The 72,089-nt window shown below is 44.9% G+C and overlaps 2 long non-coding RNA genes across 2 annotated transcripts; both read right to left on the reverse strand.

The window, feature by feature from the left end:
• Window positions 1–29,799: 29,799 nt before the first annotated feature.
• LOC144785185 (uncharacterized) lies at window positions 29,800–30,711 on the reverse strand. Its single transcript, XR_013601799.1, has 3 exons — window positions 30,659–30,711; window positions 30,461–30,521; window positions 29,800–30,012 (listed from the first exon to the last, which is right to left on the reverse strand). It is a non-coding gene; the product is annotated as an uncharacterized LOC144785185 (long non-coding RNA).
• A 3,788-nt stretch (window positions 30,712–34,499) lies between these two features.
• LOC144785186 (uncharacterized) lies at window positions 34,500–35,844 on the reverse strand. Its single transcript, XR_013601800.1, has 3 exons — window positions 35,792–35,844; window positions 35,594–35,654; window positions 34,500–35,145 (listed from the first exon to the last, which is right to left on the reverse strand). It is a non-coding gene; the product is annotated as an uncharacterized LOC144785186 (long non-coding RNA).
• Between the last annotated feature and the right edge of the window lie 36,245 nt (window positions 35,845–72,089).

Raw genomic sequence — 72,089 nt, forward strand, 5'->3', positions numbered from 1 at the left:
CCCACTGACAGACTGTGAGAAACTCGTACTGCCTTCAGCCTCAACTCAGTTGTGACCCCTCGGATCACCAACATGCGACTCAATTCATAGCAGTAATGTGCTGCCTGGAAAAAATACCATAACACATCCTGGAAGTAGGTAACGCTCTTGGGGAAAAGATTAGGAAAGGCAAGCGAAATATAAACAGCGATGACTTGCACTCTAATTTATTTACACTAGTTGTTCCGAAATCTCAGTGTTTTAGTTAAGGACATGAATACAGTTTCCGACATGGACCCATCTCAAAGTGCGTTTTTAAATACTTTCAGGTCCGAGACCAGGAGGGACCCGGCCCACTTAAAGCATTGGTATGTTCTTGCCCCTGGTTGTGGAAACGCCGAACCGCCATTAATACACTCAAACATTTTCAAAATAGGTTTTTATTGTTTAGGCCGAGGCGTAGGGGACCGTGAGAGGAAGCTAGACCGAGGAACAGCGCAAAAAAATGTTCTGACATCACCCGGGAAAAATTGATGTAGACATTTCCAGAACAGGCGCGTGACAGATATGAGAAATGTAAAGACATAAAAATGCAAAACAGCAATAATCGTGACGTTCCTTTTACTGCACCGAGTAAAGTTTACTCCTGCAGCTGTTGCTCTGCCCTCCACGTCACCCCTGCAAGAAAATGTTCAAATCTGCCTAAAGAGGACACGAGCCAAGAAGCTGTCCCCGGCCCGCTCTCTGGAGGGGTCCGCGCCCTGCTCCGGACATGAGGCAGAGATTAAGGGCGAGCGCCGGGCGGAGCCGACGCGTGGGCCTGAGCGATGCGGCACCGGAAGTCAGGACGCAGGGGGCCTCCCACTAACCCTACACCAGGAATGACACGCCCGGAATTAAGGGCACACCCCAGTCATGTAACACCTCCTTCCCCCGCCTCTAGGCGCATCCCTGGCCCCACTGCTCCTTGGTCCTCCCAGCCCCGCTGGCTGACCTCTTCCTCCGGAACGAGACCCGGTTTAGCGTCTTCATCTTGAATACCCAAACGTATAAAAGCTGCTGCCTCCAGGATGATGCTAGGGTAGAAAACATACGACTAGGCCGATTACGACCATCTGTCCAATCACAGCCGATCCCCAGGGGCATGATATCATTAAACAGAAAATACGCAGATATGTATAGCAGTACAATTCTGGGTTTCTACCGGGGAGTAGGTTTCAAAACAGAAGAGTAATCCGAAAACGACGTAATAACTAAAAAAAACAAGAAAAAGACGAGCGCAGCTAGGGAACAAAGGCAAGAAAAAGACGAGCGCAGCTAGGGAAAAAGGCAAGAAAAAGACGAGCGCAGCTAGGGAACAAAGGCAAGAAAAAGACGAGCGCAGCTAGGGAACGAAGGCAAGAAAAAGACGAGCGCAGCCAGGAGGCAGAGGCAAGAAAACTTACCGACTCAGGGGGGGACGCCATGCACACCACCATCTTTCTCCGAGGCGAAGCAGAAATGCCTCGGAGAAAGCAGCATCATTTTCGGATTCGGGGGCGTGGTTTTCTTTCTCTCATCTTCCCATTGGCTGGAAGGTAAAATTCCAGCTAATGGGAAGAGGAGAGAAAGAAAACAGAAAGAAGCGAAAAAACACATCCCCGAATGGGGTCTTCAACGGAGTGATGGCCCTCTCCTCCGTTGGCTGGCCTCCGTTTAGGAAGCCAGCCAATGGAGAGAAGAGGGGCGGGTTCAAGCCCCCACATATGTAACATAAGATCTCTCCCTGCGACTGCGCAAGCGCAGCCTACGCAGGTCTCGACCTAAAAAAGCACAGCACTGTGCAAGTATCTTAATTTTCCGGACTAACAAATGGAATTATAACAAGTTGCGAAGTATTGGTCATTATCCAGAAGCAGTGCAGTGTTTTTTAACATTCTCTGTTTTATTCAAAATCACATTGTTTTTATTTCTTTCCTTTCAGGCGTATATTGCCAATAAACTTGCAAATGTCCTAACTGCACCCATTGTGCCTTTGACTCCAATTGAAATCAGTGACTATATGTGTAAATGTACAGGAATTTATATAGCGCAAATCACCAAGCGGTTTCTAAGCGCTTGCTTAGGGAACCCGTCCTGGTATTCCCCTGTGAGATAACCCCAGCAGGGTATCCGCAAGGTGAAAGCCAGGCATCCCGCCGCGAGGGGCCGTTGTGGAGATTAAGCAAGCTATTGCCCAGAGTCGCAGAGTGTGAACCCGTGAATCGAGTAGGCACCGGAGCGAGAATTGTCAAGTCCATGGACATTTTAGGACTCAAGACCCAGCCGAGCCGGGAATTGAACCCTGGTCCCGGGCTGACCTCTGCTTCCAGGTCTGCCTCCTCTAACCAGTGAGCCACACTTCTCCAGGTGATAGGTAGTGCACAGTTGCTCTGTCACAATATGTATACTTTCAAGTAGAGAGCATATTGATGCAACATGATATTTTGCTAAATTAATATGGGCTCTATTATGTCTTGTTTTCTCTTACTTGTTTGGTGGACTCTGTTAAATGTACCATTGAATGGAAAGTAATCTGATATATATCTGAGTCTCAGTGTCTAAATATTGAACTATATATATAAATTCTTTCCAGTAATTGCCCATGTCTATAGAGAACACACCAACAGGAACAGCCACTGCTCAACCTTTAAATTGTGAGCAGCATGGATGTTTCATTTTCTTTTCTTCTGTAGACAACCCAGGAGTAGGTAGCAGGGAAAGCTGACTGGAGCCATGAAAACCATGGGACCTGAAGCCTTCCTTGCTACAAAGAAACCTGCCCTATGTCTTGGAGAAATGGCCTGCTGCCTGAGTAAAGCCTGAAAATGAGAAAGGAGATCGGAACAGAAAGAGCTGATGATGAGCTTCAAGACCACAAAAACAGACCTACTTGAAGAGTTCACTGGAAAAAGGGACCTCCAAAGACAGTACCTTAAGTAACAGTTCATATGACATCCTGATACCTTGGCAGCACCGTCGAAGGACTCACCACTTGGTCTTGCTGAGTGGCAGGCACGCCTGCATTACTTCCAACCCTCCAAACAATTTTGGACCCCCTGCTTCCCTCACCATTGCTCAATTATTGTTCAATCACAATTCTTGGAGTACTGCACAGTTCACTTGAAAACAAATAATGAAAACAGCCACAGTTACTCACCATTAATCCCCCGATCATGCAGGACTTTGCCAATGCTGCAAAAGCTTCTAGGCCAGTATGATCACCAACAGACCTGATGTCCTGATTATATATGCAAGAATATCCTCATGAATAGCTTTAAAGTTAATCCAGGCAGAACTATCAACAACTCCTTGAACAAAGGTATCTCTAAAAAGAATTCCTTAAAACAGAGGCCTTCAAACAAGTGCTCATTTTAAGTTCCAGTCAATAACCAAATGTTTCTAGGCAAAAAAGATTCAAAGATCGGCTTCAAGACAAATATCTACATTCATCAAGGAAAGTAACCTTCTCTTGTATTAGCAACAGCGGCGTTTCCTCCGCAATAGCGGAGGAGTGTTGCCCCACTGCCTGGCTCAGAGCCAGCAAATGTAAAATAAAACGATGTTCTAGCTTTTTTTATTTTACATTTGCTGTCTCTTATCCAGTGCTGTAGGGAGGGCCGGGGCTGAGGCATGGGAGGGGGAGGAGGAGTGCTGTGTTCATTCCCTAAGTTCTCATGTCTGTTTGGCCAGCCATCTCAGGCCGACCAAAACATACATGCACAATTAGGTTTCACCAGTCCCGGTGCATTGACCAGCCAGGCTGGAGAAACTCCCACAGACTACCTGGCCTGAGCGGAGCATCTTTCTTGCCCACACAGGCCAATCCCTGCGCTGCTCTGCAGCACAGGGATTGGATGGGGATCTAGACACAATCACAATGGACCGCACACTGCTAGCCCCTCCTCCAGATCGCCCCTAGGGACTCTAGTACATGGAGTTCTTGAGTGGTTCACCCCAGTGGGTGCAAGTAGGTACTTGTAGAACTGATGATCTCTAGACCCGATACATGTCCCGGGTTTTTGGATTTCGCCCGAGACATGGCTTGGGTTTCGGGATAACTTCCCTCATCAGTAGAGAAAATAGTTAGGGGTGGAAGAGAAGGCCGCCAAGCAACCGTCAAAGGATGGGGATCTGTCCAAGGGGCTGCTGAGATCCAGGCAGAGAGCAGCACGAGCAAAGCGACACAGAAGGCGGGCGGTGGCTTCAGGTAAGTTTTTTTTAATCTATTATTTCTAACTCCCCCACCCCTGCATGAAGCCCCCCTCCCCGTGCTTCCCCTCCCACGTTTCCCCCACATGCCCACCACCCTTCATTTGTGGTGGTCGCCACTGATTACCAAAATAGATTCTGGTATGGCTGTGGCAGAAAAGCAGTACTAACTTCCACACAGGATGATTTAAACACTAAATTGAATTCAAATGGAGTAACGCCACAACTATTACTTGACCTCTCCCTTCTCTATGATTCTAGTCATCTCTACAGAGATTTGGCATTAGACCAATCTTTCTTTAAAAAAATAACATTGTATCTGTAGTGTAGCTAGACCCCTACCATCGAGGCTGTCACTTCTGCTCATAATACTCCCTACAAGGCAACTTTTATTCCAGCTCGTCAATAACTGCATGGATGTGGCTCTATATGCTACATATACAGGAACATTTCAATGTGGTGTGCTAACAATAACGATTCGATTTTTATTTAGCGTAACACAGATGTGTGACAGTGCATTTACAGGCAGAAAAATTACCGATCACAAAACCTTTACTCATAGAAGGGTAAAAGGAATGAGAGAAGATAATTAGCTTCCTACGTCTGAATTCTCAAACTGAATATCACTATCACACCAGGCAAACGTAGCCAGAATTATCCCGGTATGGGATAATGCCTCTTTTTTGAGGAGACAACTGTGTGCCTGATGTCAGAATTCAGGACCTTGAGATCTTTATAAAAATATACGGAATAACCTCACACACCCCTCTGAGTGCCATGCTTCATCATCGGTCATCCTGCGCTCACCAAAAAAACCCTCTAATGATGGGCAGGCTCTTGGCTATGCCGAGGGTACTTGCGGGTAAATGTGTTTGAGGATCCAGCTAGACATTAAAATCAAAATTCCTTAGCATCAAGGAAAATCAACTGTGACGCAGGGGTTGTAAAAGAAAGCTCCCATCTAAGGCCCTATTAATGAGGGGCTAAGAAAATGACCAATATTTCTTCGCCCACAGAGTTCACTATAACGAAGGTACCAGTAACTCAAGGGGCAGTACAAATCCAGCCCATTATGAGTAGGAATGTGGGGGTCCACTAAAAAAAGGAGAATTACCTGGGTAATTGGACATTATGGGTCCAAGTTCCATCAGGGCCGGACTGGCCGTAGCAGGCACCGGGCATTTCCCTGGAAGGCCGGAGGGTTGGGGGCCGGTTTTGTGTCCGCAGAGGGCACTTTTCTTACAGGGGCCGCAGTGCTGCAATATCGGCCCTCTGTAAGAAAAGCGGGAGCGGTGCTTCTTCGCTACACTAACCCCCCACCCCGTGAGCTCCCAGGGCCGGTCGAGCAGCAACCTGCCAGGGGTGGTTGCTGTTCCCAGTCCAGCCCTGATTTCTATGGTATTTACTAATTTTCTCCTAGTCTTTCACTCACAAATGTCAGCTTCTTTCAGTAGCCATATTCTTTGGTGAAAGTAAACAGATCTGAGATGTTCCTATGAATTTCATCTCTAGAAGATGCCAGTAACTGCTTTTTCCGGCCCCTCGGAATTAATTGCCCAATTGTATGAGAGCCCGTGACAGAAATATCAAGCGGTAGCAGAACCAAACTGTGAATAGCGTTACACTGAAAATGTAAAATGACCTGCAGGCAGTGTGGAAAACTGACATTGACAATCTGACACGTCAACAACCACCTAGTCTGGACTCAATTTCATACCAACAGCGTAGGCACGAATAAACAGCAAAAGAAAGAGAAAAAAAGAAACCGCAACATTCCGTACAGAGTCTCGTCTAAATATGCTCTTCCTCAGCCCCCAAAACATGAAACGTATCACAACAGAAAAACACAGGCCATGGCCTTCTTCCCACAGTTTCTCAGAAGTTTACTGGAAATAAAAGAAATACTTATTAAAGGCTTACCGCAGCGTGACCCAAGCAAGAAGCTCACGCATGCAACTGGTACAGCAATTATAAAGAAATGGTTCAGGAAGTGATGAACATGGCATTTTTATTTCCTAGTGGCTTGGAAATCACCCTTAGTCTCTCCTTGTGAGTAATTTTGGAAAGTACATTTCATATTTGAAAGTTGTAGGGCAAGAAGCAGCAGCTGAATATGTATGTAGACTACGAAGGAAATGTGGCTTAGACGATAGTTGCTAAGTTAGGCCGGGTCATAGAAACTTTGCACTGATGTAAATACCTTTAAAAAATGCACCTTTTTGTTGCTTCTGTAATTTGGAACGGAGCAGAAACATTTCGCCTGTCCACATTGCAAAAAAAGATTTCCACAACAACGGAAAAAAAGGAGACCATAGATTGTGTCACGATTAGTAATGCTTAGTTTTTACTTGAAAATACTAGTTTTAAAAAATGTGACGTTTACTGCACACATATTAAATATTCTGCTTCCACCAGAGGACACTGCAGGACGCCTGGTATTGAATGTATGCTGTCTGCAGAGACAAAGACATGTGGTTTCTGTGATACGCAACCCAACCCAAGCCTAGCTGAATACAATGTGGTTTATCAGAGCCATATATTTTAGCCTGCGCGGTTCTGCTGCAGTCCGTAATTTAAAGCGGAGGGATGTGCCACTCAAAAATGAACGCAGATGGACACGAACGTATACACTGCCCAAGAGCGAGACAGACAAAATCGCAAACACTCTGGTACTACGTAAAGCTGAAACCAAAGGCATGCGCCTCGCCACAAAGAGAAGGCCTACATGCCCTTCACGGGAAAATTACAAAGAATGCAGAACCCTGGGCTCGACATGAGGCTCGCGTCTCCTCTCTCATTTGCAACAAAAAAAAAAAACGTAAATAAAAACCACAGAAAGAAGAGCAAGTTGGGCGCGAAGAGACGTTGCTCAAGTTCGCCAGAAAGGATAAGTTCGAAGATTTCTCAAAATTAAAAAGACTGCATGTCATGGTTCAGTACGAGTTTATGTTTTTTTAAATCTTAATCTGTTTTCCTGCTTTTTCTTAATTTATTTTTGATTCAAATGTTTATCAGGCAGATTAAGTTTAAAGATGGGCTAGTTTATGGAGTGCCCCGGGACCGCAACGGGCAGTTACACACTCACTTTTTTGCTACGTGTTACAGACGGCTTTGCAGATGGTTGAGCGGCCGCTTTGTAACAGGCATTTCAAGGACGCACAGTTTTGTACCCGCATGATGTTAAGTTAGAGTTCTATCATTTGCATGGGGTTGTTTGTTCATGCCATATTACTGATGTGGGCCAGGGGCTAACAAAATCCTGGGATGCACTTATTGTGACCCACATAGGAAGTGGATTAAAGCCTGTTTGCCCCGGTGGACACATTTGTGGCGGGGCAGTGAACGACTTCCACCCCGTCCCCGCATCAGCCCGCAGGCAGGTGAATTTAGGCACTGCTCCTGCCTACTGCTTCTGCCTGCAGCATCATAATAGGCAATATTATTATTATTTTGAGTTTTATATAGTGCTAGCTAGACCCGAAGGTATCAGAGCCCTTTACATGTTATGTTATAACGTTTACAAGAGGTACATGAGGGTATTCCAGCGCGCGGCAATACCTACGGGAATTGTACTGGCTGCCTGTGGCTCAGCGAGTGCAGTTCAAAGCAATTACTCTGGCTCACCGGGCCCTCCATGGACATGGTCCCACCTACCTCAGGAAGCGCTTTGCCTTCTATGTTCCGAACCGACCTCTGCGTTCTGCCTCTCTTCGCCGGATGATCATCCCGCTTTTCCGCAGAGTTCGTTTGGGAGGCCAGTCACTTTCTGTAAAAGCTGCTGAGGCCTTGAATGCGTTCCCTCCTGACCTTCAACTTATACAAGAGTTCCAACTCTTTAAAAAGCATCTAAAAACACATCTGTTCAGTAAGACCATCTAATCTGACTCCCGCCTCTACCCCAGCTCTCTTCCGCGCCAGGACACTCAAGAGTATTAGTGCGCGTTACAAATCCACTATAACATAACATAACATTCATAAGAGTCATTGTAAGCGGATGGCAAAACCAGCTGCGTCATTTACAAAACCATCACAACCAACACTCATGCTTATGCTGCAGGCAAGCTCACCATCTCTGGTGGTTCGAGGAATAACCACAGCCAAGACATTACCAGATTGAAGACTACGAAGTGTAAAAAATAAAAAAAACACAAGGCAACAGGCCTTTACAATCCATACACTCAGGCTCTGGAACAACATTACATTGTCCATCAGGATTTCCCCAGCACTGCTCCAAATCAGTTGAAGACTCACCTCTTTAAAGAACTCCACATCATGATGCATTAACAGTCCACAATCCAGAAGTCTCACCTATTGCTCTTTGACTTTATTCTTTTCTTTGACCTTGTTCAGCGCTTCGCTGCCTTGTTTGCTAGGTTCACACTTTAGAAATACTACATACATACACACTGTAAATATCTACAGGGCAAGGAATGGAGAATGTTGGACAAATGGATCCATCAATGTAATATTTTGCGATTCACATTGTTCTTTTCTAATGGTGTTCATAGCAAAGCAGTTGGCAGCAATGCTATATCCCGAGCAATCACGTTATATAGTTCATCTGATTGTCATGCCATCCTGGCTGGGCTGAGGAGGCAGGACCAGAGAAGTGTATATGTTGTCCACTTTTCTCTTTATCACTGGTCTGCAGGTGAAGCCTTTCAGCAAGAAGAAGTGAGAGTATTAAAGAGGAGATGAGAAGCAGGGAAGAGAAGATGTGAGAGGGAGGTGAGAAGCTGAAAGAGAAGCAAGGAAGAGGGTAAAGTGGATGAAAGAGAGAAAAGGAGAGCTCCACGTGAGAGCAGAGGTTCAAGAGAAGAAGAGGAACAAGAGAAGGGGTAAGAGGTAAAAAAGAGATGGCAAAAAAGCAAAGCTAAAATAGAGGGAAGGAATGCAGGCTTGAGGGGGAAAGAAGAAGGCGAGAAGATGAGAGGCAGAAAAAGATGTAGAGAAGTTAGCAGAGGGAGAAAAAGTAGAGGGCAGACAAGGTATATGAGTTCAAATGCAGCGGTGAAAGGAAGCAGATCAGAAGAGAAAAGAGAGCTATGAGGTTAGGTTAAATCAGCGAAGGTAAGTAGTTTACAGTTGTTGCCATGTGCAGCTACACGGCCAGTAGCAGCCTTGATACCAGGCAGTGCATTGAAATACCAGCAGAGTGTTATTCAGTAGAACTGACCAGAGTAGAAGGGGCCATAAGGTGCTGCTTTGATGCAAATTGTTTGGAAACCTAGGGCCCCCATGGTTTGGAATGGCTTCTGTGGCAAATTCATTCAAATTATTATTTTATGAAAAGTGGCATTATGAGACAGTAGATGAACCGATTCTCTTCGACACACAGTTCTCTTGTGCTCTAATTTCCATACGTCTTCTGCGACCCACACACCTCTTTGTGTCCATATATAGTGTAACCCCTGCCCTCTTTCTGTCTCTGTGCTTTTTTATTCCTTCTTACTTTCCCCCTTCAATCCTTGATTTCTTTCGCCACTCTCCCTCCTCGCAGAGTAGCCCACACACTCTATAAAGTAAAGGGTTGCAGCTCACTTTACTGACTTTGTACAGATAGGCATCATGGAAGGCCAGGGCCGGACTGGCCATAGCGGGCACCAGGAGTTTCCCCAATAGGCCGCTAGGGTGGGGGTCGATTTTTGGCCCCTGTGGGGCAGTTTTTGTTACTGGGGTTCAGGAATATCGCCCCCCCCTAACAAAATCGGTTAAAACCGGCCCTCGCAAACTGCTCAGCTGCTCTCCCCCTCACCACAGGGTGACCAGCTGAGTAGTTTGCCAGGGCCGGCTTCTGTTACCAGTTCAGCCCTGTGGAAGGCTGCGACCTCTGGCTTACCCTTTACCACTCCTAGCACTGCATTTGCGGCCTAAGCCTCCATAGTGGCAAGAACACAGGGGGGACCTGATTCCTTAGTTTGTTTTCGTTTTCTATTATTTACTATTAGTGTAATAAAAATGAAGCAAGCTTAGCTGGACTGGGACCTTTGTTGGCAGCTCTGGTAAGTAAAAAATGTTTTAAATAAATGTTGTGTGTGTGCTATTGTGTCTATGTGAGAGAAAGTATGTGTGTGTGTGAGCATGTGTGTCTGAATGTGTGAGTTAAAGTGAGTCAGAGTAAGTAATGGGTAGTGAGTGGGTCAGAGATAAAAAAAAGTTGCTGCGCTGCCTTGTGTCAAAGGAAGAGAGAAAAATGTGCCATATTTACTAATATATTGTCAATTATTTTCTCCTCAGGTGCTTGTGCACTTTGGCAGAGGTGCACCAAAACACACACCCTTGCAATATAGAGGCCAGGGTGTGTTTCATCTCTGAAGAATAAGTTTTATACTGGAAGGGGTCCCTTCCAGTACAAAACTGTGCTTTAAGACTTTTCCCACTTTGCATGTGTGCTGTATAATGTGACACAAGTGCAATGCTGGAAAAACGAGGAGAAATGAAAACGTTTCTCCTTGTTACGCCTGCCTCGAGGAAGTATATGATTTTGACACACCCACATACCAATGTTTATAGATGGCAACTTGTGTCAAACCCATGGGTTGTTGCATGGTAGCACCCATTTACCACTCATAAAACCCCTGCTTGGTGCAAAATAACACAAAACAGTGCATAGTGCAACTTTGTGTTGCTATCCATGCAAATCCTGATTTGCATCTGATAGTCAATTTCACCTTAACACTTTGCCCAGGTTTGCACCACCAGCGTAAAGTGTTGTTTAATCCTTGGCCTGAGTGTTAGTAAGTATGAGTGAGTAACAATGAGTAAGAAAGTGTGCAAGAGGGTGCAAGAGTAAGAGAGAGTGAGAGAATGAGCGTGAGTGACTGAATGTGAGAATAAGCGAGAATGTGATGCAATGCTTGTAAGTTTTCCAATAACACTGACACACTGAAGGTAATTATTGTCTTCTAGAGATACTCAAGGCGAAATCCTGGTGCTGGCACGCTTTCAGCAATTCTTAGTATAACAGACACCTGTGACAGAACAAAGGCACTGGCACACAGTTAAATCTTGGCATAAAGGGCTCCAATGGTAAAATACTGATACTGGCATACTTGAGGTAAATTGTGGCATTTAGAGCACCCTGGGAGCATTTTCAGAGCCAGTTTTACTTTTGCATGTGACTGGGGGTAAATATCGCTCTGCTCCGCTCCTAACAGAAGCAGGACCCCTTCTTTACTCCTGCTAATCGAGTACTGTTGTTCCCCTGTAAGTGGGCCAGGCCTTTTGGAATTTATTTGTAGTTTTAGACTTCACTACATGGCTCTTGTCACCCAAAAATATAGCTTCTTATGCTGTTATGCATCATCACCATAGCATTTTCGTGCCCTCTGTTTGCTGCAGTACACTTCTGCAGTAGACGTTGTCCCCTGCTACTTGGTTTATTCCATCTAGAAATGTTAATATTTCCTTTATTTCAAATACACCAATTTTCTGTTTCTAAATTGAAGTGTACACACTTGAGCCTTTCTTCAAAAGATTTACAGCTTAACAAGCTGCTCAATTGCTCTTACATTTGAAATAACCATATCTAGATAGGTGCAGCATACATAGATACATTAATACAGATGGACACACTGCATTTTAGTGGCAGCCGTGGTCCGCGCAGGTAACAGCGGTGAGGCCGGGTGGAGGGGATTTCGAGGGACCATACCGAGGGAAAATTAAATAAATAAATATTTTTTCCTCGGCAATGTCTGTCGGAATCCCCCTCACCAGGCCCAACCGCCCCACCGCTGTCACCTGCACAGACCGCGGCTGTTTAGTGGCCTGAATCTGGTGTTCCTCTATGACTGCCTGCTTCGACACCTCTTCAGATTTCCCTTTTCATTTGTTGGAAGTGCATGTAAGTTTTGGTGCATGTAAGTTTTGTATGTTTTAAGGTGCTCCCGAAGAAATGGGGAGAGTATCAGAACATACCATCTCAATCCTTACTTGGGAGAAGCTACATTGAAGGAGCTATAAACCATATGACAGACCAAAAATTAAAAATGTAATACATATTTTTTTAAACACACATCTGCCAGTTTTTTTATGTTCTGCAACATGTACTGTATTTCTGAAAAAAGCAGGCCTTTGGGGAACATTTTTATGAAGAAAAAAAATATTGAGGGCCATCTGACAGGTACCAGTATCCTCACTTTCAAATACAAAACATTTTCACACTTGGCAGTTGCTCATTCATTGCACACACTCAACACTACCTCCTAATTCCTGAAGCTTTCCCCAGTCTCTTAAATTCTTTTTATTACGAGAGCTATTTGACTGCTCAGTTTTGGCATCTGTCCATGTATTTGAAGAACAAGTCCTGTTGGCTTTTATATTTTGAATGGCAATGTCTTCAGCTCATTTACTGTCCCTTGCTGTTTTTTCTTTCACTTTTTGAAAAAATGTTTTCATAGTCAGAATTTAGTTTCAGTATTTTGTTATTTCATATTACCCACAGAGTTACACAGCATTTTAGGTAATCCAGAAAAGCGCCACCTTGTTCCTATAGTGATTTCAAAGCCTGCCCACACTGGGAATAGGCTAAGCAATATCACACCAAAAAAAAAAGAAATTTCGAGGTAGGACAGAGCAAAATTATTTTCACTTTTAACGTGTCTGGTTCATGTAGAAAAGGTCACCCTGTAAGAAATATACTTGGTCAAGCGACATTTTCTCCTCAAACCAGTCTATTTTCGTTATTTTATGACTTGTGATTGCCAGGTTTACTTCATAGTCAAATTGAGAATGACAGTTCATTTTGCCTAATTGTTGAAAATGTTTGCAAAACTTCTCAAAACTTCCCCCAGATTATGTGATTTCATGCACACCAACTCCTGTTTAAGAATTGTTTGGGGGTATAGGGACAGTGCCCATGGTGAAGGACCTTGTAATTTATGGACAATTAATATACTCTGCATCTATTCATTGAAAGTATTTCCATTGTAAATAGCGCTCCTGGTTTTATGGTGTTTATTTTTTGACATTTCTGTCTGTATTTATCCATATTTACTTTATGTTAATTGTATCTGTATTTATTCTTATTTATTTTGGATTTTGTGAAAAGAATGAAGCTGAAACTGGAATAATTCTACTTTTTTTTAACCTATAAATATGCACTCATTCTTGAATACATGCCAGGTTCCATTGATATGAGCACCCACAGAAGATAAATCAATGCACTTATATGAAAACATGCAAATTTCAGTATCAACCTTGTGCATATTTACTGTTGTTTAAGCGTCTTTCTAAAATTCCTTTCTTTTATAACCCCCTTATCTATCAATCTGTGCCTCTATGGGCCTGGCAATCATGGCAGAGAGTATTTAGAATCACTCAGAAAGCAACCCAATTTTCGTTTTTATCCACATTTAAAAATAAATACAGACAAGAAAAGAAATAGTTTTCTGTCTGTATTTATCTGTAAAAATCAATAAGAACGGAAAACAGGGAGCCTTAATTGTAAATTAGTCCCTTGACACTTTGGGTGCAATTGACAATATGTTTTGTAAGTGGTGAAAGGTTTTGTGAATATTCACAGTAACATTTAGATGAAAGGTTATTTTTTTGGGTTAATAGGCATTGCCATCTTTCTAAACTGCTCTCTGAGGTGACTATGGGAGTTAAAACAGTAGAGTTTTTCACTTGGTTGAAGTTAAAACCTAAGTTGTTTAGCTGAGGAAACTGGAACTTTTGCCCACATCGCCATCAGCACGCCACCAGAAATCAGACCAGATGCATGTTTGTTTACTGAATGTCAGGACTTCTATCCAGCTTAAGACAGTTTGATTTCATCCAGCTAGCCTCAGCAGTCATGCTTTCAAGATATCTGGAGATATTCAGGCCCTGAATTACTAAGATTTTCATTGTCCTTGCTTAACACACGTCATCACAAGACATGTCCTTCAATTGGATTTGCAAAGAATCGCAGGGGGTGATTTGCTCTGCCATGCATGCCTTTATAAAGAAAAAGGAATGCAATGCAGCCCCCTCTGCTGTGTTACATTATACTTTATCTAGCAGGATTACCATAGGTGGATCATTTGCATTCCCAGTTTGGTGCATTCCCTTATTTACTACAGCTAGTAAACTTGGGAATGCATCAAACATCTAAGCCTTCCCCGGTGATTTTTAGGGCTCGGGCCTACGTCACCACGAAGTGGGGCGGAGCTTCCGAGCTCTTATGTATTAGAAAAAAAATCATTTCTTTAGGGGTCCGGGCTGCCACATTCCTTAGAGTGCGCCGTGTTTTTTTATGGTATCTGCCTAGTGATTCGTCTTTGCTGTGCTGTATATTTAGTAGCCTTGACGTGATAGGCTATATTTACTTTTCGGCCGTCATTTATTTCAGTTTCATGGCATATTGTGTGTGGTTACGTGCACGGCAGATTTATTAATCTTAATTAGGAGCTGTCAGAGTGCCCGTGTAATGCAATCCAGATGGTGGGAGCGCGTTCACCATTGCATTGCATGTATCATGCGCGCGTGTAACATGTACCTTTCGCGCACGGCAGTCCATTCATTTTAATTAGGAGCTGTCAGAGTGCCGCGTTCACGGCCGAGATAATTGAAAGAAGTTTCCTGTAGCTTCAAGGGCAGTCACAGTACTTTTTAAGATACCTCGCATATTTTTCAAGCTAAGACAAGCACCCTTGCTTCGCCAATCCGCGTGTCTTCTAAAATAAAAGTGCGCATTTGCCTCTTCTCTGCGAGGAGTGATTTCCGTTGCTGTTTTCTCCTCCCTTCAATATGTTAGAGTTTAACAGAGATGTCCAGGGGTGCAGCAGGTGCAGTGACACCGGGGCCTCGAGGGTCTCACTTAATCCAGACAGTGCTGTATTTTACTACCAGTGGCTGTGAGGATGCAGCAGGTGCAGTGACACCGGGGCCTCGAGGGTCTCCCTTAACCCCAACAGTGCTGTATTTTACTACCAGTGGCTGTGGGTGTCCAGGGGTGCAGCAGGTGCAGTGACACCGGGGCCTCGAGGGTCTCCCTTGACCCCGACAGTCCTGTATTTTACTACCAGTGGCTGTGAGGGTGCAGCAGGTGCAGTGACACCAGGGCCTCGAGGGTCTCCCTTAACCCAGACAGTGCTGTATTTTACTACCAGTGGCTGTGAGGGTGCAGCAGGTGCAGTGACACCAGGGCCTCGAGGGTCTCCCTTAACCCTGACAGTGCTGTATTTTACTAGCAGTGGCTGTGGGTGTCCAGGGGTGCAGCAGGTGCAGTGACACTGGGGCCTCGAGGACCTCACTGAACCCTGACAGTGCTGTATTTTACTACCAGTGGCTGTGGGTGTACAGGGGTGCAGCAGGTGCAGTGACACCGGGGCCTCGAGGGTCTCCCTTAACCCAGACAGTGCTGTATTTTACTACGAGTGGCGGTGGAAGTCCAGGGGTGCAGCAAGCCTCACTTTACCCTGACAGTGCTGTATTTTGCTACCAGTAGCTGTGAGGGTGCAGCAGGTGCAGCTACACCGGGGCCTAGAGCGTCTCCCTTAACCCTGACAGTGCTGTATTTTACTACCAGTGGCTGTGGGTGTCCAGGGGTGCAGCAGGTGCAGTGACACCGGGGCCTCGAGGGCCTCACTTAACCCTGACAGTGCTGTATTGTACTACCAGTGGCTGTGAGGGTGCAGCAGGTGCAGTGACACCGGGGCCTCGAGGGTCTCCCTTAACCCTGACAGTGCTGTATTTTACTACCAGTGGCTGTGAGGGTGCAGCAGGTGCAGTGACACCAGGGCCTCGAGGGTCTCCCTTAACCCAGACAGTGCTGTATTTTACTACCAGTGGCTGTGGGTGTCCAGGGGTGCAGCAGGTGCAGTGACACCGGGGCCTCGAGGGCCTCACTTAACCCTGACAGTGCTGTATTTTACTACCAGTGGCTGTGAGGGTGCAGCAGGTCCAGTGACACCGGGGCCTCAAGGGTCTCCTTTAACCCAGACAGTGCTGTATTTTACTACCAGTGGCTGTGAGGGTGCAGCAGGTGCAGTGACACCAGGGCCTCAAGGGTCTCCCTTAACCCAGACAGTGCTGTATTTTACTACCAGTGGCTGTGAGGGTGCAGCAGGTGCAGTGACACCGGGGCCTCGAGGGTCTCCCATAACGCCGACAGTGCTGTATTTTACTACCAGTGGCTGTGGGTGACCAGGGGAGCAGCAGGTGCAGTGACACCGGGGCCTCGAGGGTCTCCCTTAACCCCGACAGTGCTGTATTTTACTACCAGTGGCTGTGGGTGTCCAGGGGTGCAGCAGGTGCAGTGACACCAGGGCCTCGAGGGTCTCCCTTAACCCAGAGAGAGTAATGAGTGCAGAGTAGTGAGTAGTGAGTAGAGTAGTGAGTAGTGAGTGTAGAGTAGTGAGTAGAGTAGTGAGTAGAGTAGTGAGTGCAGAGTAGTGAGTAGTGAGTAGAGTAGTGAGTAGAGTGGTGAGTAGTGAGTGCAGAGTAGTGAGTAGAGTAGTGAGTAGAGTAGTGAGTAGTGAGTAGAGTAGTGAGTAGTGAGTAGAGTAGTGAGTAGAGTAGTGAGTAGTGAGTGTAATAGTGAGTAGTGAGTAGAGTAGTGAGTAGTGGGTAGAGTAGTGAGTAGAGTAGTGAGTAGAGTAGTGAGTAGAGTAGTGAGTAGAGTAGTTAGTAGTGAGTAGTGAGTAGAGTAGTGAGTAGAGCAGTGAGTAGTGAGTGCAGAGTAGTGAATATAGTGAGTAGAGTATTGAGTAGTGAGTAGAGTAGTGAGTAGTGAGTAGAGTAGTGAGTAGAGTAGTGAGTAGAGTGGTGAGTAGTGAGTGCAGAGTAGTGAGTAGAGTAGTGAGTAGAGTAGTGAGTAGAGTAGTGAGTAGAGAGTGCAGAGTAGTGAGTAGTGAGTAGAGTAGTGAGTAGTGAGTAGTGAGTAGAGTAGTGAGTAGTGAGTGCAGAGTAGTGAGTATAGTGAGTAGAGTACTGAGTGTAGTAGTGAGTAGTGAGTGTAGTAGTGAGTAGTGAGTAGAGTAGTGAGTAGAGTAGTGAGTAGTGAGTAGAGTAGTGAGTAGTGAGTAGAGTAGTGAGTAGTGAGTAGAGTAGTGAGTAGAGTAGTGAGTAGTGAGTAGAGTAGTGAGTAGAGTAGTGAGTAGAGTAGTGAGTAGAGTAGTGAGTGCAGAGTAGTGAGTAGTGAGTAGAGTAGTGAGTAGAGTAGTGAGTAGTGAGTAGAGTCGTGACTAGAGTAGTGAGTAGAGTAGTAGAGTAGTGAGTAGAGTAGTGAGTAGAGTAGTAGAGTAGTGAGTAGAGTAGTGAGTAGAGTAGTGAGTGCAGAGTAGTGAGTAGAGTAGTGAGTAGTGAGTAGAGTAGTGAGTAGAGTGGTGAGTAGTGAGTGCAGAGTAGTGAGTAGTGAGTAGTGAGTAGAGTAGTGAGTAGTGAGTAGAGTAGTGAGTAGAGAGTGCAGAGTAGTGAGTAGTGAGTAGTGAGTAGTGAGTAGAGTAGTGAGTAGTGAGTAGAGTAGTGAGTGCAGAGTAGTGAGTAGTGAGTAGAGTAGTGAGTAGAGTAGTGAGTAGTGAGTAGAGTCGTGACTAGAGTAGTGAGTAGAGTAGTAGAGTAGTGAGTAGAGTAGTGAGTAGAGTAGTAGAGTAGTGAGTAGAGTAGTGAGTAGAGTAGTGAGTGCAGAGTAGTGAGTAGAGTAGTGAGTAGTGAGTAGAGTAGTGAGTAGAGTGGTGAGTAGTGAGTGCAGAGTAGTGAGTAGTGAGTAGAGTAGTGAGTAGTGAGTAGAGTAGTGAGTAGAGAGTGCAGAGTAGTGAGTAGTGAGTAGTGAGTAGTGAGTAGAGTAGTGAGTAGAGTAGTGAGTAGTGAGTGCAGAGTAGTGAGTATAGTGAGTAGAGTAGTGAGTAGAGTAGTGAGTAGTGAGTGTAGTAGTGAGTAGTGAGTAGAGTAGTGAGTAGAGTAGTGAGCAGTGAGTAGAGTAGTGAGTAGAGTGAGTAGAGTAGTGAGTAGTGAGTAGAGTAGTGAGTAGAGTAGTGAGTAGTGAGTTGAGTAGTGAGTAGAGTAGTGAGTAGTGAGTAGAGTAGTGAGTAGTGAGTAGAGTAGTAGAGTAGTGAGTAGAGTAGTGAGTAGAGTAGTAGAGTAGTGAGTAGAGTAGTAGAGTTGTGAGTAGTGAGTAGAGTAGTGAGTAGTGAGTAGAGTAGTGAGTAGAGTAGTGAGTAGTGAGTAGAGTAGTGAGTAGTGAGTAGAGTAGTGAGTAGAGAGTGCAGAGTAGTGAGTAGTGAGTAGTGAGTAGTGAGTAGAGTAGTGAGTAGTGAGTAGAGTAGTGATTAGAGTAGTGAGTAGTGAGTGCAGAGTAGTGAGTATAGTGAGTAGAGTAGTGAGTAGAGTAGTGAGTAGTGAGTGCAGAGTAGTGAGTAGTGAGTAGAGTAGAGTAGTGAGTAGGACATCACAGGCAGCAGCTGTGCAAGCTTCTTACACTCACAAGGAGACCACAGGCAGCTGAGTTGCAAGCTTCTCCCACTCACAAGAAGGACATCACAAACAGCAGCGGTGCAAGCTTCTCACACTCACAAGAAGGACATCACAAACAGCAGCGGTGCAAGCTTCTCACACTCACAAGAACGACATCACAGGCAGCAACAGTGCAAGCTTCTTACACTCACAAGGAGACCACAGGCAGCAGCGGTGCAAGCTTCTCACACTCACAAGAAGGACATCACAGGCAGCAGCTGTGCAAGCTTCTTACACTCACAAGGAGACCACAGGCAGCTGAGGTGCAAGCTTCTCCCACTCACAAGAAGGACGTCACAAGCAGCAGCGGTGCAAGCTTCTCACACTCACAAGAACGACAACACAGGCAGTAGTAGTGCAAGCTTCTTACACTCACAAGGAGACGACAGGCAGCAGAGGTGCAAGCTTCCCACACTCGCAAGAACGACATCACAAGCAGCAGTGGTGCAAGCTTCCCTTACACACTCACAGCAGGTACTGTGCCAAGGCAGCAGCAGCAACAGAGCAAGAGTCCCTTACAAAGAACAGGCACAGCACAGAGATGCACAATGCAATCTTCTCATACTCACAGGCAGCAGCGGTGCAAGCTTCTCACACTCACACGAAGGACATCACAGGCAGCAGCTGTGCAAGCTTCTTGCACTCACAAGGATACCACAGGCAGCTGTAGGTACAAGCTTCTCCCACTCACAAGAAGGACATCACAAGCAGCAGCGGTGCAAGCTTCTCACACTCACAAGAACGACATCACAGGCAGCAGCAGTGCAAGCTTCTTACACTCACAAGAAGGACATCACAGGCAGCAGCAGTGCAAGCTTCTTACACTCACAAGGAGACCACAGGCAGCAGAGGTGCAAGCTTCTCACACTCACAAGAAGGACATCACAGGCAGTAACGGTGTAATATTCTCACACTCACAAGGAGATCACTGGCAGTACACACCACATGAACACACTCCATAACACATCGCAACAATACATTGGCATTTACAATGCCATTAGCTCAAACTCAAATAAATCCGAGCCCGATTGCATTTCTAATGCTTGTTAATGAGGAGCAATAGCTTTTTTTCTCCTCCTATGTGTGGTGCATTCTGCATTACACATAGAAAGAGTAAAATGCCTCTAAGCATTGTTTATGTGCAGGAAGGTGACACTTCCTGTACAAAACCAATCCTGGCCATAACACAGGCACCCTTGCACCACGTAAAAAATAAAAAAACCTTTATCACTTATCAGTGTCTACATTCACCCGAAAACAAGGTCAAAACAAAAACTCACTGAGAAGTTGACCACATTAGCAATCTGCGAGGCAATTTGGAGTCAATGAATTATAAGAAATTAAGGTGGACTAAAGGAACAGTAGCAACAGCAACATGGATTTTAGAATCTACGTATAATGACAAGCTATCTCCCATTGGCAATTAGTACGTTTTTATTACCTTTCTGTTAGGCAAATATGCATCTAACAACTGCCCCGGGCTTAATAGACCTGTAATAGCATTACTAGTACCAAGGAGGGAAAAGATTTTGCCCACTTGTTTGTTAGCAAAAAATATACTGAATAAGGCCTTTGCAAACCGAGGCAATGCACTAATAACTCAGAGAAACTCACCAACCTATGAAATATTAGAAAAACTTATAGGAAACTGCTCTGGGTCGAAAACAGAATGAAGAAGCAGGCCTTTTGGATCAAAACTTTATTTCTTAGCGGAAAATCAAACTCAAAGGATTTCCACAGTCTGGTAAATAGCTTAAGTAGTGTCCCTTATACCATAAACAACTCAAATATTCCTGAAGTGAGCTGGATACATTTAATTACTCAGCCACACATTTCAACCTAAATGTTTGGGAATCAAACTCTTGCTAATAACAGTGGAAAAGGAACTATTCGGAATGAGATTGCTAGCACAGCCCCTTGACCCATTGAATTAAATACAGTTAATTCTAATCCCAAGGTTGTAGGCATCTGTTTTCATGATGAGGCCAATAAAGCAGACTATAAGGATTTGTTTAAAAAATATATATATTATTGAAGTTCTTGTATCATAATTTTAGTATATAGAAAAAATAACATACCTTGGCAACAAAAAAAGTACAAAATCATAGTTTACAGAATACAGAAGTCCAATATTACTCAAAATACAATTTCCAAATTTTGTCAAATTTCCTTGTCCCACCAGTTCGCTGTGCATAGCGCAGTTCGCTTGTTCTAACATTTCTCATTTTCTGAAGCCAGGTATTAAACGAAGGAGCTTGTATTAATTTCCAATTCTGAAGCACCAGGGACCTTGCTACTGCCATTACAATAAATAATAATTTTACCATCTGTTCTAACAATCCAAGATCAGAATCATAACCATAAAGTATTAATTTGACGTTGTAAACAATCTGGATCCCACAATACTTTTGCAAATATTCGAAAATCTCGTTCCAAAAAGGCACAATTTTAACACAGTGAGCTATAGTGTGAGACCAATTAGCAGGAGTATATTGCTGACATCTAAAACAGTTGACACTAATATTAACATACATTTTAGAGATGGCAGCAGGAGTACGATAGAGGAGCCATTTACTGAAAAAAAACATTCTCCTCCAATTTGATCCTCGAAGGACACTAAAATTCAACTTATTTATACTTTTCCATGTATTCATAGTAAGAACATGATTCTTCTGTTCTTGCCATTTTTTTATGGCTTTCGTACCAAGATCTAACTCAATATGTTCAGCTAGACAACGTTTCCATGCCCCTGGCTTCCTCATCTGGGGGATCAAAAACAATTCATCCCACAGCTGGCAAGGAGAACCAATAATTCTTGGCTCAGCTTGTTCCAGTATTTTGAAAATCGAGATATAGGAACCTAATAACATAAAATTCCCTGAAATTAACTGCTGCATCTCTCCTGTTACCAGCCAAACCCCTTCTCTTAAAAAATCTGATAGGGTAGAAAACCCAGCCCGTTCCCATTGAAAAGCAATATCCGCTCCAATTTTCATTCCCATGAAAATGAGAGCATTCCTTAGGGGAGTTCTAGAATTGAACTGTGGGAGAGAATACCTTATAAGAAAAACGTCACGACATTTAAAAAACCAATACATAATTTTATACCGGCTAAGTTTTGGTGATTTAGGGATATGTAAAAGAACTGGGGTTTGAACCTCTTGGCAAATTTGTTCAAAAAAGAAGTTAATAAATTATTTTGGACACTGCATTCCGGATTTAAATCGTTCTAAATATTGGGCAAAGTATGCGCTATAGTAGTCTCTAAGATTAGGTACAGATAAGCCTCCCAATTCGGTATCTGCATAAAGTATCTTCATTGCTATCCTAGGGCGTTTTTTTGCCCAAATAAACCCTGAAAATAATGATTCTACTTTTGAAAAAAAGCTACTAGGCAAAAAACACGGGATAGTTGAGATTAAAAAATTAAACAGTGGAAGTATTGACATCTTTATAAGTGCCACCCGTCCCATAATAGTAAATGGCAATGGGTCCCATCTAGTGAACAAAGATTGTACCTTCCGTAAAAGTGGATCAAAATTCAACATAGCTAAATCGGAAATCGAAGTGGAAAACATAACCCCTAAATACCGTTTCGGACTTGAATTAATACAGCCAACTAAATCATTATGTAAATCCACCTCCCCCCCACCGCAAACTAGTATTTCCATCTTTTTTTTAATAATTCGGTAACCTCCCAAGGCCTCGAATTCTTCAAAAAGCTGTAAAGCAGCAGTCTGGGATTGGATATCCGTCTTAATTATCAGCATAATATCATCGGCATAGAGTTTAATTTTTGCCATAGAAACAATCGGTGGAGGGATATTTACAGATTCACGAATTGCTGTGGCTAACGGTTCAATAAAAAAAGCAAAAAGAATAGGGGATAAGGGGCAACCCTGCCTGGTGCCCCGTTGGACCGACACTGTGCCCACCGTAACAGAATTAATAATTATGTTGGCTCTGGCACCCGTGTATAAATTTTGAATTAAACTAATAATTTGTGAAGGAATTCCGAAATGTTTTAAAATAATAAATAAAGTTGTCCATACCACTAAATCAAAAGCTTTCTCTGCGTCTAATAATACAATTAAAGCCGGGATTTTTTTAATCTGAAAATAATCTAGAGCCTCCGTGAAAAAATGAGTATTGGTAACTAACTGCCGGCCTGCCACAAAACCATTCTGATCTAAATGAATAAGATCCGTTGCAATGGAATTAAAACGTATTGATAGTAACTTAGTGAGGATCTTATAGTCAGTATTAAGTAATGTGATAGGCCTGTATGAGTTAGGGTCTTTTGAATCTTTACCTTTCTTCGGAAAACTAACAACTGTCCCCTCCCCAAAAGAGTCTGAAACTTGGCCACCCATTAACATATAATTAAAGAATTGTAGTAGTAAATCAGAAAAAACACTAAAGAAAATCTTAAAAAATTCAGCTGGAAGGCCATCCGGACCACAAGCTTTACCAATTGGTAAATTCTTGACCACTAATTCTAATTCTGATTTAGAAAATAAGCGCATCATTGAATCACTATCTACTTGAGATAGAGAGGGCATATTATATCTAGATAAAAAATGTAAGAGCCTGGAATGATCTATTTTTTGCTGTTGACTATAAATCTGTTTATAATGGGACAAGATAATAGTGCCAATAGCATCCGCCTGTGATACTTCTACTTGAGTGACAGGGAACTTTAAAGAGTGGATCAAATTTGCGGCGACTTGCTCTTTTGCCTGCCATGCGAGGAGTTTACCAGAGAAATTACTCTCCTCATAAATCCTTTGAGATTTTATCAAAAATTGCTATTCACTCTGTGTAAAGGAAAATGTATTAAGTTCACGTTTGGCCTCATTTAATTTTTTTTGTACATCACTAGAAGGATTAGATTGTCGCAGCAGAGTAAGTGAGTGGATTTTTTGATAAAGTAAAGTCTTAGTTTGTTTAATAGTGCACCATTCTTCTGCGTCTTTACTAATTACGATACCGCGAATAAAGGCTTTTAATGAGTCCCAAACAATATGCAGTGGGGCTGTATCTAAATTGCGAGCAATGAACTCAACAATTTCGATTTTTAAAAAAGAGATCCAATTACTATACTGCAGATACCTTTTATTAAATATCCATCTCTTAGAAGACTTACTTGATAAGAACATTTTAATAACCTAGATGCCAGAAAAAAATCTAAACGAGAGGAGGATCGATGTTTCCCTGACCAACAAGTAAATTCTTTTTTCTGTGGAAATTTAGATCGCCATGGGTCACAGAGGTCTAATAAAGATATATTCTGCATAATGGACCTTTTTGATTTTGGTTTAGATTGTTTCCTCGAGGCACCAGTGGAGTCTAATTTTATATCCATAAGGATATTAAAATCACCACCTATCACTATGTCCCCCCTAACTAACAGCAAAGATTGAAATAGCTCCTCATAGATTGGGGCACGGTCTTCCACTGGGGCATAAGAGCTGACAAAAGTGATTGGTCTCTTCCTATCTTTTATTAAGCACGTGGCCCAACACCACCGCCCTGTCCCTCCGTCTTCAAACTGGATAATATTTGCATCTAAATTCTGATTTATAAAGATAGCGACCCCACTTTTGGATTCTTGAGCGCATGAGAACCCTCGATGCAACGACCAGGTTTTAAACATGGAAAAGGAATTCATTTTAGCTGCAGAAATATGGGTTTCTTGCAACATTACAACAGCTGGTCGCTCTGACTTAATCCATAGCTCAATAGCTCTAATTTTTTTCCGATTATTCAGCCCATTAACATTAAAGGAAATCACTCTAAGCCCCCCAATAGACATTTATATAAATCTTTAATAAATCATTGAAACAAACATCTTGCCAACTTATTTTTCCATCGAAATCCAACAAGAACTTCAGTTTTTTCATTTTTTGTTTCACTTTAGCGGGAGGACCTGCTACGGTGGAGTTCCATGCCTCCAAGTAGCTCCTGAGCTTCCTGTTCCTTGCTCCTCCCCCTCACTCTGTTCCACGAGGGTGATGGCGCTGGTGGCGTTACCGATGTGCCTGCGGTGTCTACACTGATCGAGGTGTAGCGAGGATATGCGTTGCATTTGAGACGCGCTGTGGAGTGCCGTAATGCCTGGATGTTCCAACTGCCCGAGGTTGTAGTGATTTGGCGCCACCTGATATCGGAGTCCAGATACAGTGAAGCCACGAAGGAAACGCTTCTGCCTGAATCCCTTTTTTTGGGGGGAAGGCGCGTGCCGTGCTTTCATATGAGAGCGACGTTTCTTTAAAATAGACCTTGAAATCTTAGAAGCGCTTGAAGGCGCCGTCATCTACTGTAGCCGCGGCATTAAACTATCCTTGAGGATTTGTTTCTGGAAAACTGCAATTCCGGAGTGGAGTAACAAGCACCTAGGAGCCGATTGAAAGGCTTGAATCTCAGATTTGATGACTGACCAACTCAGAGGTGGTGACTTCGGGTAACTGGGGGTCCTGCAGGTGATTGAAATCGCTCTACCCCCGCCGCTTTAGCCATACAGTGGAGCGTGTGGGTAAAAATACAAGTCCCAGCATTCCCAACGATTTGGCTTTTTTTGTGGTTAACTGGACCAATTCTGATTGAAAATCGTTCTGCCCCGCTGCTTCCGCTATATAGTTTAGCGTTGAAGCCATTGTGTGGGCTTTGAATAACTGGGGGTCCTGCCGGTGATTGAAATCGCTACAAACTATAATTCCCAGCATTTTCGACGACCTGACTCTTTTTGGTGTTTACTGGACCAACCCTATTTCTGGCTGAAGACTGAAGGTCAGAGATTCCGAGGTGAGAATACATCACCTTGCTATACTTGGTGTACTTATTTTTGGTGCAGCGGGAATTGGCTCTGATTATGGGCAAGCAATTGACGGCTAGAGCCAGGGCGATAATACGACGTCAACAATTGAAAGATAAAACAGAGAAAGCTAAACGGGCAGGATCTGCTACGGAGAAAGAAAACTCCTCTGTCGAAAATTCGGAGAGTTCTGGAGAGGGTGAAGACAACCTCCCGAACGACAACGTGATACAGGTTCACCAACAGGACCCTGCTAACTCTATTACTACAGAGGGAAAGGAGGCATTAGAGTTGCCCGTGGGTGGAATGGACATGGCTTTGTCGGGCTCAGTAGTAAAATCGTCGGAAATGGTTCAAGGTGAGATTCCCGCAGCCGCACAGGGTCCACAGGTATCTAAAGATGTCCTGACAGTTTGAACTCCTAAGGTATCTAAACAATTTCCGCTATTTGAGCGAAAGGGCACAGTGCATATTACTGCTAACACAGCCGGGGCTCGGGCAATCTGGCCAGGGGCCTCAACCTCCTTAATCTCTCCAACAGTTACCCCTCCCTTGAAAGATCTTGGAAGTCCAGACTAAACGGCGTCATCTAGCGATTTAGTTAACTTAATAGACCCTCCGTCTGTAGACATAAAAACTGCTTTTTTGAGTGATAATGAAGTCCCCACTTTTTCTACCAGTACTTCTACGGTGGTTCCCTCAGCCTTATCTAGTACCCTGCCACAATCTAAATTAGATTCTAATGGTGATGCTATGGCACATACAATGGCACAGAGTCCGATTCTGGAGATGGACACTAAGACTACTGGGGACTTTCAAATTTCAGTGAAAGATATGCTAAATCTGATCTTGGGGGAAATAAGAGATGAAGCAATTTCAAAAGGCGGAATTGGCAGTAATTGGTAAGCGTCTGGATAAAATTGAAGATTCAATGGCTTCTTTTTCAACTCGATTTCAAGAATCTGAGACTAGAATTTCAGGGTTAGAGGACAATATGTCTATTGTACAGAAAGAGGTATCTACTGTATCCAAATCTTCGAAAGCCTTTGAAATTAAATTGGATGAGTTAGAACATTATAATAGAAGGTCAAACCTTCGAGTAGTGGGCGTACCGGAGAATATTGAAGGCTCGGATATGATGCAATGGATTACTTTTTTCTTTTCTCGAGAGGTAATCCCTGAGTTCAAGGGAGACTTAACAATCACACGTGCGCATCGAGTTCCAGCTCGTCCATTTTCTAATTCTCCGTTTCCTCTGACAATTATTGTTAACTTTGCTGATGTCCGTGTCAAAGAAACAATCCTATCTCAGGCCTTTAAGCAAAGACAATTTCATGCTAATCCAACTACTAAATGTCGGATTTTCTCCGATATGTCGGCTGCCGCTGCCAGACGGAGAAAAGATTTTGTCAAGATTTTGCAATTATTTAAGGACAAGGGTGTGCAAGCCTCAATGGCACAGCAGGCAAAGTTAAAAGTATTGATCAAAGGCAAATTCTATTTGTTTACTGATGTTGATGAGGCACGCGAGATGCTTAACCAGCTGGCGCCGAGCTAGGCCCAAATTAGATATTAGATGTAACTAGATATGATTGTGGGGGGGGGGGTAGGTGAGGAACAGGGGGGTCTTGGGGCCAGGGGCGCAACAACAAGGCGCCTCTATGAGAGGGGTTAGTGTCAAGTGACCAGTGTGGGGAGGAGGTGAAGGTGTAGTACAGGGCCACAGGGCTAGGTGCTGGAGGGGAGCACCTGAGGTGGGGTGTGGGATGGGGGGAGGGGGAAAAAATGAAAAAGCAGACTCTAAGGTGTTACTAAGGCATCATGCACCAATAAGTGATAGTAACTCGTTGACATTGAAGGCTCCTTCACTGCATCACAGCCACAAACAGGGAACGAGATGGACTAAGCAAATTCTGGGTCTCAATACTCAATATGCTGCCCGCCGACAACAGAGAACTCAAAAACTACCATCCCATCTCTCTGCTCCTTTTCCCTACCAAAGTCCTTGAAAAAGCCATCATCCTCCAACTCACAAAACATCTGGAGAACTGCCATCTTCTAGGCATCTCCCAATCTGGACTCCATACCAACAACAGCACCAAAATCATGATATTGATATTTCAGGCAACATGTTCTCTATCCTTGACTCATAACTGACACATTGGAGGCACTGTTGACCCCATTTCGACTATCCTTGGTGTAGTAGTGGTTCACAGTGGAGAGGTTTGGGGCTTTCCTGCAATAGTTTGGATGTCCCTGGCTTAACAGTGTCCTAACCTGGGCACATTAATATCATTTTTAACAACAGCAATTTATCCATGACATAATAGTTACCCATGCTTGACATGTTGGGTGTATTTTTCACAACATTTTGGCTATTTATGGAATAATTTTGGCCTATTCTATACAAAAGGGGGCATTCTCACCAACAGCCCTGCTATCCACGGCGCAATAATGGCCCATACTTCACATAATTGTGAGATATCCATGACATATTTGGGTAGTTTTTGAAAGCATTCTGGTTATATTTGCATAATGGGATATTCGTGGCATAAATTATGCCTATCCTCGTCATACTGGACCATTCTTAATAAAATCCTGGCTATTCATGACATACCTCCAACCTCTCTGTGCCATGTTGGGGATACTATTAACAGCATCTTGTCTGTCCCTGGTATAATGCTTGCCCATATTTGGCATGTATGTGTAGTGTTACAACATTTCGTCAATCACTGGCATAGTTGTGGACTATATTCAAAGTATTGAGTGCATTCTTGACACAATTCTGTCAATCTCTTACACACTGATGGTTGAGAACTCTAGCATAGAGTGGAAAACCTGCCTTATGAATGACAGCTCTAGTATTTGATGATGATGAATGAGCATGAAAGTGAGAATCTGTCCATGTGTAGGAGTAATTCTTGAAAGCACTTGATGAAAATGACACAGGGGCATATGTATCAAATACCATTATTGCGATTGTCAAATAGCGATTTTTAGATAGTCTCTTTTTGAGAATCGTAAAATGGTATGTAATAAAAAATTGGCAAATATTTTGCCATTCCTTGTCATTCCTTAATTGCGATTAGCAAATTGCGAATCGCAATTAAGGAATACCTTCCCATTCATTCCTATGGGTCTAGGAAACCCATAGGAACGAATGGGAAGACATACTCAATTTGTGATTCGCAATTGGAGAATCGCAAATTGAGAATGCAATTTTAAGTGTGCCAGGGTGTCAAAAGGACACCCTGTTGCACCCCTGAAATATATATGTGTATGCACATGTGGGCCACATACATGCCCTAGGGGCATGTATGTGCCCCACATGGCACTTTGAAAAATGCAGAAAATGCATTTTTCAAAGAAATCGCAAATTACCACCAACTTGAAGTTGGTGGTAATTTGCGATTCCTTAAGGCCAAATCACAATTTTCCTGTGCTTCCTACATTTCATTTAAGGAATCGCAATTTGTGATTCCTTAAATGCAATCACAAAATAGAAAATGGCAAATTTTGTGATTCTCTAATTTGCGATGCCCTTTTGGGATGATACATCCCAAAATGCCTTTTCCTATTTGCAAGCGGGCCGATTCTGAGATTCAGCCCATTTGCGAATGGGAAAAGGGCTTGATACATATGCCCCATAATGATATTGGGCAGCCAAACGTATTCACTTAAAAGTGTAAAGCTGGGGTATTGGATCAACCATGTTTTATTCATGAAAATGACATACTTCGGTTTGGAAAATGGCGCCAACTATTCTAAAATGAAAAAGTCTTTACATTGTAGCAAAATGTACGTATTTTCAGAAACTGACGACCTGATGTTTGGGGGAAATGGTTTGAATCATATACCATGCCGGGCTTGGAACCCTTACTGCTGGTTGTTAATTAGTATACACAGAAACAATGGAGAGAGCAAGGGTTATGTTCACCAGAGTGAACGGGGAGTACTCCTGTACCCCTGGATACAATAGTAGAAAAAACAAAAATGAAGGAGTACCACCAGTGAGAATTCACAAGTCACTGTGTCGGTGGATGGTTTTCACAAAATAGAGGAAAACTCTTTTTCTTAAAAACCCCTCACTCATCACCTAGTGATGACATGCTTCATCATCGGGGTCCACCCTAATGACCTAGCGTCATCAGGGTGTGCTTCAACACCTGATTGCAGTGGAGCAGGTTGTGAGTGGTGGTGCGTGAAAAATGAAAAAAATCAGTGAGTTAAAAATTGTCCTGGTTTGAACTTGTAAAATAAAGATTTTTTATTGGCAAGCAACTGGACAATATTAAAATCGTGGCGAGATAAAATAGGGCAACAATGAGCCTGTGTATCTCTATAATTAATAGGGTCTATGTGTTAGGTCTACATGTTTCAACCTTAATGGTTAAGGTTAACCAGGTTTTCGTCAGGACCATACAACCAAGTGGTGGACGGTCTGCGTCCCCTAAAAGACGCACCCAATCCTACCACATGGGACCACTGGATGGCGAAAATGCGCCCGTGGTGTAAGCTCGCTCCACACTGGGTGAGCTAAAAAATCAAAAAACCTGTAAAAGAAAATACCGACATTTGTCAAAGTATTGAGCATATTTACAAGCCTGTAACGTAGTGCAGTGCTTCAACGTTGTGTCAGCATGCTGTCACACCCAGTTACATGGTGAATTCAGTGGTAGCATCATACGTCTAGCGTTACCAGTGTTGGGCTCTACTCCAGCATACTTCTAGAGGAGGGAAGTGCAGGTGCGAAATGTGGGACAGTGTAGATTACCCACAACTTTCACACAGAGGGAATATCGTAATTTTCTCTATTCACAACTCACACGTGGTTCATAAAATGGTCACCGCGTGTTACATCCTCGCATACCGACTAGTTGGTGCGAGACTATATCCAATTCGATCGTGCATGCATTGTCAAAGAGAAACTGTACAACACAAAGTAAGGCACACACAACATAGACACAAGACAGACAGAAAGTATATATAACCAAGGCTCACTCTCAATGGAGTGTTCAGGGACTTCATGGGACGGGGGAGGTTACCCTCTTTAAAACGTATTCTGAAAGAGAGTGATATTATTAAGAGGTAGATAAATGCGGGTAAGGAATATCATCCAACTCGTGTCCTGGGCGCGTTCGTTTTTGGCGCTAGTTGAAAAAAAGACACGCCCGCAAGAAAACGGGTACTTTTACTCACAGTTAGTTGCCGAGGTATTCAGTTTGTAACCTACTGCCTGCACCGCCCCGCTAGTACTGGGCTGGGTGAAGGCGCGAGTGAAATAGAGTGTCGGCGCTTCCGTGATGGGCGTGGTTGAGCCGCGATCACGTGCGCGGAAGGCCGACAGGGATACTAGGACGGTGGCCGCATAGCCTCAAATGGTTGCAGTTAAGGCGAGAGATCGAATCTCGTGTTGGGTAGTTGGGGTAAATCCCAGGCTAGGAGGTACAATATTCCAAAATTCCAAAATTATTAAATACTTAAAAGATCATAAGGAGTATTTCAGAAATTGTGTACAAAGACCTGAATGGCTGATGAAATATTGGTAATCGCATCCTAGATAGCCATATTAAAGGGGGGTTCTGAGATAGAACTGGGGTGTATATTACCAGAAGACCCCGACAGAAGACCAATGTTATGATTTAGGCGTGGTCATACTAACCAGAACGGACCATGACTAGTTAAAATTACAAGAGTGCTACAGTCATGTTTATGGACAACTCATTAGATGGTTAGGAGTAGGCTGAATATTGCTCAAAGGGTAGTGGGTAGGCTTACAGTATTGAGGCCCAAGGGACATTATCATTAAGGCCCGTGATATGAGTGGAAAGTCGGTACACCCAACGTTGTTCTTTCTCATGTAGGATCTTGTGAGAGTTGGGTCCGTTTGGAATCTGCTCAATGACAGTCCATCTCATGTCATTAGGAGTGTGATTCGCATCAAGGAAATGGTCAGTCAACTTGGTGGCATTTTTTCTGCAGCGTATTGTGCTACGATGCTCACAAATACGTTGTTTGACCTTTCTGGTCGTCATACCAACGTAGTTCTTTCCGCAGATGCATGTGATCATGTACACAACGTTGGTGCTATTACAATTCGTGTGTTTACGCTGTTCCCACACTCTGCCTTCTTCAAGATTCAGTGTTTTCGTGTTCTCTGTCAGATGGCATACACTGCAATCCCCACATTTGTAGTGCCCAATAATTGGTGGCAAGTTCCACATTTCAGTAATGCTAGGGTTAGAGATGATCGTTGCATTCTTTGGTCTTGTGTTGACAAGGCTGTCTTTTAGACTTGGTGCTTTTTTATAAGAAAAAAGTGGTTTGTCCCATTTCAATGCGCCTGTGCTGAGGATCTGCCAATGTTTTTTGATGCTCTTGCTCACATTGTTTGAAACGGAATTGTACGTTGTAACACAAGTGAGGGGAATAGAATCATTCCGGGACATGTTTTCTTCAAGTAGAGAATCACGAGGCTGATTCCTTGCTCTTTTTTGGCACTTCTCAATTATTCTGTTTGGATACCCACGTTGTTTCAGTTTGCACGTGAGGTCTTTAGCTTGAAGTTTATAATCTGATAGTTTGCTGCAATTTCGCCGTAGTCTCAGATATTGGCCATATGGCAGGTTTTCTCTGAGTGGACGGGGATGGAAACTCTCGTACCTCAGTAGATTGTTCTTGGCAGTGGGCTTAAAATGTGTTTTGGTTGTTAATTCCTGCCCCTCTTTCTTAATGTCTATGTCCAGAAAGACCATCTGTCGTTTGTCAAACGTGTGAGTGAACTTGAGGTGTGGATCTCGAGTATTAATCCAGATGGTAAAGTCTCTGAGTGATTCCTCAGGACCTTGCCAGATTACCATGACGTCGTCGATATAACGACGCCAAAACTTGATGTGATCTCTGTAGGGGTTCTCTTGTGTAAGGATGTGCCTTTCTTCAAAGTTATGGACATATAGCCCGGCTATACTAGGAGCAAAGACACTGCCCATAGACGTACCACCGATTTGGAGGTACAGGGAGCCTTCGTACTCAAAATAGTTCCTTTTGAGTGCGAGCATGGCACACTGTAGGATAAACGCCTTTGGTGTCTGGTGTTCCCAACTGTTATTTTCCAGAACGCTTTTAAGGACATCCAGGGTGGCATCTTGAGGAATACTCGTATAAAGGCTCTCAATGTCAAAACTGAGTAGGATGGTTTCATCGTCTACTTGTACATTGTTCAGGAGTGTCAGCAGGTTTTTTGTATCTCTGAGGTACGTTGGGGTAGTTTGTACGATCGGTTTCAGAAAAAAGTCGCAAAACCGAGAGAGGGGTTCCAAGAGTGAACCGATCCCTGACACGATCGGTCTTCCTGGCGGTGGGATTTTACCTTTGTGCATCTTTGGCAAAGTATAGAAATACGGGATTTTCCCTTCCGTTTTACAGAGGTAGTCCGCTTCCTGTTTAGAGATTGCACCAGAGGCCTCAGTTGTCTCAACGAGTTCCAAAATTTCTGCTCTCAATTCCTCAGTCGGATCTCTTGATAGGGGTTGGTAGCTCTTGATGTCACTGAGTAGCCTCCTGCATTCAGTGTCATAATCACTCTTATTCATGACAACAAGGCCACCGGCCTTGTCAGCTGGTTTTATTATGACTGAGGCGTCATTCTTCAATTGCAAAATTGCGTCGCATTCTGCCCTGCTATTGTTTTCAAATTGTCTGGGTTCCCTCATTTCTTCAATGTCTTTGAACACGGCCTGTTCAAATGTGTGGATTTCCACAGGGATAGTGTGTGGAGGTGGTGTGAACTTTGACTTAATTTTAAGGCCTGTTTCGTTGGGTGTTTCGTCATTTTCACTGCTAGGGTGTTTTTCAAAGAATGCTTTGAGTTTCAATTTCCGAAAGAAATTGGCCAGTTCGCAATGTAGTTTGAATTTGTCCAAATGTCTCGTGGGTACAAAGCCCAGGCCCTTGTTCAGCACTTTAGTTTCAGTTGTAGTGAGACTCCTTGAGGAAAGGTTGGTGACTAGTTCGTCTTGTTGCTTGGTCCTGGTTTGCTCACTCCTGCTCTGCTCCTCGTATTGTTGCCCACTGGGTCCTCGTCTTCCCACTGTACATTGTTTCCGGTTCTCTTCCGACCTCTGCCGCGCCTGCCTCTGTTCTGAAAAGGAGGGCGGTACTGGCTGGGTGGAAAGAAGTGCGGTTGGAATGGTGGTTGCCATCCATACATGGGGAATGATTGATCTGGCATGAATGGTGTCGGGAAAGGAGGTTGGTTGTATTGTGGCCATTGATAATGTCCTCTAAATCCTCCTCTTTGTCTTTGTCTTTGGTTTCCATTCCCTGAACTACCACTATTGCTGGAGCTGTTGGACGTGTTGCTGGATGCATCAGAGTCTTGATCTGGTCCTGTGGAAGCTTTGTAGTCAGCATCAGAATAGGGATAGGCCTTTACAAAGGAAAAGCGTTTAAGATCCTTCTGGAACTTCTGTACCTTTTGTTGGGTAAGGTTGTCCCTATATTCATTCATCTCTTTGTTGAGATCATCTAGTTTCTTTTTATATCCCGTGATGCTAGTTTTTATCTGTGCTTCAGTCACCTGTATTTCGATCTGGATTTTTTCAGAGAGGCGTAGGGCAGTCTTGAGGATCAGCATGATCCAATCATGGGTACAGTGCCATGCTATACGTGCCCAGTCTCTTCGGAACTCATGATCGTCCAGAAAGATACGAGGGGCATTAGATACTAGTAAGCCTTTAGGTGCCATTTGGTTTGTCACATATTCCTTTAATATAGTGCCGTGTAGAATAGTTCTTATTCTGTTCTTTTTCATTTCCGTCAATTTGTCCCAGTCTGATGTCTGGGATATTGTACTGCTTATGTTTGCATCCGCAAACGCCGCAAGATTGCCCATGATAGAGTCAATTTCATCAGTCGAGAATGTTAAGCCTTGAGTGTCTGCCATGGTCAATAGTTGTGTCGACCTCTCCGTATAGACAGTAAAAAGGACAGTGCTGCTATTTAATAACTCTCACAGCTGTGCGCTGCCAAGATATACAGAAACAATGGAGAGAGCAAGGGTTATGTTCACCAGAGTGAACGGGGAGTACTCCTGTACCCCTGGATACAATAGTAGAAAAAACAAAAATGAAGGAGTACCACCAGTGAGAATTCACAAGTCACTGTGTCGGTGGATGGTTTTCACAAAATAGAGGAAAACTCTTTTTCTTAAAAACCCCTCACTCATCACCTAGTGATGACATGCTTCATCATCGGGGTCCACCCTAATGACCTAGCGTCATCAGGGTGTGCTTCAACACCTGATTGCAGTGGAGCAGGTTGTGAGTGGTGGTGCGTGAAAAATGAAAAAAATCAGTGAGTTAAAAATTGTCCTGGTTTGAACTTGTAAAATAAAGATTTTTTATTGGCAAGCAACTGGACAATATTAAAATCGTGGCGAGATAAAATAGGGCAACAATGAGCCCGTGTATCTCTATAATTAATAGGGTCTATGTGTTAGGTCTACATGTTTCAACCTTAATGGTTAAGGTTAACCAGGTTTTCGTCAGGACCATACAACCAAGTGGTGGACGGTCTGCGTCCCCTAAAAGACGCACCCAATCCTACCACATGGGACCACTGGATGGCGAAAATGCGCCCGTGGTGTAAGCTCGCTCCACACTGGGTGAGCTAAAAAATCAAAAAACCTGTAAAAGAAAATACCGACATTTGTCAAAGTATTGAACATATTTACAAGCCTGTAACGTAGTGCAGTGCTTCAACGTTGTGTCAGCATGCTGTCACACCCAGTTACATGGTGAATTCAGTGGTAGCATCATACGTCTAGCGTTACCAGTGTTGGGCTCTACTCCAGCATACTTCTAGAGGAGGGAAGTGCAGGTGCGAAATGTGGGACAGTGTAGATTACCCACAACTTTCACACAGAGGGAATATCGTAATTTTCTCTATTCACAACTCACACGTGGTTCATAAAATGGTCACCGCGTGTTACATCCTCGCATACCAACTAGTTGGTGCGAGACTATATCCAATTCGATCGTGCATGCATTGTCAAAGAGAAACTGTACAACACAAAGTAAGGCACACACAACATAGACACAAGACAGACAGAAAGTATATATAACCAAGGCTCACTCTCAATGGAGTGTTCAGGGACTTCATGGGACGGGGGAGGTTACCCTCTTTAAAACGTATTCTGAAAGAGAGTGATATTATTAAGAGGTAGATAAATGCGGGTAAGGAATATCATCCAACTCGTGTCCTGGGCGCGTTCGTTTTTGGCGCTAGTTGAAAAAAAGACACGCCCGCAAGAAAACGGGTACTTTTACTCACAGTTAGTTGCCGAGGTATTCAGTTTGTAACCTACTGCCTGCACCGCCCCGCTAGTACTGGGCTGGGTGAAGGCGCGAGTGAAATAGAGTGTCGGCGCTTCCGTGATGGGCGTGGTTGAGCCGCGATCACGTGCGCGGAAGGCCGACAGGGATACTAGGACGGTGGCCGCATAGCCTCAAATGGTTGCAGTTAAGGCGAGAGATCGAATCTCGTGTTGGGTAGTTGGGGTAAATCCCAGGCTAGGAGGTACAATATTCCAAAATTCCAAAATTATTAAATACTTAAAAGATCATAAGGAGTATTTCAGAAATTGTGTACAAAGACCTGAATGGCTGATGAAATATTGGTAATCGCATCCTAGATAGCCATATTAAAGGGGGTTCTGAGATAGAACTGGGGTGTATATTACCAGAAGACCCCGACAGAAGACCAATGTTATGATTTAGGCGTGGTCATACTAACCAGAACGGACCATGACTAGTTAAAATTACAAGAGTGCTACAGTCATGTTTATGGACAACTCATTAGATGGTTAGGAGTAGGCTGAATATTGCTCAAAGGGTAGTGGGTAGGCTTACAGTATTGAGGCCCAAGGGACATTATCATTAAGGCCCGTGATATGAGTGGAAAGTCGGTACACCCAACGTTGTTCTTTCTCATGTAGGATCTTGTGAGAGTTGGGTCCGTTTGGAATCTGCTCAATGACAGTCCATCTCATGTCATTAGGAGTGTGATTCGCATCAAGGAAATGGTCAGTCAACTTGGTGGCATTTTTTCTGCAGCGTATTGTGCTACGATGCTCACAAATACGTTGTTTGACCTTTCTGGTCGTCATACCAACGTAGTTCTTTCCGCAGATGCATGTGATCATGTACACAACGTTGGTGCTATTACAATTCGTGTGTTTACGCTGTTCCCACACTCTGCCTTCTTCAAGATTCAGTGTTTTCGTGTTCTCTGTCAGATGGCATACACTGCAATCCCCACATTTGTAGTGCCCAATAATTGGTGGCAAGTTCCACATTTCAGTAATGCTAGGGTTAGAGATGATCGTTGCATTCTTTGGTCTTGTGTTGACAAGGCTGTCTTTTAGACTTGGTGCTTTTTTATAAGAAAAAAGTGGTTTGTCCCATTTCAATGCGCCTGTGCTGAGGATCTGCCAATGTTTTTTGATGCTCTTGCTCACATTGTTTGAAACGGAATTGTACGTTGTAACACAAGTGAGGGGAATAGAATCATTCCGGGACATGTTTTCTTCAAGTAGAGAATCACGAGGCTGATTCCTTGCTCTTTTTTGGCACTTCTCAATTATTCTGTTTGGATACCCACGTTGTTTCAGTTTGCACGTGAGGTCTTTAGCTTGAAGTTTATAATCTGATAGTTTGCTGCAATTTCGCCGTAGTCTCAGATATTGGCCATATGGCAGGTTTTCTCTGAGTGGACGGGGATGGAAACTCTCGTACCTCAGTAGATTGTTCTTGGCAGTGGGCTTAAAATGTGTTTTGGTTGTTAATTCCTGCCCCTCTTTCTTAATTTCTATGTCCAGAAAGACCATCTGTCGTTTGTCAAACGTGTGAGTGAACTTGAGGTGTGGATCTCGAGTATTAATCCAGATGGTAAAGTCTCTGAGTGATTCCTCAGGACCTTGCCAGATTACCATGACGTCGTCGATATAACGACGCCAAAACTTGATGTGATCTCTGTAGGGGTTCTCTTGTGTAAGGATGTGCCTTTCTTCAAAGTTATGGACATATAGCCCGGCTATACTAGGAGCAAAGACACTGCCCATAGACGTACCACCGATTTGGAGGTACAGGGAGCCTTCGTACTCAAAATAGTTCCTTTTGAGTGCGAGCATGGCACACTGTAGGATAAACGCCTTTGGTGTCTGGTGTTCCCAACTGTTATTTTCCAGAACGCTTTTAAGGACATCCAGGGTGGCATCTTGAGGAATACTCGTATAAAGGCTCTCAATGTCAAAACTGAGTAGGATGGTTTCATCGTCTACTTGTACATTGTTCAGGAGTGTCAGCAGGTTTTTTGTATCTCTGAGGTACGTTGGGGTAGTTTGTACGATCGGTTTCAGAAAAAAGTCGCAAAACCGAGAGAGGGGTTCCAAGAGTGAACCGATCCCTGACACGATCGGTCTTCCTGGCGGTGGGATTTTACCTTTGTGCATCTTTGGCAAAGTATAGAAATACGGGATTTTCCCTTCCGTTTTACAGAGGTAGTCCGCTTCCTGTTTAGAGATTGCACCAGAGGCCTCAGTTGTCTCAACGAGTTCCAAAATTTCTGCTCTCAATTCCTCAGTCGGATCTCTTGATAGGGGTTGGTAGCTCTTGATGTCACTGAGTAGCCTCCTGCATTCAGTGTCATAATCACTCTTATTCATGACAACAAGGCCACCGCCCTTGTTAATTAGTGCCAGAGAGGATTTACGGCTACAGGTTGTTTGACTTGTGTATAGGAATCACATAATATTATTGTTAAATATTTGTGTTATCATCATTGTTGATATCTGAGACCCGAGCATTTGAGATCTGTGTACGGTCAAATACATTGATAGTATTACTATATGAGCCTGTTAGATTTGCCTAGCACTGCTGCCCATGGCCTATGATTGTAAGACTTGTATGACTTTATTTTTCCATGATGCCCTATTCAACTACAACATCAGCCATAAATATATGATTAAGAGACTACTTTAAAGTGGTAAGTTGGTAAGTGAAAGAAAGTGGAATATGTAATTGAAGAACGATTTTATATGTACAATTTGAAAATTGATGAGCCACATAGTCAAATTTAAAGTGGCTCCCAATCGAAGCACGATGTTGTTTCAAAACAGCCTGTCTTACCCACATAGCTCAATGCACTGGCAAACCAGACTACCTCGCAGCCAAACTCACCAAAGCAGGACAATCAAGAAACCTAAGAAGCTCCAATATGCTCCTTCTCATCCCCCAAAAGACACAAACAAAAAACCCTCTCACGCTCTTTCTCAGGCAATGCCCCCAGAATCGGGAACTCTCTCCCTATACATATCAGAACCAACCCTTCCTTCACTAGTTTCATGAGACTACTAAAAGAATTTCTCCTCAACCGTCATCTCTGCCCTCGGGAACAGTAGACGCTCTATGTTACCTCTTCTCCTCAACCGAACTCATACACTCTGACTTAAGGAAAGCCCCCATCTCATGACACTAATTTGGACTCTTTTTAGTGTCTCTTATTACTAATGTACTTCTAATCTGCTCAGGACTATGTTGCATATGATTTTGCTGTAAAGCACTCAGATACCCCCTGGGTCGTGCCAGCACTATATAAAACTCCTAAAATAAATAATTAAATAAATAAATAAATAAATAAGTGAGGCTGTGCTGAAAATGCACTGCCATGCGACTTTCTCTCAAAATATTTTGGGGAGAGAGACACCCCAACACCACTGAGGAGAGTAAAGCATACATGGCACACCCTGAAATAAAAAAATAGAGTTGCCCTTCATAACCACGTCATTTTTTTTCAATTATTGTTAACATTTTACAGCAAAATACACTGTTTGGCAACGTTTTCATTTAAAACGTACTCTGAGGAAACCCTCTATGCTAAAATACCCCTCAATAATTCCAGCTATGTTTACTTTCTCTTTGCATTTAGAGACAGTTATTACAGGACCTCCATTTTCGAAGATTATTAGCTGCCACTATATGGTACTAACACTATATTGGGACAGTATAGCTGTAATGTATGTTTCTGTGTAACAAACCTTGAACCTGATGTAACTGAGAGTGGCTATATTTCTTGTGTTTTTTTTGTATCTTGCAATGCATTTCTCCATGCCCCATTCCAAGAGGTCTGATAAGCATGCAACATTCAATCAGATATTTGTGAGAGAATGGTGTAATCATAACACAGCTTGAACGATTACTGGTTGGCATGGGGTAGACTTTGTAGCAAGGTTGATCTGACAGCTAAAGCTGAATATTACACCACCTACAACTAGACAAAAATGTGTTAAAGCTGTTTAGAAAGTCCCCTTGGTTTTTTAGCTATGTTCACAATGTATACACATAAATGCACACGTACATTCAAAGCTGAAACAGCCTTGTACTGCTCCTCTAATGTTCATTGTAGGCCTGAAGTATGGCACTGAGCTCCCCTGCTACTGTCTCTTTAAAATCTATAAAATATTTTTTTTAAAGACCCTCATGTCAAAAAGAGGGTCGGGCGATAGAGGGATCTAGGCTAAGCCAGGGTCTATCATTTGCCGGAGACAAACTTTCCCCTACATTTAACACTAATCAACCTGAGACGAAATTCACTGAAGGATATTAAACTGCTGGAAGCCATGTTGCACCATGTCGATGTTGTTACAGGCCAATGCTAAAGAAGGAAGTGACTACACTGGCTGTCACTGGATTACTTTGTGATGCCTCATTCAGACTGGAACTGCCCCTGGTTTTCTGAGATAAATATGGATCAACCTTGTGATTAGGTATCTCAGCCTTCATTATGTCAAGTTCTCCAGCAGTTGCCAAATTAAAAAAGTTCCATGACAATTAATTATTCCAAATGGTAGCTCTGGTTCAGTGTCAAAGACCAATGGAATCACAATGTGAAATCCACTATGGACGAACGACCAGGGTGACTTTAGTAGGTATCCACAGTAGCACCTATTAACTATTGGATTTGATTCTGGGGATAACCATTGTTACATGTTTTTTACCTGACCTTAGCCTTTGAAATCTTCATCCATGTAGATTTACTAGAGTGTCTGAAGATTGGCTTGAGTGTTGGTAAGTACAAGAGAATGGCATGCTTGCTTCCTGTCCAACTGACAAAATTGTGTTAACTTGAACACCTATGCAGATACATTTTCTGCTGTTTATAAGAAATTCCCTTAGTTGTCAGTTGTCATTTTCTTCAAGATTTATCCTGTCATGTATTACAATTAATGATCCCAAAAATATAGCTCAATTTTTAGAAGCCAGCCTGCAGTCTCTGGATCTCTTTTAGGCATTTGCTGTTATCAGTGTGACAAGAGTTTAGATTATGTTTTGGCTGTTACCTTCTTCAGGGATCTTACACGGTCTAGTAGAAAACCAGAGGATTTGTGGCATTTAGAACCAGATAAAAACCGGTCTGATTTCTATTTCCTAACTATTCCTTCTTCATGCAAATCCCATTACAGGTCTGGCTGCACTTTACAAATGGTATGGATATGCATAAGGATTTGGTTATATTGTGAACATTTTTCAATCCTTTCCTTATAATTTCTTTGCATGAGTTATACGACTCATATCTGATATGTTCTTTGTACAACAATAGGTCCTATGCAGTTTCCTTGAGAACATTGGTACTAGTGCAAAGGTTGCTATACACTAGACCTATGTGAAATTTGTGGTATACTCTTAAAATATGCAAAACATGTGTAATGTGACATTTCTTAACATTTCCCTCTGCAGGAGACTTGTTAATGCAGAAAATGTCCTGCAGGATCAGAAAATGTCTTGTGGGCTAAATATTCATCTTGAATCAGTTCACTTGCATGTATCTCGCATGACGTTTGAATGCAAGGTATGCCCATGAGCCAAATTTGCACAAAAGATTAATTACATTATGTACAATGTCAAATCATTTTTAGAAAGTTTGTGGAATTTCACCAGAAAAAAGTTTGCAATTTTGAGCAGGTCTGCTATATTCCCAAGTATAAATTTTGCAGCAGTACCACGTAATCTAGACGTCTGGGTAATCTTGCACCATGAACTTTTAACTGGATTGTTACTTTTTACACTACCACTTAGAATCATGGATGCATACATGACTATCCGGTTGGAATGATTTAGCACAATGAAAATATGAAATTTATTGTAGTGTATTAAAAATTTGCATGAGATATGAATGTGTTTTAAATATTTTTATGCCCATTAAAGGTACAAAATTAAAACAACATGGATATGATTGTGTGCTTTTTCTTTCACTTACTCACTGTATTGTAGGTATTGGGATGAATATTTAGTAACCTGTGTAATAAGATTTCTTTTTGGTATGCAATAATGTTTTTATTATATGTCATGGGGACACATTAGGAAATAAATGTAATATTGGATTGAATGATAGAACGTAGTAAATATTTTTAGAACCAGGATGTGCACTAGGCATTTGTAGAGTTAACTGCATCATTTCATAGATGCAGTTCTTTTGACTAACAGAAATTCTGATGTTAATCCGCATTTCCTGTTAGAATCCACATGTGTGTGCTTTTGTGAAATTTTCACAACCTTTGCATTGGACCTGGCCATCGCTACAGGGTCACCCCAATTGTTTTGCCTTCCCTCCCTTCCTTGGCTGAATCTATTTTTGTTGACATTTATGACTATGTGCACTTTACCACTACTAAACAGTGCTAAAGTGCTTGTGCCCTCTCCCTAAAACACGGTAAAATTGGCCTACAACTCAGTGGTACATTTACCCACTTCACAAAGTTGTGAACTTTTACGTTTTCCCAAATTTGCGTCAAAACTCTGAATTTTGCAACAATTTGTCACAAAAAGTAAATAAAACTTGCTGCGAAAAATTCGTACCTGTGAAATTTTGCAAAGAATAACACTGCAAAAGTTAAACTTGCAGTGTAAAAGGTCTCCCAGTAAAATGAAAATCATTTGGTAAAAAGTACAAATCTTTGCATGGGAGAAGTCAACCTTAAACTAGAAATCTTGCCAAACTATATGAAGAGCGAATATCCGGAACTTCACAAATCCGAGCTGGTGGAAAAACATTTCAACATAATACCTTTCCACATTCTTAGAAACATGTACACGCTCATCAGCATCTGTGCAAACCCAGTGTGACTGGGCGTAAACCATTGGCTGAAGTTTGTAGGATAAAACACAGTGCCATAATGACTGCACACATTGGGATTCCTAGAAAAGCAATTTACTCAGCACTCATATAACACAATACACTGGAAGCTTTCAGTAAAAAACAGAGTTTCAGGAGAAATAGTAAAACCACATACAAAACTCATAGCACTGGCATTAGACATGTTATTGTGAATTTCCATTACAGATTTGTGTAAGGTGGTAAGGTGAAAATGTGAAAACACAGGTCCCTTTTGTGCATATGCAAACAGCTGCTCTACCTAACTTTGAAATGAGTGTTCTAATGAAAGATAATCAGAAGCAATCAGTAATCTGTGTATACAGCGATCGTGATAGTGGAAAGGGTATATGCCTGACTGAGTTGTCTCATTAAATGTGTTTTTCACCCCAGAAGTGTAAGGGCACTTCCTGAACTCCTCTGCAGCTGCGTTCTGTGTAGGTAAGAGTGGTGCGGCGGTGGGGCCTGGTGGGGGGATTTCGATGGACAACGATGAGGGAAAAAGCTCATGTAGGTAAGAGCAGTGGGGCCGGTTGGGGGGATTTCGATGCCCGATTTTGAGGGAAAATTAAATATTTATTTAATTTTCCCTTGTCGTCTGTCGAAATACCCCCCCCCCCCCACACCCGGCCCCACGGCTCTTACCTGCATGGGCAAGAGCTGATCTTTTGCTAGATATTCACACTTATAGTTGTTAAAGGCCCAGGGGGCATATGTATCAAGCTAAATTGCGAACAAAGCAAAACCAAAGGGGATGATGGACGGAGTGTTTGAACAATGCAAACACTCACCCCCAGTCAACAGATCTGGGTTTAATCCATCATCATTCTTTAGCTCACTCCGCCACCCCAGTTCAGACATGGCCATAGGCAAATCAGTCTGACCCTGTGCCTCATAAGAACAGTCCAGCCCAAACTGCAAAGCCATGTCTTCCCTGGACCGGAAATAAGCATCCTGGTACCGGTTTCTGGTTAATCAGCCAGTCTAGCTTGAATCCAGCTAAACTGCGATCGCAAACACTTTAGCTGTGTGCACTGTATGAAAAAGAAAACCACTCGCAAAATAAGGAATCGCAAAATTTGCGATTTCCTATTTTGCGAATGCATTTAAGGAATCGCAAATTGTGATTCCTTAAATGGAGTGTAGGAAGCACAGAAAAATTGGGATTTGGCCTTAAGGAATCGCAAATTACCACTAACTTCAAGTTGGTGGTAATTTGCGATTTCTTTGAAAAATGCACTTTTGTGCATTTTTCAAAGTGCCATGTGGCGCACATACATGCCCTTAGGGCATGTATGTGCGCCGCATATGCACACATACATATTTCAGGGGTGCAACAGGGTGTCCTTTTGGCAACCTTGGAACCCTGAAATTGCATTCTCAATTTTAGATACTCTAATCGGTCATCACAAATTGAGAATGTCTTCCCATTCGCTCCTATGGGCCTCCTAGCCCATGGGAATGGATGGGAAGGTATTCCTTATTTGCAAATCTCAATTTGCGATTCGCAAATAAGGAATATGTAGGATTCGCAACATTTTTAACAAATCCTACATACATTGCATTTTGCGATTCTCAAATTGTGATTCTCTTTAAATTGCAATTTGAGAATCGCAAAACTCTTTTTTGATACATATGCCCCTAAGAAACATAATAAGGAGATGTTCTTGCAAAGCACCTGTTAACTCAGAAGGGAATCTATGTGTTGAATAGCAGATCTTTATTGCTCCCCAACTCAGTGGTACCCATTTTACAAACATCAGAAGGATGAAAGGCTGAGTGGATCTACTGGGATTTGAATCTGCACTCAAACACAAATCCCATCATTGGATGCATTAGTCTACTTAGCCACCAGACCTGTGATTCTAGATATGATGCATGGAGCTCGAAAATTTCAAATCAGACAGAAAATGTAAGAATTGAAAATTAATTTGGACTAATATCACCTGTTGTGATTGGTACATTTTTATTAAAAAAAGAAATGGACTTACTGATGCTTCTGTTTGTCATTGATAAAAGATAAAGGGGCATATTTGCAAGAGCAGTGCACGACAGAAACATCACTTTTAATGACGTTCCTGGGGTGCAATGTCCTGCTCTATATTTACAAGGGGGTGTGAAACCACGTAACGGGATTTAACACCACCTTGTAAATATGCCCCTTACTGCAACAGTCCGCTGCGGCAAAGGGGCAGGCAATGAGTGTTGCAGTGGGTGTTCTACCACAACACCCATTGCTTTTTGGCGCTGCCACAAGGGTGGTGTAAATATGGGAAAACCTGGTCTTAAACAGGCGCAACCAGGAGGAATTAATAATTTCTCCTAGTTTTTGCTGTTTCTATGTGTGCAGCACACATAGAAACAGCAAATCGCTATTAGTGATTGTACATGTGCAGAAACGTGTCGCTTCCTTCACATAAAAAACATTAAAAAGATGACATTTTGCAACTTCTATATGTGCTTCATTCTGCAGCACACACAGACATTACAAATCACCATTATTGATTGTTTATGCGCAGGAATGGGCACTTCCCTGCACATAAACAATTATTTTGCTACCATAGACAGAGCACAACACAATATAAGTAAACAGCTGAATGATCCCAAACAGCAAAGTTAATTTAATACAAAATTCAGTAGTAATTTCTGTTCAGCATACAATCCTCATAACAGTTGTTCCATGAATGCAATATTGATGCAGCTACAGCCGACACGTGTTTTGTCGCCGTTCGCGACTTTTTCAAGGCTTCTGAGTAAATTAAGTTAAAAAGACTCGCGGTCATCTAATTCAATGGATCATGGCACACATATTCTGAATACAGTAGTCCAGAAACGAGATATAGAGATTCAGATTTGATTGAAAAAGCACATCTATATATCGATTTTTCTTCGAATTCACTAGTTTAGTGCTTTAATCCAGTCAGTTCCTGGAAGATATAAGCCACGATGGCCTCAGAGAGCAGATCCCTATGTATATAGTACCTAATAGAATGCTCTCTCGAGCAAAGAATGATCAGCAAGTAACATCCGATACAAATGTTCAATAATCTAATCTAATCTAACGATCCAAAGGCAAGCCGCCCCTCGCGGCCCACCACCTGATGGGCCAATTTGCAACGTGGCCTTAGCCAATCGTTGCTTAGCGGTTGTGGTGAGGAGATAGCCCCTCCCATTTCCGGTGAACCATTGGTCCACCCTCTTGCTCACGCCCCCCCCTACGAGGGGCGGAGCATTCAAGCGACCCACGGTTGTACAGGTTTCCAACCGCCCGTAGGATAGCGGGGCGCCGTCGCACCCCCAGGGTCCACCGCACAGACTTCCTGGGGATATTAGGCCTCAGCCTCCTTTGTACTCCTGAAGAGGGTACTCCCGGGTACCTTTCCGCCTCTGGATCGCCCTGTAACTCTGCCTGCAACACAAATGAGAAAAGATTAGAAGACATTTCCCCCCCACCCTGAAAGCGCCGGGTATGCGGTAGGGAGGGAAACGGCGTCAGGGTGAGGGGACAGCGGACAAAGAGGCCGCTAGGTGGGCGGGGGAGGAATATATACTCTCCCCCACCCACACCAGGCCGGAAGTGATGCGCGGGACCCTCTGGGTCCTCATAGCGCTGGGCTGCCCCGTGTGCCATCTTGTGGCACTATGGGGTCCGCCCTCTTACTAGTGTCCCCTGCGGGGACGTGTTGGTCGGCCTGCATAGTGCCAATATCGGCCCACTCACCAGCCCGCTCGCAGCAACATGCATGTCGCAGAAATAAGCAGACAAGACAACTTTTTTGTTGGAGGAAAGTAGCTGCAGGTTTATTAGCATATACACATGCCAACAAGGTGGGTTATCTTACAGACGATCCAAAGGCAAGCCGCCCCTCGCGGCCTTCCACCTGATGGGCCAATTTGCAACGTGGCCTTAGCCAATCGTTGCTTAGCGGTTGTGGTGAGGAGATAGCCCCTCCCATTTCCGGTGAACCATTGGTCCACCCTCTTGCTCACCCCCCCCCCCCTACGAGGGGCGGAGCGTTCAAGCGACCCCCGGTTGTACAGGTTTCCAACCGCCCGTAGGATAGCGGGGCGCCGTCGCACCCCCAGGATCCACCGCACAGACTTCCTGGGGATATTAGGCCTCAGCATCCTTTGTACTCCTGAAGAGGGTACTCCCGGGTACCTTTCCGCCTCTGGATCGCCCTGTAACTCCGCCTGCAACACAAATGAGAAAATATTAGAAGACATTTCCCCCCCACCCTGAAAGCGCCGGGTATGCGGTAGGGAGGGAAACGGCGTCAGAGTGAGGGGACAGCGGACAAAGAGGCCGCTAGGTGGGCGGGGGTGGAATATATACTCTCCCCCGCCCACACCAGGCCGGAAGTGATGCGTGGGACCCTCTGGGGTCTCATAGCGCTGGGCTGCCCCGTGTGCCATCTTGTGGCACTATGGGGTCCGCCCTCTTACTAGTGTCCCCTGCGGGGACGTGTCGGTCGGCCTGCATAGTGCCAATATCCGCCCACTCACCAGCCCGCTCGCAGCAACATGCATGTGCAGAAATAAGCAGACAAGACAACTTTTTTGTTGGAGAAAAGTAGCTGCAGGTTTATTAGCATATACACATGCCAACAAGGTGGGTTATCTTACAGACGATCCAAAGGCAAGTCGCCCCTCGCGGCCTACCACCTGATGGGCCAATTTGCAACGTGGCCTTAGCCAATCGTTGCTCAGCGGTTGTGGTGAGGAGATAACCCCTCCCATTTCCGGTGAACCATTGGTCCACCCTCTTGCTCATGCCCCCTCCTACGAGGGGCGGAGCGTTCAAGCGACCCCCGGTTGTACAGGTTTCCAACCGCCCGTAGGATAGTCGGGCGCCGTCGCACCCCCAGGGTCCACCGCACAGACTTCCTGGGGATATTAGGCCTCAGCATCCTTTGTGCTCCTGAAGAGGGTACTCCAGGGTACCTTTCGACCTCTGAATCGCCCTGTAACTCCGCCACAGCCCTGGGTGTGGCGACCGTCGCAGCCAGGGCCCCCCACCAAGGCCGGCATTCCTCCTACTAGTTCTAGCTCGTTATTTCTAGGGCCTCTCCCCTAACCAGCCTGAACCAGTCCAAGTTTAAATCGGGCAGGAGTGTCAAAATATCCTCCCAAAGCCCCCTGTGCTTGGCGTAAGGTCTCCCAAGTCTAATGACGTCCTCTCTCCTCTGCCCTTTGAATTACACACAGCGCAGGACTTCCTGCGCCTTGGCTCCAGCGCCTCCCTTGACGGGCGCCTTGCCTACAGAGATGGAGACAAGTCTGACCACTGAAATTTACCTGTCCACCACTGGTGGCAAAAACCCACCGAAAGTTCAATGTGGTCGTTCTATCAGGTGCCATAACATTAAGCATGGGCGTAAAATCCGCTCCGCTCGCGGATTTTTCGGATTTTCGGCAAATCCGCAATCCGCGAACGCTCGCGAATTTGTCGAAAATCCGTGAATCCGCTCGCGGCGGATTTTTTGCTTGGTTGCGGCGCGCGGCGTGGTGCACGGCGTTCACTTTCCGTCATTTTAGCGTTTGCCGAGTTGTTTTTCTTTGCGAGTGACGCGCCATTTTAGATCTTGCTGCGTGTTCCCGCGGGAGTTTGTCGCCCGCGAATACGTACTCGCGGCTTGCCACCTTGCACAGCACACCTCGCGAGAGTTCGCAATTGCGAACATGTAGTTGCGGCGGAAAGGAACAATCTCGCACTTGCGAAATAGAGATTTTGCAATTTCGCACAAGAAAATCACCAGCAAACAGGATAAACCTTCAGAAAATTATGATTTTTATCAGAATCACTCCTCAGGTTGACATTTGCATGGCCTTTTTTTTTGCAAGGAGTCCATTTTGGGGGGGGGGGGGAGGAAGGAAGTGCCCCACAGTCTCCAACTTCCTGTTCCTGTCCAGCAGGCTCCTCCCAGTGCTTTGTCCATCTCCTGGTCACTTTCATTTGGATCTGGAGCTGGAAGGATTACTTTTTGTGGGTGCTGCTGGATATTTGGATTTGAGGCCTTTTTGACTGTCTTTGGATCACTTTTGGATTAGAAATCAACTTTCACAAGTAAGTTTGTTTGGGGCATTACAGTTGCTGCAAGTACAATTTTGGAACTTTTTCAGAAAATTAAATAAATTATATTGTGGGTAGCCACAGTATCCAGTAGGACCAGGGTTGGTTATGGGTGCATGATACAACTGTTTTGTTGAATTTAAACACCATTGAGGCCATGGATGGGCTGGGATTGTGCAGATTTTATTGTTTTTTGTCGTTTTTTTGGGCCTGCTGGTGTGGCCCTTTGCCCAGGGGTGGTGAGTGTTGCATGGGCCTAGTCTTTCTGTGGGGTGTCTTCTTGAATTTAAACATAATTGAGGCCATGGATGGGCTGGGATTGTGCTTATTTTATTGTTTTTTGTCGTTTTTGGGGGGCTGCTGGTGTGGCCTTTTGCTTGCCCAGGGGTGGTGGTGGTGCATGGACTGAGTGTGCCTGTGGTGTTGTCTCACTCTCTTTGATGTAAACATCATGGATGGCATTGGATTGTGGTGATTTCTGGCTGTTTTTCTGTTTTTTGGGGGTGTACTGTTGATGTGGTCTGGCCATGTGGGTGGTGGTGGTGGCCATCTTGAGTGCTGGCTGGTACAGGCAGCAACATGTGCTTGGGGTGTAAGGGGGCCATTTTGAGGAGAGGCAGTGTCTGAGGCCTGCACTTATTTTGCCTACTTTTCATCCCTTATGCCCAGGGGTAGTGAGTGTTGCATGGGCCTAGTGTTTCTGAGGGGTGTCTTCTTGAATTTAAACACCATTGAGGCCATGGATGGGCTGGGATTGTGCAGATTTTATTGTTTTTTGTCGTTTTTTTGGGCCTGCTGGTGTGGCCCTTTGCCCAGGGGTGGTGAGTGTTGCATGGGCCTAGTCTTTCTGTGGGGTGTCTTCTTGAATTTAAACACCATTGAGGCCATGGATGGGCTGGGATTGTGCAGATTTTATTGTTTTTTGTCGTTTTTTTGGGCCTGCTGGTGTGGCCCTTTGCCCAGGGGTGGTGAGTGTTGCATGGGCCTAGTCTTTCTGTGGGGTGTCTTCTTGAATTTAAACATAATTGAGGCCATGGATGGGCTGGGATTGTGCTTATTTTATTGTTTTTTGTCGTTTTTGGGGGGCTGCTGGTGTGGCCTTTTGCTTGCCCAGGGGTGGTGGTGGTGCATGGACTGAGTGTGCCTGTGGTGTTGTCTCACTCTCTTTGATGTAAACATCATGGATGGCATTGGATTGTGGTGATTTCTGGCTGTTTTTCTGTTTTTTGGGGGTGTACTGTTGATGTGGACTGGCCATGTGGGTGGTGGTGGTGGCCATCTTGAGTGCTGGCTGGTACAGGCAACATGTGCTTGGGGTGTAAGGGGGCCATTTTGAGGAGAGGCAGTGTCTGAGGCCTGCACTTATTTTGCCTACTTTTCATCCCTTATGCCCAGGGGTAGTGAGTGTTGCATGGGCCTAGTGTTTCTGAGGGGTGTCTTCTTGAATTTAAACACCATTGAGGCCATGGATGGGCTGGGATTGTGCAGATTTTATTGTTTTTTGTCGTTTTTTTGAACCTGCTGGTGTGGCCCTTTGCCCAGGGGTGGTGAGTGTTGCATGGGCCTAGTCTTTCTGTGGGGTGTCTTCTTGAATTTTAACACCATTGAGGCCATGGATGGGCTGGGATTGTGCAGATTTTATTGTTTTTTGTCGTTTTTTTGGGCCTGCTGGTGTGGCCCTTTGCCCAGGGGTGGTGAGTGTTGCATGGGCCTAGTCTTTCTGTGGGGTGTCTTCTTGAATTTAAACATAATTGAGGCCATGGATGGGCTGGGATTGTGCTTATTTTATTGTTTTTTGTCGTTTTTGGGGGGCTGCTGGTGTGGCCTTTTGCTTGCCCAGGGGTGGTGGTGGTGCATGGACTGAGTGTGCCTGTGGTGTTGTCTCACTCTCTTTGATGTAAACATCATGGATGGCATTGGATTGTGGTGATTTCTGGCTGTTTTTCTGTTTTTTGGGGGTGTACTGTTGATGTGGACTGGCCATGTGGGTGGTGGTGGTGGCCATCTTGAGTGCTGGCTGGTACAGGCAACATGTGCTTGGGGTGTAAGGGGGCCATTTTGAGGAGAGGCAGTGTCTGAGGCCTGCACTTATTTTGCCTACTTTTCATCCCTTATGCCCAGGGGTAGTGAGTGTTGCATGGGCCTAGTGTTTCGGAGGGGTGTCTTCTTGAATTTAAACACCATTGAGGCCATGGATGGGCTGGGATTGTGCAGATTTTATTGTTTTTTGTCGTTTTTTTGGGCCTGCTGGTGTGGCCCTTTGCCCAGGGGTGGTGAGTGTTGCATGGGCCTAGTCTTTCTGTGGGGTGTCTTCTTGAATTTAAACACCATTGAGGCCATGGATGGGCTGGGATTGTGCAGATTTTATTGTTTTTTGTCGTTTTTTTGGGCCTGCTGGTGTGGCCCTTTGCCCAGGGGTGGTGAGTGTTGCATGGGCCTAGTCTTTCTGTGGGGTGTCTTCTTGAATTTAAACACCATTGAGGCCATGGATGGGCTGGGATTGTGCAGATTTTATTGTTTTTTGTCGTTTTTTTGGGCCTGCTGGTGTGGCCCTTTGCCCAGGGGTGGTGAGTGTTGCATGGGCCTAGTCTTTCTGTGGGGTGTCTTCTTGAATTTAAACACCATTGAGGCCATGGATGGGCTGGGATTGTGCAGATTTTATTGTTTTTTGTCGTTTTTTTGGGCCTGCTGGTGTGGCCCTTTGCCCAGGGGTGGTGAGTGTTGCATGGGCCTAGTCTTTCTGTGGGGTGTCTTCTTGAATTTAACCCCTTCAGTGCTAATGACAAGGGTAACTCGTCATGGAGTTTCCATTGATTTCAATGGAAAGTCAATGGAAGAGCATCATGTGCCTTAGCAGCCAAGTGGTTAAACACCATTGAGGCCATGGATGGGCTGGGATTGTGCAGATTTTATTGTTTTTTGTCGTTTTTTTGGGCCTGCTGGTGTGGCCCTTTGCCCAGGGGTGGTGAGTGTTGCATGGGCCTAGTCTTTCTGTGGGGTGTCTTCTTGAATTTAAACACCATTGAGGCCATGGATGGGCTGGGATTGTGCAGATTTTATTGTTTTTTGTCGTTTTTTTGGGCCTGCTGGTGTGGCCCTTTGCCCAGGGGTGGTGAGTGTTGCATGGGCCTAGTCTTTCTGTGGGGTGTCTTCTTGAATTTTAACACCATTGAGGCCATGGATGGGCTGGGATTGTGCAGATTTTATTGTTTTTTGTCGTTTTTTTGGGCCTGCTGGTGTGGCCCTTTGCCCAGGGGTGGTGAGTGTTGCATGGGCCTAGTCTTTCTGTGGGGTGTCTTCTTGAATTTAAACATAATTGAGGCCATGGATGGGCTGGGATTGTGCTTATTTTATTGTTTTTTGTCGTTTTTGGGGGGCTGCTGGTGTGGCCTTTTGCTTGCCCAGGGGTGGTGGTGGTGCATGGACTGAGTGTGCCTGTGGTGTTGTCTCACTCTCTTTGATGTAAACATCATGGATGGCATTGGATTGTGGTGATTTCTGGCTGTTTTTCTGTTTTTTGGGGGTGTACTGTTGATGTGGACTGGCCATGTGGGTGGTGGTGGTGGCCATCTTGAGTGCTGGCTGGTACAGGCAGCAACATGTGCTTGGGGTGTAAGGGGGCCATTTTGAGGAGAGGCAGTGTCTGAGGCCTGCACTTATTTTGCCTACTTTTCATCCCTTATGCCCAGGGGTAGTGAGTGTTGCATACTTGCATGTCCCTAGTCTTTCTGTGGGGTGTCTTCAATGTAAACATCATGGATGGCATGGGATTGTGCTCATTTTTCTGTGTTTTGTCGATTTTTTGGGGTGTATAACTGAACTGATGTTCCTCTGTCTTCCATTGCTTTTAGGTGCACAAGAAGACTCAATAGAACCACCAGTGCCAGGAAGAAGTCCTGCAGCGGTGTGTGCAGCATAACGTCACGCGACGTCACGTCTGGACACAGAACCCTCTGCAACTCGTGCAACTGCTGCCTGCTGACCTGCTCTGAAGAAGATGGCCCCAAAAAAAGTAACCCGTAGCTCCTCTAGCAAGAAAGGTGCCAGTAAGGAGCAGAAGAAGCAAGTTACCAAGGACACTGGTGTGCCGCCCGCCCCTTTTTTTGTGAGTAAAAAAAAAAGTATGCCTGCAGCAGCTGCAGCGGGATCTGCTGGGGACCAAGCTGGCAGCAGCACCCCCGCTCCATTGGGCTCAGTGCCACCACCACCACCACGCCAACTTAAGTCCAAGCCCTTGAGTGCTGCAGAGGCAGCCAGTATACTTCTTCAATCACCATCGACCAGTGATGTTGGCTCATCGCAAGAAAGCAGCAGCAATGTCCCTCAATCAACACAGGTTGTTGTAGCTCATCTGACGAGTGTTGAACAACCACAGCGGCAACAACAATCACATGTGCAAGTACAAGCCCAAGTACATGTGGAAGGAGAGGCAGCGCAAGGAGATGCGCATGCAGAGGTGCATGGAGGGTCACAACAAGTGCCCACAATAGTTGTTCCTCCCGAAGTAGGGGCACATCAGGAAATCGACAATCAAGGCGAGGTATCATTTGAGGAAGCCACTCCTCCTGATGATCCTTCATTGTCTTCCACAACCCTAGCAAGGAAGAGATCAAGGGTGGTGTCTACATCCTCTTCAAGCACACCTCCTTCTGATGATACGGATCAAACTTGGGAACCAGCACCACAGCCGTCTGAGAGTGAGGCACACCATGATCCAACAAAGGTACTTAAGCGTAAAAGGAAGCTCGTCCAAAGTCTCAGACTTATGGAGTGTGATGAGGCTCAACAAGAAGTGGCGGATACTGCTGCTGATGAAGACTCTGCCAACGACGACCCAGTCATCATAAAGGTCACTGCAGCCCCAGCGGGCATGCAGCAAACAGACATTTTGACCCTAGCCCGAAGAGCTGCTGCGCGTGATGATGATGATGATGATGTTGTCGATGAGGAGGCAGTGGAAACACCACAATCATTGGAGTTAAGTAGTACACCAACTCGTCCCGCTTCCATATTTCTTTCTGGCAAGAAGAGACCTGCGTCAACCTCGACCTTAATTAGTGGCGGTGAAAGTGGAAAACGTACAAAAGTTGGCCAATCCAGATCCTCCACTTCATCTGGCATTAGCTTCATGACCACCACCACCACCAGTATCGCCGCCTCCTCCAGGTCCCACAGACACTTCAAGTCCCCAGTTTGGGACTTCTTTACTGTTTGTCCCAAAAATCCAAGGTTTGCCATTTGTACCCTTTGTAAGCTTGCAGTTAGTCGTGGTAAGCCAGGTAGCAACTATGGTACCGGCGGCCAGAGTGGTCATCTTGACAGAAAGCACGGTGTCCAATGGTTTGCGCACCTAGCTGCGATCAAGAAAGGCCAAAATCAAGGAAACGTTGATGTTTCATCTGATGTTGACGAGCAGGAAGAAGACGTGTCAAACACTTCCCTTACACCCAGTACCCCTCTCAGCAGCACACCCAATGTGAGGCACACTAAGAGTGTTGGAGCGAGTGAGACACCAACGCACAAAAGTTCACCAGCGAGCAAAATTGGGTCAACGAAGTCATTATCAGCCCGTAAATGCTTGGTCCAGGCCAACATTAGAACAATGCTTACTTCAGACGTGCCATATGAACGCAACCACCCACTGACGCGTCTGTATAACACTAAGCTGGCTAAAATGCTAGCTGTGGACCTTCTACCTTTTTCTTTTGTAGAAGCGGTAGGTTTTCTTGAATTAGTTGCAACGCTCTGCCCTAAATGGAAGGTTCCGAGCCGGTTCTATTTTGCCAGAGTTGCGGTTCCAGCACTACATGAAGATGTGCTGCAGGCGATTGGGGCAGCTTTGCAGAAGAGTGCTGTTCACACAATACATCTGACAACAGACATGTGGACCAGTGGCCCAGGCGATGATTACATGTGCATCACTGCACACTGGGTCTCTTTTTCAGGTGTTATAGCAAAGCTAAACGCAGGTGTTGACCCGGACCAAGTTTTCAAAGCTGCTCGGAAACATGCAACACTAGCCATGTTTGCCTTGGAGAAAAGTCACACAGCAGAAAACCTTTTGGAAGAGTTTGACAAAAAGGTGTTGTCAATGCTATCCCCCCTAAAACGCAAGATTGGTTATGTTTCCACGGATAATGGCGCCAATGTAGTTAAGGCCATGTCACAGGGTCACCATGTTAGAGTGCCGTGTTTGGCGCACTGTATCAACCTGGTAGTTCAAAAATTCTTGAGTGATAAAGAGAGTCCAGCGTTCGAGGTAATGGCCACCTGCCGCAAAATGTGCAACCATTTCAGCCATTCTTTTAAGGCCCGGAAGCATCTGCGGAGACTGCTACTTCAACGTGGAATGCCAGTGAAAGCACTCATCCAGGAGGTGGCAACACGTTGGAACTCAACCTTCTACATGCTTGAGCGTCTGCATGAGCAGTATACGGTACTCGATCACTATTTCTTGACAGAGGCTACATCTCAGAAGGAGGACCTGCGGATGAGTAAGGCGCAATGGGCCATAGTTAAAAGCCTGACAGACATGCTTCGTCCTTTTGAGTTCTTCACGCGTGCAGTCAGCCAGGAGGACTGTAATTTGGGAAAAGCTATCCCATTGTTGTGCATACTGGAGCACCAACTGATGGCGGTTTCTTCTGAGTTTGAAAAAGATGAAAAAAAAAAAAACCATTTCATTTTGTCTGAGAAATTATTACATCGCCTACGTGGTGATGAACGTCTTAAAAACATCAACTCAGATCAGCATTACATTTGTGCTACTATTCTGGATCCACGCTACAAAAAGGCGCTGGCAGACAACGCATTCTTTCCTTTCGCTGATGCAGATGTTCAAAAGTACAAACATTGGTTAGCCTGGTCAGCCAAGAGGTTTGAAAAAGAACGGCAGGTTATTGAAGGAGAAGCCAGTACATCAGCATCAGCATCAGCAGGCCATCCGCAGTCACAAGAATCCACTTCTGCACCTGTGGCTGGGGCACAAGTGACCTCTCAGCCGTTAAAGACACCGGCAACTGGATCATCTGCACCACACACAATGACAACACTAACAGTGGCTGGGGAGGAGGATTGGCTAAGTTTGATGGGGTATGGTTCTCTAAAAAATGTCACAGGCACAGCAAAAAGTAAGCAAAGTGGAGGAACAGTTGATGACCTTGAGTCGATGGTGCAGGACTATCTGAATGACTCAACAGTGGTCTTTCTTAATGAGGAGCCATTGCAGTATTGGCATGGCAAAAAACAATTGTGGCCACAGCTCTACAACCTGGCTATAAACTATTTGTCTTGCCCACTCGCAAGTGTGTCTTCTGAACGTGTTTTCAGTGCTGCTGGTGGCATTGTAACTGCCAAACGGAGCCGCCTATCGCCCAAAAATGTGGAGCGGCTGACAATGATCAAGATGAATCAGCACCTCATACCACCAGATTACAAAGTGCGAGAAAGCACGCCACATGAAGACGATGAGGACAGCAACGTAGATGAGGGGATTTTTTCTCTGTTCGGTGCCACTGACCTCATCCAGCCTGAATTCGCAGAGTATGATGACGAAATCTTGTTCTTATTCCCTGACACCGAGCCCTGAAAATGAGACAATCAATCAAGAACTTTCTTTTTCGTCCTTATTCACTTTTATTCCTGTGTGCTTTGTGTCTCTCTTTCTTTGTTTTGCACAGTTAATTTAATTCAAACTTTAATCACCTAATCCCAAAAAGAAGACCATCATCAGAACTGTCTTCACTTGTTTGCTTATTGATTTGAAGGTGCCGCAGTCTACATTCCTCAGGTTCACAAGTTCTGAAGAACATGCTCCTCTATCCTCCTCCTCCAGACTGCGATTTCCCTCCAAGCAGAGTGCTGGATTACGCACAATGAAGAAAGACTCAGCACTTGTGGGGGTGTTGTACTTCTTTGCGGGTGAGTTGACGGTTTTGGGCCCATTGCTGTGAAGCTCTAATAATGGACAAAAGTGTTTTGGACCAAATATGAGGTGAAAATTTCTTGCCGTTTTTGCTGACTTGCTTGCCTTTGAGGTGCTCTTTGGCGGGGTTCCGGGGGTTTGTGTGTAATTTTTGGTGTCTGTCGAAGCACTGCTGCGACAGTCTAATCTTGATTGCATTTGCTTTTCAGGAAATCCGTGGTGGAAAACAGGAGTTATGATGATTGATGATGACCTAGCTGCACAGCGCGTTACTTTGGACCGAAGGCCGAGAGATATTGTAAGTATGAGATTTAGCTTTTTCGCTGTTTGGGGGTGTTGTCGGGTGTTTTTTTGCGGGTGGGTTGGCGCCGGCGGGTCTTGCCTGGGGCATTCCTGGGAAGGTCTAATACCGGATACAAGTGTTTTGGACAAAATCCATAAGGAACAGCCTTTTTTTTGCCATTTCTTCAGACATCTTGCTCAATGTAGCGTTTTGGGGGGCTTCCTGCTGTTCGTGGGTGGGTTGCGGCCGGGGTCTCTGTCGAAGCACTGCTGCGACAGTCTAATCTTGATTGCATTTGCTTTTCAGGAAATCCGTGGTGGAAAACAGGAGTTATGATGATTGATGATGATGATGACGACCTAGCTGCACAGCGCCGCGTTTGGACCGAAGGCCGAGAGACATTGTAAGTATGAGATTTAGCTTTTTCGCTGTTTGGTGGTGTTGTGTCGGGTGTTTTTTTGCGGGTGGGTTGGCGGGTCTTGCCTGGGGCATTCCTGGGAAGGTCTAATACCGGCTAGAAGTTAGTTGGACAAAATCCATAAGGAAACACCAGTTTTGGCACTTTGTAAGTTAGGGTTCGTTAGGGTTAGCCCTAGCAGCAGGATTGCATGTGTTTAGGGGGGTTCTATTGCAACGCGGTTCTGTTGTTGTAGAGCACTGTTGGAGCGATGCTGGCTATGGATACTTTTGCTTGCAGGCAAGTGGTTTGAATACAATCCACGGACTGTATTTGGGTCTACTGTTACTTTCAAAGTACGTTTTGTAACCATTTTTCTGCTAGGCATCATCAAAGTGTGACTTTTTGAACCACACAGCGTACATACCTTTTATTTATTTATCAGTGGTATTGTAATAGCACTTCCTGTTTTCCGTTCAATAATTACAGGCCGGGTTTCAGTCAACATCCGCCAGGCAGGCAGTGGACAGGGTGTCTCTTCTGTCAGTGGTCACCACCACATTGATGGACGAAGCGTCAGCTGGAATGGAGGAGTGCCGCCAATAAGAGGAATTGTTTGCTGCATGCAACTTACTTACCAATTTCAACAGGACAACTCCAACAACATACGCAATACAGATACAGTATCCATTGTTGTCTTTTATTCTATGAGTGTGACTGCATGTGCTTACCTTTACTTTGTAACCAAAGATTGTCTGTAAACTCTGTATCTTCAATTATTGTTTGTCCATGCTCTGCTTTTTTTTTCTTCTCTCAACAAAACCTACCCAAAAAGAAACCCCCATTCCCATCCATTTTACAAACCCTAACCCTCTTCCCCCGGGCTGTGTTGTTTTGCTTGATGTCTGACTAAAATGACATCAATAATTCCACACACTTGCTGGGGAGGATAAGGTGATAGCAGCAACAGGCTGGTGAAGGAATACGAGGATATCTTCTAGACTTACTCAGCTTCAGTACTATATCTTCTAGTAGTAGTAGCCAATGTCAAATAAATTCAACGCAAGTACTAGTTATACTTGCAATACTTTACCATTTGTTAGGCTACATTATGGCACTGTTCTAGTGTACTGTCACCTGCTATTTTCTCGATCGTACCGTAACCGTTGTAATGCTACAGTAAGGAGTACAAACAAGGTTTCGTTTTCTTTTTTTCCATAGGCATGCAACTGCCACTGTGTCACACCACTAGTAACACCGCAATGAGGAAATGTCACCCGCCCAGGAATGACAACGTTAATCCCCATTTCACCTGGAGCCAGCCCTGGGCCTAGCCCTAATTTCTAACACAAATTACAGGTAAGATAAGCGTTTGGTGGGAGGTAGTATAATGGAGTATTATTTCGGAGTAGACAAGAGTTTGACGGTTGTACTACTAAAGTCCTACGACTGTTCAGGAAAACAAAGTTACTGTTACACCCCCGCCCCCCACCCACCAGACTGAAAAGCAGTAAAAAACAGGTATGGTCAGATAAAGTAGTTGAAAAATATATTTATTTATCCCTAACAAAATAATCTCCCTCACCCACCCTAACCCCAACGATTGTCTCTGAAACGTCCCAAAACGATCCCAACTCCCAAATCCCACCCCCCAAAAGTCTATAAAAAAAGGGCAAGGGACACTCCACTACTGGAGGGTGCTGGTGCTGGTGCATGATGCGGCATGGGCATCATACTCCTTGCGGAGGGTGGCAAGCTCGGAGCGGAGGCCCTTAACCAAGGTCTTATACCTCAGGACCTCCTGCTCCAGGTTGGACATGCGGACTCGTAGGCGGTGTTGGCGTTCCTTGCAGCTCCTGTGGGGGGCAGCTGGTGTTTCGGGTGCTTGGCGGTGGCGGTCGGCTTTCTTAGCCCGGCTCGGTCCCGCTGGTTTAGTCACGGAGGAGGATGCAGTCGAAGATGTTGCCCCGCTCGACTGCGTGTCCTCCTCCTCCTCCAGGGCCACCAGCCGCCGATACTCGGCGACTGTGGCCTCCAGCCTCCGTTGCCGGGCCAATCTAGCCTGCTCCCTCCTTGTTGTTGATTTGGAAGAAGGAGCAACTATATGAAGAAAGAAAGACATAGTCTGTAACCAATGCTCCTTATTAATAACACAAAGTGATTGAGCCGAAAGTTGGGTCACAGAGTACAAGTAGCAAATTGAAAGCACAGTACATAACTATTGAGGACAGTATCTATGTAACCCTCCCACTTCTGCATCCTTGCTCTAACAGTAGTGGTAGTTTAATGAACTAATTCTACGACCACTATGGACTTCCATTACAGTCGACTATGACAGTACACCAGTCTTATTCTTCTTCTTCTCTCTTGTTTAGGGAAATGGGTACGTTATCTTATGCAAGCCGGCAGAATGACATGGACACAGCACAGTGAAGTTGCACCCGAGAAAAAAAGTTGCACACCATGATGATGGAGACAGACTTGCGTTACTGTACCGGTCCAGTACATGCAGGTGGTGAAGCTATTACTTTTCTATTACGGGTGGCACTGAGAATACTCTGTTACAAGGGCTACTGCTTAATTAATTTACCTTTCACCCTACAGTGCAAATGAGTACTAGAAAAGGAAACTGAAGAAGCTAACTAATTTGATTATCTATCACTTCACATGGGACGTATTTAATGACAGATGAGATGACTTTAGGTGCTTTGCTTAATATTGAGTGAACACAGTGATACACCCACACATGAATGACGTACTACAAGTAAACTAAAGTTATTAAGAGAGGTACGGAGTGTCCACCGTAATAACCAGATATATGCTGTGAATGCAAACGCAATACAAAGTACTGCTACTATTCATGGTAGTATTGGACACATTTACAATTTCTTTTCCTTGCCTTCCCTGCACTGGGACGGACGTGCGGGTGCGGTGGTACATGCTCTTCAAGGTAACACTTACTTCACCTGGCGACCATCTACTCTCTCTAGATACACATTTGCTATGTAAGAGTCAGAGAATACCATGCTCCAGGCATCCATTCATTCAAAGTATACGCACACATACAGTTTCTGTTTCACCCACCCAGGCTGCTGTCCTTCCACCCATCCTTGCTTCATCATTGACCCAGCCATGCACCATACCATATTCTTTCCTTCCCAGCCACCTCTGGGTCCAAGCAAACACATATCGTTCTTCTTTGCCAGCCATCATACAAGTTCGCGTCCCACTTACTTACACCCTTCTTTCGCTTTTCGTTCATCCCATCCATCACGTTCGTCTAAGAACTTATTGGGATTCTTCTCACCAAAAACTTCACAGCTAAGTCGAAGTACATTTCGAGGAGGCTACTACCTGGTTGATTTGTAATTGTAATACACCCGTGCAGAAAGCACACTATGCAGTCTTCAATCTCAATAAGTAAGGAATATATAGCTTACCTGTTTCCGCCACCACCGTTTGATCCCCCACAGGAACGGCCACCAGCTCTTCTACCGCCGCATCCTCCCCAGAGGCCTCCGAGTCCAAGTCCAACACATCAGCCACCTCCGCGCTGGCCCCGTCACCAGATGTTACACCTACAAAGTACATTTAAGAAAGTTAGAATACACCACTCACTACTATATAATATTTGGTCTAGGAGAAATGTTAAAAAAACAGAATACAATGTAATAATTTGTGATTGTCTACTCCATAGTAAAAATGTCCCATTTTCCAGGGAAGGCTGTTGTCTTGCTGCACTTTTATGCACAACTGATGAATGCTTGCTTTTGATTTTTAACACGCACCACTTTTTCTCCTAACAGACAGAAGCTTGACTCCTGAGTCCTAAGAACACGACCAGGATCAAGTTCAAAGTAGGTGAGAGTTCGGATCGACCACAAGAAATGTGTCCAATTAATCGTCAGCACTAACCACTTTTCCGTTTACAGTTAAATAGTTTTATGACAAAGTAGATTTCAATAAATGTGTTTACTTTTAATAAAGCTTTTACACTTAAATAGACTCTGTGGTTTTTGTTCCTCTAGACTAGAGTGGATGAGCTAAAGGTTTTGGAATTTTTGCAAGCATGAGTGCCTCTGACACTTCTTGACTGTGCTGTGACTCCGTACTACTCTCTTGTCCTGCGTACGATAATCTAGAGATCATTGGGGATCTATAATCGGTGACTTCGGGAGCTGAATGACTCTGCCACACTATCTAGTCAGTAAGGAGACAGTGCATAGAGGTATTGCTGAATATAATGGGAGTCCAATGGAATTGCCAAATGTCCAATCTTAGTTAGCTACACAGACAGACTAATAAGAATAGTCTAGTAATACCACAGGGAGTCATCATATTCGAGGCAGGATAAGAATTTATATCCAGTCTACAAGAAGATCAAAGACGATTTAGAAAAAATCGAATGAGGAACGCTAGGAAAAAATAGGTACTGTTTAGTAAAATGTAAACTTACTGGGGCCAGCAAAGGAGCCCTCGCCTGCCCGATCCTGGCCTGCATCCTCAGCACCCTCCTCCTGTGTCCTCTTGCCCTTGGGGGGAGCTGATGTACAACATGAAAGAAAGAAAAACCATAAAACATGGATGAGATTTTTCAACCAAATCAAACATTTCAAAAGAACAATAACAACATATTTTGGAAAAATAGCAAATAGATAGACAACTATTCCACGGGATCTATCTCATGTGGTATACTACGTTATTCGTATTGCCTGATTTGCGGAACGTTGACTTAGAAAGTTCCTATGTAACTCAATAAACAGACTACTAAAGAGGTTTGCCTAGGCCTGGCACTGCAGGCAGTAGTGCACAACACGTGACAGACAAAGTCCATCCTGCTTGCAGATCAGTGAATACTCAAACTATCAATCCACCCGCCACCACCGCCACTATTTCTTCTGATAGCCATGTGACTGTCTAAAGGAAGGACACTGGACTTCAGTCTGTTGGGGCTGATTTATAAGTCCCTTGCGGAAGTTGCGGCTGATTTTCCTCCATTGTTGCGTGCCTTTTCTGACGCAGCGGCAGAACAAAAGACTCGCCATGGTGTTGGTGCGGCGTATATATTAAAAAAAAAAACACATATGGGCATATGGGCGATGCATCACGTTGTAAAGCCCTGCGCCATCAGGGGGCGTTCCGGCGCAAGGGAGGGCGTACCTGCGCAGGAACGAATCCTAAAAGTGGCTGAGGGAAATCTACAAGATGTCAATCAGTCATTTTTATGACAATGATGCATGACTCAAACCCTGCGCGCTTGAAGCCGACGTACGGCTTGATGCAGCATTGGGGAGATAGGGTACCCCAGAGCATTGCTGGAGCTGCGCCATCGTTGGCACGCAACTCCAGCAATGCGCTGCCTTTACGGCACAGATGCGTAAGGCTTCTGTGACGTTTTGGGCCAATGGGTGGTGGTGGCATGGCACACAATTACTGCCGCATCCCTGCTACTTTGCAGGGATGCGCCGGTAATTGAAAATATGACCCTTACTGTCTAGCATTACGCAGTTCTTTTCTTTACAGTACACTGATACATAATTTCTCAGGCCAATGAAATGCTTCTGAACACAACATACAAAACAAAGAAGCATAGTAGCAAGCAAGGCTACTGAGAAGGAGAGCAGTGCACCTGAAAATGAAATGCATAGAAGATTTTGAAATATAATTTACCTCAATGTAATCGGCAGCATTATTGCTCTTGGTAAAGAACAAAGATTTGCAAATAACAGAGCAGGATAAAACAGAGTAGTAAATGTACTACTACTACTACTCACCAAGCCCGGGGACCTCTACGCCGAGCGCGTCCAGCAAGTCCCGCTCCCGGTCCATGACATCGGTCCAGCGGTGGGTGGCCTGGTTATATGTGCGCCGGACCCCAGAGATCTTGTACATGGCCCGGCACACCTTCTCCCACCGCTGGCGGCGCTCCCGGATGCCATAGCCGGTCGCGATCTTGCCGCCTCCCAGGATCGTCTTGGGGAGGCGGCGCTGGACATGGAAGATCAGTGCCGCCACTTCCTCCGCGCTAAAGATCTCCCTCGGGACCACTTGCTCCCCCCTTAAACGCCCGCACGGGAGCCGGGCACGGGGTGCGGGACCCTTCCCCTTCTCAGGGTGCTTCCCGGCTCCCTTTACCATGGTCTGGGCAGAAATAAACTTAAATGATAAAGAAGAAATAGAATAGTGAAGAAGAAAATAAAAGAGTTTAAAAAAGTAGTTTAAAAGTAACTAAAAGCTGCAGAAAACACAAAAATATAGAGCTAGAAAAATAGAGGGTTAGATAATAAGTAAAATTAGATCAAAAAAACTTCAAACAAGCAAAGGATGGCAGAGATTGAGAGAGGATAGAGAAAGCATGCCCAGAACCATAGCAATGAATGAGAAACAAGATGGCCGCGCCCGTTCACGACCGCGTGGGTAAGTTCGCGCGAGATTTTCCTTGCGAGTACGCGCGAACTTGTACTCGCGAGCAGCACACTTTGCGAGATTACACATAGCGGGCGGAAACGGAATTACGTCACGCCAACAAGATGGCCGCGCCCGTGTACGACCGATAGGGTAACTTGGCAAACGAATAGCTAGAAGCGCCTCGCGAACACGCGCAAGATCACGCGAACATACACGTCGCAACAAAAACAATTTTGTATTCGCACGTATTCGCGGCTTCCGAAATCGATCTCGCACGGATTCGCGCCCCAAATAACGCGCGAAATTGCAAAAAAAACGATTTTAGCTAAAATGAAAGCAATGAGCAGGTGCAAAAGTTCAAACTTAACATTAGTAACATTCAAGGTAGTGCTTCCTGATGGGCCCCTCCAGAGTTTGCAACAATTCTATGACCCTGCTATGACCCAAACAGCAGGCTCATAGAATAGCACCATAAAGGTCCTGTAAAAAAAAAATTTCACTGCAACAAAAAGCAAATTACAGATAAGGAAGGAAGCAGGTGCCAGCCAGACTGGAACTTTCAAAATTACTGACACATTAATGAAACACAAATTAATTGATGGCAGTTGAAGAAGGGCAGGTGTGCTAGCTTTTTTCAACCACCATAATCTACAGTAATAAATAAACCTAATAGGTGCCTGTGAGGATGTACTAGAGGGTGGCATGGGTGTCCCAGAGGGTGGCAGTGGTGAAACAGAGGGTGCTGTGAACCTGTGATGATAAACCAGACGTAGAAACAACATAGTCGCGGCCGTTGCAAGCCGAAAAGTAAGTTCGCAATTGCGAACTTGTCCCAAAATCGGCGCGAACACGCGCCAACACAAAAAACGGAAAAATCCGCAAGTCCGCTAGAGTTCGCGGATCTTCGCGGATTGCGAATCCGTAAATACGCAAGTTCGCGGATTGCCAATCCGCAAAATCCGCCCTGATGGCCAGCAGGCAAATCGTAAAAAAGATCCTAGGTGCACACACCAGATGTCACGTTCCGATCGTGAAACACTGCAAAAAATTTGCAAAGTGTCAACCTACACTGCTTGCTGAACCAGGGACTGGTCACAGATGCCTGGACCCTGCTAACCGCTTGAGACCCTGATATATACACCAGGATGGTGTCGACTAGAAAGATAGTGTGTCAACAAGGTTCCCTATATGGTGGACAGGGAGCATCCGCTGGAACCCGTCTGTGACGTGTAAATACAGTGACACGCACCTCAGTCCAGGATACCCTTGCCTGATCCTCAAAAGGCACCTATGTTTGCATCACTGGTACAGCTGCCTTCATCACACGGCCTGAGCGATGCTTCGGTTTTCCACTCATATGCAAGCTTGTCTTGTCAAAGGAAATGTTCACAATTTTTTAGCTATACGACCGGTGTTACCTTTAAATATAACATCTTGTATGCGCCCTGCTTATGCCGGAAAGGGTTTTACGCTGTAGTAAGAACTGTCGTGGCTGCTTAGTTTGGCTAGACGCACATTCATTCAACTTTTTCCTCCTCTCCCGCGATATTGTCGTGCCCAGGATTTGCTGGAATTGCGGTGAGCGCTTTAGCCCCTTTGTGTACGCTCCCCCCCACTATGGGGGTAGAGCAGGGCCGTGCGGCCTGCACAGTGCGGGCCGCGGAATATGGGGGCGAACGATCGTTGTAGGATGGATGGGCATTTCCTCTTACTTTGTGAGTGATTTGGGCCATTTGGGGGTGGCGGTCTGGGCACGGCGTGGTGGTTCTCCATCACAATATGTTGCTTCACATTGGCACTGTTTCACTTCAATGCTTTTTTCTGGTTTGGCGGATTGTGTATGGGTCCGGCGGGGGGGGGGGGGGGGTTTCCCTGACTCGCTGGAACCACCCGGAGTGGACTTCCCTCCGCCGAGGAGTTGGGGCAGCGCTGCTGGTTATGTTACCTGATTTCCGTTTAAGAATGATAGAAATGCCAATTGTTTTTAGTATTTGCATGTTTGGTGCTGCGCACTTTTCCCGTGTGCACTGCCGGTCCCCCGCCCTTGGACCAGGACGCTCTGTAGGATGGCCCGAGGGAGTATTTATGCACGTTGTTATGGCCGACATTAGCGAGTCCGCGGTGAATTTTGTTTAACGCGGAGGCCTCCCCACCTTCACACGGGGCAGAGTGTAACGTAAAGATCAATGCTACAGAGAGAGGGCTGTATTTTCTCTCGGGCTTTGTCACAAGTACGGGGGAGCCGAGATTGTGTTAGGGGTATTGCACCATCTGGTGTAGTCGGCCTTGGTTTTATGGGGGCAGAATATTTTGGCACACGCGAGTAATGGCGCCAGGGTGCGGCCATCTTGTTGACCGTTGCAGCTTTAGGTTTCTGCCCACGTGGGGAAGGGCGCCAGGGTACAGCCATCTTGGCTTCAGTGCGGCTTTAGGGTTCTGCTCGCGAGGGCAGGGGCGCCTGTGTGCGGCCATTTTGGCTTCTTTTGCCTTTTCGGGGGGACTTTACTCCGGGTCAATGCTCATAGGGCAATGTGTAGCAGCCGCTACGTTGTGTGAGGATGGTGTATAGCAGGAAGTATGCTATCTCTTTTATGTGATGGCTATTAGTCAGATTCGTGCATTTAGATGTAAAATGATTCGGTTACAGCATTTGTTGGTGGCTAGAGTACGGTCTGGGTTTAGGATGGCTGCGCAGCTCGGGAGGGAATTCCAAGCTTGGGGTATTTTCCTCTCGCGGAGTCTGTTTTCAGGCCGGAGACTCTTCGTCCTTTGCCACAGAGTCTACGCCAGAACTAGGAATTTGACTATGTGGGCGCCCAACGCAGATCGGACCGAACGGGCGAGTCTGCAGTTGGTCCGGCAACGTACCACCAGGCCATGCCGCCCTCCCCCCGCTGTCTCACGCGGAGGGGTGGTTGTAATTTTTTTGGCGAATGAGCTCAGCTCTCTATTTTACCGTTTATGTTCCCGGCGCAGAACAGCTTTGTGGGATATTGCATTGCAAGTATGGGCCAGAGTTGTCATCAGTGTTGCCCGCCCACGGACCTGGGTGGTTTCAGTTTGCGTCCTTGGTGCTTTTGCGGAACGTGGATGCCTTGGGAATTTTCATGGATTATTTCACGACACTAATTTGACCATACTTGGCTTCGTGGTTGTACCGGATAAATGCTTTACTGTGTTTGGCTGGGGGAACAGGGAATTGGGGCGTGTAACAATGCTGTGCCTATGCTGTCTCGGAAGAGGTGACGATGGCTAATAGTTATTTCACTTTGCGTGAGTCCATTGACTTAGGGTGTGATTATACTCCTCTTTCAGTGGAAGGGATTAGTTTCCTAGGAGCGGACATGCCCCTCGTAGTACACTGAGTTATTTACTCTTGTCTTCCACAGCATGCTGCAGTTAGGCTGGACTCAATTCGGTATTCTCTGCAAGGGAGTTGGGATCGTCCTCAGGTCTCGTCAGGATGAGATGCTTGCTGCACCACAAGCAATACGGTCCTTCAGCATGCTCATGGGATAGTTTGTAGTATTTTTTCCAAGCACAGCTGCTGCTCTTTTCTCTGCACTTACGACATCCACCAAACCAACTTCCCTGCCTTGTCAGGTGAATGTTCTTGCTGCATCTTTTCCAGATGCAATGGCTAAACAACAAGGTGCCAGTCGGGAGGCAGATTGGCTCCCGCAGGCACAGGAAGGCCCGGGTCAGGCTTTCAATGGGTATCTCTGGGGGAAGGTTTACACCTTGCTTGGTAAACACTCTTTTATGCCTTCTTATAGCGTGGACTGTACCCGATGGTGTCAGAGCGCTTCACACTAGGAACAGAACTGAGTCTTCAGTGCACTAGAAGTTAACTCATTCAAAGCAAACATAAAGACAGTGGCAATAGTGAGCAAACATTACTAGAGGTAGCATCCGGTGCTTTACTGCAGGAATAGGGACACGTATGCAAGTTTCAAAAGCTTACAAACTTCGAGGAGAGGTATATATTGCAAGGAATGGAGGACCTCGCAAACAAGAACACACGTACGTAGCCTATGGTGGCACTTGTGCAAGTACAGGAACTTGGCACTATGTAAGAGGTAGCAAGCAGCATGACTCAAGAGAAAAGTTAAGTGTGCATGTTACTTTGAGTCCCAACACAGGTAGAAGGATACTTCTTCGTAAAGAGTAGACTCTCCAAACACATGAACTCACTGAGAGGACTCACCGGGGGGGGGGGGGCAGTGAGACAGGGTCTGGGACACCCCTTTGCGCCCCGCGCATCACCCTTGTCCTTGGGTTTGGGGGCCACAGGTTACGCCCCATAGAAACTATACTTTGGTAGTCAACCGGTGAATGTGAGCAGGGCAGGTGGTTCCTGTGCACTAATGGGATGTTTTCAGTGATGGCCTTGGATGAGGTGTTCTGGGTAGAATGGTAAGAGGACAAGTTAGATGGGCATATTTATCACTCTCACCTAAAGTGCACTGGGCATTTCCGGACTACGCATGTCATCATGCAGGTTTGCATGTCCTCCTCTATTCTCTGGGTAAGGGGCACTTCGTGCACATGCTCCTTGCTGTATGCAGCACGCACTTGCTTGCGCTCTCAAGGGCATGGTATGTCTCATTTAGTGCATATCTCACACGTACACCAGTACCTCCAAGATTCAGGCATGCCCATTTCTCAACCTGCGGAATGGCCACCACTTTCAGGGGCCACTATTTAACTAGGCCTTGTCTGGTTCAACACCTAGGGTCACTTTCGGGCAGCAGGTAGGGTTACCTGGGTTAGGACTAGAGCATCTATGCTTGAGGGGTTTTTGTAGGGGTCACCCCCCAGGGCAGACAGTATCTGCCTGTCTTTTGCAACCTTGATTGCAACATGAATTTTATTCGTCAAGGGGGAGACTATCTCCTACTTTTCCACTTCCTAGTAAGACCAAACATTACAATTTTGGTCACTTGGTACATGCTTTTAGTAGCAGCCTCCTGGATAGGAAAATTATGTTATTACCTTGGCCCAGCTGCACCAGGGAGCCTCTCTACGAGCCTCACTTTGTTGGCGGGATATAGCTTAGCGCATAGATCGGAACTATCTCTTGAAGGCAGCCCCCTTTTTCCAGGGTCCTCATAGAGCCATCTCCATGGTTTTATTGCTAGCACGTAAGTGTCATTTCTAGTCTGTTAAGTTCACTCATAGTGCATCGACAGGATGATTTGTCACTCATGGTAGTTCATAGTTGGCAGCCATATATGGGGGCGGCTAGCTCTAGCTGGGCAATGCATGAATGCGTTTGTAGCTCCCTTTTTCTGACGCAACGAGGAAGCATGGACGAGGCCAGCAGGGGGCTGGCAGCAGAAGTAGTGCTCCTTTTGTGGTAATTATAGTGAGGCACGGGTATAGTGGGGAATGTCCAGGCAATCTCCTGGCAATTGCCTGTACACGCTGGGTAGCCCCTTTTTGATGTGCTGGGCTCGCTTTAGCCACACTTTTTCCTCCATAACCTGGCCCACGCTGAGACAGTCACTTTGTTGTTTTCAGATTCACCATTTTCCCACGCAGGCCCATTCGCACCTAGGTGATGCGTGTGCGATTTACACATAATCTGGGCCTGGTATAGGCGCACATACCCCCCCTTTCAATCTGACCCCATTAGACCAAGTCTGGCTCGGCGCCGGGTCTGGCTGATACAACGTACCTCTATCTGGCCCACGCAGGCGTTTGGTTCGGCTACATTTAGCTCATTTCGTTGTTAATCTAGGATTAACGTAGGGTTTCTGTTACAGGGTTCTTATGCCAGGGAGACCCCACGGTGACTTTCAAGTCTGGCCCCGCGCCGGGTCTGATTGATACAACAAGCCTCTACCCAAGCAGGTGCCTGGTTGGCCGATTTTACTTGAAGGGTCCCGAGGTGGCAGAAAAAATCAACAGTCAAAATTCAACAACTAGGGTTGACACGCTGGGAGGGCCCGTGGCGAAGTCCACGGGTACGCTGTTACCTGACAGTATTTCATTTGGTGGTTTTCTCAGGTAACTAAGTAGGGTTCCCTTTTGCAGTTTCACAGGCCAGGAAGTATAAGTGAGGAAGTAATAGTTCCCCTAGCGGCACTACATGTATACATAGTTGGGAGGCTGCTTGTTATAAGCTTCTTAGGGTCCAGCGAATGACAGGCAAAGGGGGACGATTTGTACAAGTGTCTAACATCAGGAGATATTCTCCTCAGTGTTATAGGGATGTTGCCTAAGCAAACTCAAAACGGCCTTTATGCATGATGAAGAAGCTTGCGGCCACGTAGTGAGTTGTCCAACCAATGATATTGGGCACCAGGCACCATAACGAGGCACTTCGTATTGTGAGGTATGTTGTATTTTGATGTACTTGTAGGGCCCAGGGGGGCAGGTAATATCAGTATTTATATCAAACTGCAGGGGAAAAAACAATGTCACTCTTTGTGCACTGAACTAAGGAAATGTCACACATAGCAATTTACCCGTGTAGCCCTGCTAAAGGGTGGCCAGTTTGGGATCGGCTATGCAGGAAAGCTTTACTTGTGGCTTCCTTATCCTGTACAACTAGCAGCATTGACTTGTCTACAGATGGGCTGTTGGATGTGCAGGCATGCACCACGAGATGTTTCATCTAGATCATCCTAGACAGTCTTCAAGTCCTGCCCTTTAGACAGGTTTGGGCTCTCGCGACCAACTGTCTTGCCTAGTTGGGGTTCATTATGTTGAAGGGAGCATGGGGGGAGAGCTTATGGTGGCACATCTTGCTGGAGGTAGAACCTAAAGAATGTGAAATGTAAACAAAATAACAAACTTGCCTTGTTCAGGAAAGCTCAATGTGTACTCCAAAGATATCTCCCGACCTCATATTCAATTATACAGAAAAAATAATCAGTTTTTCTCTATTTTTGTATCTTTATTACCTAACATAATAGATGTATTTGTAGGGGGCTTGTTTCCCTTGAAAAGGGTCTTTTGGTGCCATCGACAGATAGGGCATGTTCATTTTCACCCAGCTCAGTAGTATGCACTTTATCAGCTTTGAAAGGATGAAAGACCTGCAGGGATTGAAGCCTATTATCAATGATCCAGCCCGCTCCAGCCATTGTCTCTCTAGGCCTGAGAGTGCTGGCATTTCGCCTAATCACATGTGTACTTTCACCCGAGAAGAAATGCTCCTTACTCAGGGGCGGCTCCCCTGCTAAGCCAGAGGAGCGTCGCCCCAGTTCTCTGCAAGCAGTGTGTAGTAACGCCAATACACTGGATGTAGGTTCCAAGTAGATTTATTCCTTAGAAGACAGCTTAACAACCACAAGTAGGAGGAAGGGTCCTCACAGCATCAACCCCACAGCAACAGTGCTAAATCAAACCCAAACATTCTAAAAGCCTTGGACAAGTTCCAGATGACATAGGTTAATTCCAGATGACAGCAAGTCATGGAATACCACACACCTCCCCCCCTTAAAAAAAACAAAAAAAAAAACAAAGAAAACAATAAGACAAAAAAAAACAGCAGAGATAAAAGAAATACATCCTAACATAATCTTAAACAACATAATCTTTGAACTTTGAAGGAACACATTTCACACGCTCACTGCGTCTTAAGGTTTCTTCACAATTTACATTCGAAGAATGGCTGTTCAATTCAACACAAGGTTCAGGAAAAACATCAGAGTTGGTCACAACATCAGAATTATTAAGAAACTTATTCTCTAGATTGTCATATACTTCATGTGTACCAGGAAACCCATTGGAGACATGGTCAGGAAGAGACTTTACTGAGAGAGTGGTTTTTTGAGTGGGAGGAACAATAGTATCCTTGCATAAGGAAATCCTCCTGAAATTCCATATTTTACCTCCATCCACCCTAACAGCTTTGCTAAAAATCTCAATAACTTTAACTGGATCAGACCACCTAGAAATTCTCCTGTGTAACAAACCACCCAACTTTACACGAACAAAATCACCAATTTTTATACTGCAAGTATTGTGCTTCTTTTTGACAGAATGTTGAAGCATCTTTTCCTGGTATTTTCCAACCCTATTCTTCAATTCTTTGAAATCTACTTCATAAGAAGAGTTCCTTCTTAACCACCAGGGTAAAAGTCGAGAGCCTGGTTTCCTACCACGTAGCAGTTCAAATGGAGACAAACCAGTCACCGAATTAGGTGACAAACGGTATGTCAATAAGGTCGCCTGAAGAGCTCTCCTCCACTTCAAACCACTTTTCACAGCCAGCTGGCAGGATTCCTTGACGACCCTGTTAAACCTCTCAACTTGGCCATTGGACTGTGGAAAGTAATTTGAAGTTCTTTGATGTAGAATACCACAATTATTCAGGAAGTCTTC

The sequence above is a fragment of the Lissotriton helveticus genome, chromosome 10 (genome assembly GCF_964261635.1).
Source record: "Lissotriton helveticus chromosome 10, aLisHel1.1, whole genome shotgun sequence".
Classification (NCBI taxonomy): domain Eukaryota; kingdom Metazoa; phylum Chordata; class Amphibia; order Caudata; family Salamandridae; genus Lissotriton; species Lissotriton helveticus.